The sequence below is a fragment of the Xenopus tropicalis genome, chromosome 3 (genome assembly GCF_000004195.4).
Source record: "Xenopus tropicalis strain Nigerian chromosome 3, UCB_Xtro_10.0, whole genome shotgun sequence".
Lineage (NCBI taxonomy): Eukaryota > Metazoa > Chordata > Amphibia > Anura > Pipidae > Xenopus > Xenopus tropicalis.
The window spans coordinates 142,588,928-142,661,016 of NC_030679.2; the positions used below are offsets into that span (position 1 = coordinate 142,588,928).

Here is a 72,089-nt window from a genome sequence, read left to right on the forward strand (position 1 = left end):
TATATAGAAACATTGGGGTAACAGTCACCCCGCTATAGTTCCAGGGGTACCCAGGGCACAAATAAGCACTCACCCCAAATCCCCCCCTAACTGGCCTTCAGGCTGGGCCCCCTTAGCCCATAACAAGGTTACAGATATATAGAAACATTGGGGTAACAGTCACCCCGCTATAGTTCCAGGGGTACCCAGGGCACAAATAAGCACTCACCCCAAATCCCCCCTAACTGGCCTTCAGGCTGGGCCCCCTTAGCCCATAACAAGGTTACAGATATATAGAAACATTGGGGTAACAGTCACCCTGCTATAGTTCCAGGGGTACCCAGGGCACAAATAAGCACTCACCCCAAATCCCCCCTAACTGGCCTTCAGGCTGGGCCCCCTTAGCCCATAACAAGGTTACAGATATATAGAAACATTGGGGTAACAGTCACCCTGCTATAGTTCCAGGGGTACCCAGGGCACAAATAAGCACTCACCCCAAATCCCCCCCTAACTGGCCTTCAGGCTGGGCCCCCTTAGCCCATAACAAGGTTACAGATATATAGAAACATTGGGGTAACAGTCACCCCGCTATAGTTCCAGGGGTACCCAGGGCACAAATAAGCACTCACCCCAAATCCCCCCCTAACTGGCCTTCAGGCTGGGCCCCCTTAGCTAAGCTTAACTTGTTCTATTTCCCTGACTGTACAAGACTGGATGATAGTTGGTGTTGGATCAGCATATGTTCTTTCCATTCATTGAAGCCTACCAGGTAAAAATTGGCCTATAGGGCAATTCAGGAAAATTGAATAAAATTGAATTTCCTTTCTGAAGGCCCAGGATCCTATTTGAAGAAAATTCAGTATAATAGTTACTAGTTGGAATATTTGTTGATATACCAGACCATATGAAAAAATATGTACAATGGAGTTTGGCACAGATATATTCTATTCTATTCTGTGTTGAACAAAATCATTTTACCCTCATAATCTTATTTATCAATTTTTGAGTTTGTCATTTTTTTTCCACTACAAATACTTGCTTATTTATGAAAAAAACAGAATATAAAAAAATTGATCTAATTAAAAAAAAATCATATACCTCAAATTTGTGACTTTGCAAACTTGTAAAAAAACCTCGAAACTGACTTGAATTTTGCCTAGGAAATATTTTGTGAATTTGCTTTGAATATTTCAGTTTTTATCACAGTCAGATCTGTTATGTCCATTTGGTTACTACTAAGGTGGACTTTGCTCCCTATAAAGGTATCTGATATTTATGTATAGAGGAAGACCTTGTGTGACTCCTCCCCTTGGCACCGCCCATATAAATATATATATATATGAGGAAGAGGAGTATGTGGGATAAACACACACAGGGCATAAGGCTGAGAGGCAGAGGGAGAGACCCGGTTCCTCAGGATGGGGACCCTGCAATGGGCTTTGGCTCTGCTCATACTCATATGTGGGGTGATAGCAGGTAAGTCTTATAGACCGATATAATATCTTCCCACCAGATTCTATCCCAAAACTTTTCTGCTACTCTTTCATTGGTTTTAGCGTTATTTGTAAATGTTAAAAATGTCTGGCTGTTTATAATCTCTGCATTTATTATCTGGCCCTTGAAACAATGTAGCAGAAGCCAGCTAATTAACTACAGCACATTCTGCTGTATGGTTTCAAAAGTCGTAACCAGAGAAGAGAAAGGAATAAACACCTATTGCTTTGAACAGCAATTACAGCAGTTTCAATTAGTGCATGTGGGGGCTGATTCACTAAAGTGCGATAAATTTTTTTTGCGTTAAATTAGACGCGATAATTAGTGCGCGATTCACTATAGTATTATCGCATGCGTTAAGTCACCATATCGCATGCGTTATTTTTCACGCGACCGCATGCGTTAAATAGCACACAAAAAAGAATACGATCGCATGATTCACTATCACTTTGGCGCACTAAATATCGCATTCGGCTATGTGAAAATTAACACCTACTTCAGGCAGGCGATAATTATACAAAAGTACAGTAAATTGCTTTTTGCAATAAAATATGGACTTACAGTGCTATTTATTCAAGTCTGTGTTTCCCCCAGAGTGACGCAGCCGCCAGTTTGTAGCAAAATGGTCATTTTTAATACAGTAATTTTCCGCAAGTATTGGCGTGTATGGCTAACATGGCGTGCGTTCATTTGCGCGACTATTTATATTTGGCTACAAGTGTTTCGCCAGGCATGGATTCGCAGCGAATTTTTGGACGTGCGGCGAATTTTTCCGCGGCGGATTTTTTCATGCGTTTCGCAAAACAATCTGCCAATGGCAAAACGCATGAAAAAATTCGCCATGCAAAGATTCACCGCACGTCCAAAAATTGACACAGGCGTCAAAAAATAATAGTCGCGGGCAACTATTTTTTTGCCCGCACAACATTTTTGCCGTTTCGTGGAACTTTAAAAAAATTTGCTAATTTTTCACTAAAGAAACCAGAACACATTTGCTCATTACTAGTAGCTACTATTTATATGCTACTATTTATATGCTACTATTTATATGCTACCATTTATATGCTACTATTTATATGCTACCATTTATATGCTACTATTTATATGCTACCATTTATATGCTACTATTTATATGCTACCATTTATATGCTACCATTTATATGCTACTATTTATATGCTACCATTTATATGCTACCATTTATATGCTACCATTTATATGATACCATTTATATGCTACTATTTATATGCTACTATTTATATGCTACTATTTATATGCTACCATTTATATGCTACTATTTATATGCTACTATTTATATGCGGCGACTAAACGCGTGCGTTATTTAGCGCATGTACCGTCAAATACAGCATGGAAATAGTCTTCGCGAGTTAAATAATGCAAGTATGCTTATAGTGAATCGTGCGTTAAGACGCGATCATTTAGACGCGATACAATTTTTAACGCACGCTATAAATAGTGCATGTTTTATCGCACTTTAGTTAATCGACCCCATTGTGTTTATATAGTGCTACTTGTACAGGTATGGGATCCCTTATCCAGAGACCCATTATCCAGAAAGTTCTGAATTATGGAAAGGCCAATTTTTAAAAATAATTCACTTTTTCTCTGTAATAATAAAACAGTACCTGTACTTGATCCCAACTAAGATATAATTACCCCTTATTGGGGCAGAACAGCCCTATTGGGTTTATTTCATGGTTAAATGATTCCCTTTTCTCTGTAATAATAAAACAGTACCTGTACTTGATCCCAACTAAGATATAATTAGCCCTTATTGGGGGCAGAACAGCCCTATTGGGTTTATTTAATGGTTAAATGATTCCCTTTTCTCTGTAATAATAAAACAGTACCTGTACTTGATCCCAACTAAGATATAATTACCCCTTATTGGGGCAGAACAGCCCTATTGGGTTTATTTCATGGTTAAATGATTCCCTTTTCTCTGTAATAATAAAACAGTACCTGTACTTGATCCCAACTAAGATATAATTACCCCTTATTGGGGCAGAACAGCCCTATTGGGTTTATTTAATGGTTAAATGATTCCCTTTTCTCTGTAATAATAAAACAGTACCTGTACTTGATCCCAACTAAGATATAATTAGCCCTTATTGGGGGCAGAACAGCCCTATTGGGTTTATTTAATGGTTAAATGATTCCCTTTTCTCTGTAATAATAAAACAGTACCTGTACTTGATCCCAACTAAGATATAATTACCCCTTATTGGGGCAGAACAGCCCTATTGGGTTTATTTAATGGTTAAATGATTCCCTTTTCTCTGTAATAATAAAACAGTACCTGTACTTGATCCCAACTAAGATATAATTACCCCTTATTGGGGCAGAACAGCCCTATTGGGTTTATTTAATGGTTAAATGATTCCCTTTTCTCTGTAATAATAAAACAGTACCTGTACTTGATCCCAACTAAGATATAATTACCCCTTATTGGGGCAGAACAGCCCTATTGGGTTTATTTAATATTTAAATGATTTTTAGCAGACTTAAGTTATGGAGATCCAAATTACGGAAAGATCCCTTATCCAGAAAACCCCAGGTCCTGAGCATTCTAGATAACAGGTCCCATACCTGTATATGCAGCACTGTACAGTAAAACAATATAGGAAGAGAGAAGACAGGGAACAATGCAATAAAAGCCTATAAATAAGAGAAATGCTTTTTTTTAGCAATTTATTAAGTGTCAAAATTGCAAAAATTCTAAATGCTAAAACACTGAAGCTAAAACCTTGTCAAGATCATGTAGAAGTCATAGATGTCCCTTACAATTGGAAGATCTAAGAGGTTTACTGTTTTTTTTTTTATGCTGGCTTTTGCGGGACAATACAAAAAGTTGCATTTTTTTCACGTCGAAAAAAAGGCGAAAAAGTCAAGGTTTTCATGTTTTTTATATATAAATATTTCGCCGCGTGCTATATTAGCGCACGCTATTATGCACGTAACCATTACTTGCTGAAACCTACTGTTCTGAAAATGCCCATTTCCCTGCAAACTGGCGGCTGCATCACTCTGGGGCCAACACAGACTGGAATAAATCCCACTGCAAAGTCCATGTTGTGTTGCCAAAAGCTCATTAACTGTACTTTTCTATAATTACCGCCTGCCCCAAGTAGGGGTTCATTTTCGCACAGACTAATGCGATATTTAGTGCGTTCATATGTGTTTGTGAATCATGCGTTAGTACTATTTCTATTCGCTAATTAATGCATTGCGATAGTGTGGTTTTTTGCGCATGCGATATGTGGATTAACGCATGCGAAATGACCTTGATGAATCGGGACTTAATTATCGCATGCTTTTTAATGAAAAAAAGCATGCGATAAGTGTTATTGACCTTTAGGGGCCCATTTACTTACTCACGAACGGGCCGAATGCGTCCGATTGCGTTTTTTTCGTAATGATCGGTATTTTGCAATTTTTTCGGAAAATTATCGCGACTTTTTCGTTACCAATACGATTTTTTCGTAGCCATTCCGAAAGTTGCGATTTTTTCGTAGCGTTAAAACTTGCACAAAAATTTGCGATTTTTTCGTAGTGTTAAAACGTCGCGCCTTTTAAGTTTTAACGCTACGAAAAAAGCGCAACTTTTCGCGCAAGTTTTAACGCTACAAAAAAAAAATCGCAACTTTCGGAATGGCTACGAAAAACTCGCGTTTTTTCGCGCAAATTGTATTGGTAACGAAAATGTCGCGATAATTTCCGAAAAGTCGTAAAGGCGCCGAAAAAATCGCAAAAAATACGAAAAAGTCGCAAAATGTTCGTTTTCCAATCGGAATTTTTCCAATTCGGTCGGAATTCGTGTCTTAGTAAATCAGCCCCTTAGTGAATCAACCCCAATGGCACTCTACAGATCCAACCTGGCCAAAAGATAGTCACGATACCGAAGCTTGAATGAATACATAATGGCCGTAGTCTTTGCGAAAAAAAAAACGACTTTTTTGTGGAATTTAATGAAAACCACAAAAAAGTCATTCTATTTTAACGATATTATCGTGTTCAATACCAAAAGTCCTAACAATTAGAAAAAATAAGAATTTTTCCTCATTTGTGGTAAAGCGTTCTTTAATGAATGGGCCCCATAGTAGCCCAAAGCAATTAACTTCTCTTTGTCATTACACTTGGTTGAGGTGAGAGTCTAGCGTCCGCAAGAAATTCCTAAAATAGTGCCTGGGGAACTTGAATATCCAGGTAAGCCTCTTGGAAAAGAACTTATGCCAACAACTTGTTTCTATGGAACTGGCCCATAAATTGGTTCCTTCCTCTGCTGCTTCCTGCTACCTGAGCAGGATAAGACTTGTCCCCTCAGGTGTGAGGGGACAGTCCATTGATGTGCAAGTATTAAATCAAAGATGAAATAAGGTCAGGCTTACCAGGGTGCAACTACCTTGTCAGTTCGGGGTTTGTTATTTAGTACAATGAAAACCAACGAATTTTGCTGGGCACTACATTATAGTTTATTTTATTATTTATTGTCCTATTCATTTCATCTGATGATGAACAATTATGACAATTATACCTATTATCGTATGGTCGTTAAATGAATAAGGGCTGATGGATTAGGGAATAGCTAAGTGTTAATGGCATGACATTACTTTTGCCGTAGGGAAACAAAGTGATAGAACAGAACTGCTTCATACAAATAATGAAGGTGTGCAATGTTTGTTTTGCCCCTGACCCATCAAGAGCTGCCGATTCAGCCCTGACAGATTTTGGTCAGGCGCCCGATCAAAATTTTCTAACCTGGCCGATCGGCTAGTCGTCCGATATCAGCAGCTTCCTGCGATATCGGTCGACTCGCCGACATACCATACACGCACTGAATATCGTACGAAACGAGGTTTCGTACGATAGTATCGGTGCGTGTATGGCCAGCTTTACCCCTTTCTGGATTGAAGACCATTTATCTCAGGTGCCCCTTGGCCACCCCTAAATTAGGGTTAGTTCTATACCCCGGTGCCTTAGCACAATACAGGGTACAGACCCATGTTTAATGAATAACATAATGGTCATTTTTCATTACCAGACTTTATACACCTCATAAAAACCTTTTATAGACAACATGAGGGCTGATTCACTAAGGTATGTTAAAACGATTCACTAAAAGGATACTTGCATTAATTTAGACGTGATGCTGTTTGCGTTATTTAAGTCGCGAAGACTATTTTCGTGCGGTATCTGACGCAACACGCGCTAATTAACGTGCGCCACTTGTGCGACAATTTGTGCACCCTGCGTAAAACGCACGCCATATTAGCCATACACACCATTACTTTCGGAAAATTACTGTTTCCCTGCAAACTGGCGGCTGCATCACTCTGGGGCCAACACAGACTGAATAAATCCCACTGCAAAGTCCTTATTGTGTTGCCAAAAGCTCATGAACTGTACTTTTCTATAATTACTGCCTCCCCCAAGTAGGGGTTAATTTTCGCATAGACTAATGCGATATTTAGCACATTTAACGCTTCACATGTGTGAATCTTGTGTTACTATTCTTTTAACGCAATGCGGTAAAATTAACTCTTCTCAGTGCTACAGGACCAGATGATGAGGAGCACATGAGGACATGAGGAGAGGAGCTACTGCGCATGCGCGGGGTGCAGGGCCGCCATCAGGGGAGGAAAGGGGTACAATTGTGTTTGTTAAGCAAATTGCATAAGTTACACATAAAGTTACACAATTTACGTAACTTCTGCAAAAACTGTTCACTTAAAATTCCCTTAGCTTGCACCAGTACTAACACTATTGCCTCGGATGCAAGCCTTCTCTGTATGGGGCCCAGTCTTTATGTTATCACCGCTAGAATTAGTATAAAACCATCATGGGGGAATATGAAAAATCATATGTAGAAGACTGGCCACTCACTATCCTAAACGTATTGTACCCTGTTTCTCAGTCTGTGATATCATCCAGCCTAGCTACAGCCTGGGGAGGAACGCGATTGGCTGGATGCAGCAGTGCACCTCTGGGAGGAAGTGTGCTCAGTTTTTGGAGCCAAAAATCTAGGGGTGGGCCCAGCAGTTGATAAAGGGAGCCCCTGCTGTTGTTTGCCAGTGTTGAAAGAGAGATACAGAGTGAGCAGCCAGTACAAACTGTTGTGCGTTCAGATTGACAGGATAAGAGTCTGCTGGGCTGCCAGGGAGTACAAAGTCCTCTGTGGAATCTCTGTGTGTGTCCCTTGGTGAGAACAGGTATTTTTACAGTGAGAGCTGTGAAGTTCTGGAATTCCCTCCCCGAATCAGTCGTGCTGGCTGATACATTATATAACTTTAAGAAGGGGCTGGATGGATTCTTAGCAAGTGAGGGAATACAGGGGTAGGGGAGATAGCTCTCAGTACAAGTGAGGGAATACAGGGGTAGGGGAGATGGCTCTCAGTACAAGTGAGGGAATACAGGGGTAGGGGAGATAGATCTCAGTACAAGTGAGGGAATACAGGGGTATGGGGGATAGCTCTCAGTACAAGTGAGGGAATACAGGGGTAGGGGGATAGCTCTCAGTACAAGTGAAGGAATACAGGGGTAGGGGAGATAGCTCTCAGTACAAGTGAGGGAATACAGGGGTATGGGAGATAGCTCTCAGTACAAGTGAGGGAATACAGGGGTAGGGGAGATGGCTCTCAGTACAAGTGAGGGAATACAGGGGTAGGGGAGATAGCTCTCAGTACAAGTGAGGGAATACAGGGGTATGGGAGATAGCTCTCAGTACAAGTGAGGGAATACAGGGGTAGGGGAGATAGCTCTCAGTACAAGTGAGGGAATACAGGGGTAGGGGAGATAGCTCTCAGTACAAGTGAGGGAATACAGGGGTAGGGGAGATAGCTCTCAGTACAAGTGAGGGAATACAGAGGTAGGGGAGATAGCTCTCAGTACAAGTGAGGGAATACAGGGGTATGGGAGATAGCTCTCAGTACAAGTGAGGGAATACAGGGGTAGGGGGATAGCTCTCAGTACAAGTGAGGGAATACAGGGGTAGGGGGATAGCTCTCAGTACAAGTGAGGGAATACAGGGGTAGGGGGATAGCTCTCAGTACAAGTGAGGGAATACAGGGGTAGGGGGGATAGCTCTCAGTACAAGTGAGGGAATACAGGGGTAGGGGAGATAGCTCTCAGTACAAGTGAGGGAATACAGGGGTAGGGGGATAGCTCTCAGTACAAGTGAGGGAATACAGGGGTAGGGGGGATAGCTCTCAGTACAAGTGAGGGAATACAGGGGTAGGGGGGATAGCTCTCAGTACAAGTGAGGGAATACAGGGGTATGGGAAATAGCTCTCAGTACAAGTGAGGGAATACAGGGGTAGGGGGGATAGCTCTCAGTACAAGTGAGGGAATACAGGGGTATGGGGGATAGCTCTCAGTACAAGTGAGGGAATACAGGGGTAGGGGAGATAGCTCTCAGTACAAGTGAGGGAATACAGGGGTAGGGGGATAGCTCGCAGTACAAGTGAGGGAATACAGGGGTAGGGGTGATAGCTCTCAGTACAAGTGAGGGAATACAGGGGTAGGGGGGATAGCTCTCAGTACAAGTGAGGGAATACAGGGGTAGGGGGGATAGCTCTCAGTACAAGTGAGGGAATACAGGGGTAGGGGAGATAGCTCTCAGTACAAGTGAGGGAATACAGAGGTAGGGGAGATAGCTCTCAGTACAAGTGAGGGAATACAGGGGTATGGGAGATAGCTCTCAGTACAAGTGAGGGAATACAGGGGTAGGGGGATAGCTCTCAGTACAAGTGAGGGAATACAGGGGTAGGGGAGATGGCTCTCAGTACAAGTGAGGGAATACAGGGGTAGGGGGATAGCTCTCAGTACAAGTGAGGGAATACAGGGGTAGGGGGGATAGCTCTCAGTACAAGTGAGGGAATACAGGGGTAGGGGGGATAGCTCTCAGTACAAGTGAGGGAATACAGGGGTAGGGGGGATAGCTCTCAGTACAAGTGAGGGAATACAGGGTTATGGGAGATAGCTCTCAGTACAAGTTGCCCCAGGGACGGGTCCGATTGCCATCTTGGAGTCAAGAAGGAATTTTTTCCCCTCTGCGGCAAATTAGAGAGGCTTCAGATGGGGTTTTTTGCCTTCCTCTGGATCAACTAGCAGTTAGGCAGGTTATATATAGGCATTATGGTTGAACTTGATGGACGTATGTCTTTTTTCAACCCAACTTACTATGTTACTATGTTACTATGTTACTATGTATTGCTCATTTGCCTGCTATGTGGGAGCAGCCACCTTTATAAAGGGAAGGTACTCTGGGGCAGGTAGTGCTACCTGGGGGGACTAAAGAGCTCTTGGGGAAGGGACTGAACTGACAAAAGGGGTTGTGGTTTATCCGGATCCAAGTGGGAACTGGGCATCTATAGAGACTGACTGTGCCAGCTGTGGATAGACTGCACAGGTTCCTCAGAGCAGGATAATCAGTTATCCATAAAGTTGTTTTACTTCCATTTTCAACAGTTATATAAAATTTGATATTGCTGCAAAACTGTGTGTGATTATTTCTAGTGGAAATCCCCTAGAGGTGTGTTCCTCAGTGTCCACTAGGTGGAGGCACTGCGCTACATCCCAGTTCCCAGTATCTATAATTCAAAGAGAACAAAGAAATCTCCTGTTTCTATTTATACAGCCCAAATTAAGTGAGTGTGCCAAGAAAGGGTTACAGTATATTGGGTGGTTAATAAATGTTTATATTGAGAGATGTATTGGGACAGAGGCAGGACTGACAAACACAAATAGAAATGCCAATCATTGAGAGGTGGACATTAAGCTGGAACATTATGGGGACTGATACACACACAATAACACCTACCTTCTTCTAACAGAATAACTACAGAGGATATCAAACCAGGATTTGTTGGGTTCCTCAGATTTTCCAAAAATGTTTGTTAATATTGTTTTTTTTTTTAAGGAGCACAATTAAATTTACAGGAAGCATTATTAACAATTAAATGTGTTTCATTTGCAGATCCTAAGGGTGGCACAGCCTGCAACACATCACCCGACAGCAGCACAGCCTGCGTTTCCTTAAGCAGAGAAAACACAACACCCGAGAGAAGCACAACCTGTGTTTGCTCAAATACAGAAAACACAACACCCGACAGCAGCACAGCCAGCATTTCCTCAAACACAGAAAACACAACACCCAAGATCAGCACAACCTGCGTTTGCTCAAACACAGAAAATACAACACCCGAAGGCAGCACAGTCAGCGTTTCCTCAAACACAGAATATACAACATCCGAGGGCAGCACAACCTGCGTTTGCTCAAACACAGAAAATACAACACCCGAGGGCAGCACAGCCAGCGTTTCCTCAAACACAGAAAACACAACACCCAAGGTCAGCACAACCTGCGTTTGCTCAAACACAGAAAATACAACACCCGAAGGCAGCACAGCCAGCGTTTCCTCAAACACAGAAAATACAACACCCGAGGGAAGCACAGTCAGCGTTTCCTCAAGCAAAGAAAACACAACACCCGAGGGAAGCACAGTCAGCGTTTCCTCAAACACAGAAAATACAGCACCCGAGGGAAGCACAGCCAGCGTTTCCTCAAACACAGAAAACACAACACCCGAGGGAAGCACAGTCAGCGTTTCCTCAAGCACAGAAAACACAACACCCGAGGGCAGCACAACCTGCATTTGCTCAAACACAGAAAACACAACACCCGAGAGCAGCACAGTCAGCGTTTCCTCAAACACAGAAAACACAACACCCGAGGGCAGCACAGTCAGCGTTTCCTCAAGCACAGAAAACACAACACCCGAGGGAAGCACAACCTGTGTTTGCTCAAACACAGAAAACAAAAAACCCGAGGGCAGCACAGCCAGCGTTTCCTCAAGCACAGAAAACAAAACACCCGAGGGCAGCACAACCTGTGTTTGCTCAAACACAGAAAACACAACACCTGAGGGCAGCACAGCCAGCGTTTCCTCAAACACAGAAAAAACAACACCCGAGGTCAGCACAACCTGCGTTTGCTCAAACACAGAAAATACAACACCCGAGGGCACCACAGCCAGTGTTTCCTCAAACACAGAAAACACAACACCCGAGGTCAGCACAACCTGCGTTTGCTCAAACACAGAAAATACAACACCCGAGGGCACCACAGCCAGTGTTTCCTCAAACACAGAAAGCACACCATCCGAGGTCAGCTCAACCTGCGTTTGCTCAAACACAGAAAATACTACACCCGAGGGCAGCACAGCCAGTGTTTCCTCAAACACAGAAAACACAACACCCGAGGTCAGCACAACCTGCGTTTGCTCAAACACAGAAAATACAACACCCGATGGCACCACAGCCAGTGTTTCCTCAAACACAGAAAGCACAACACCCGAGGTCAGCACAACCTGCGTTTGCTCAAACACAGAAAATACAACACCCGAAGGCAGCACAGCCAGCGTTTCCTCAAACACAGAAAATACAACACCCGAGGTCAGCACAACCTGCGTTTGCTCAAACACAGAAAATACAACACCCGAAGGTAGCACAGCCAGCGTTTCCTCAAACACAGAAAATACAACACCCGAGGTCAGCACAACCTGCGTTTGCTCAAACACAGAAAATACAACACCCGAGGGCAGCACAGCCAGCTTTTCTTCAAGCACAGAAAACACAACACCCGAGGGCAGCACAACCTGTGTTTGCTCAAACACAGAAAACACAACACCTGAGAGCAGCACAGCCAGCGTTTCCTCTAACACAGAAAATACAACACCTGAGGTCAGCACAACCTGCGTTTGCTCAAACACAGAAAATACAACACCCGAGGGCACCACACCCAACGTTTCCTCTAACACAGAAAATACAACACCTGAGGTCAGCACAACCTGCGTTTGCTCAAACACAGAAAATACAACACCCAAGGGCAGCACAGCCAGCGTTTCCTCAAACACAGAATATACAACACCCGAGGTCAGCACAACCGGCATTTGCTCAAACACAGAAAATACAACACCCGAGGGCAGCATAGACAGTGTTTCCTCAAACACAGAAAACACAACACCCGAGGTCAGCACAACCTGCGTTTGCTCAAACACAGAAAATACAACACCCGAGGGCAGCACAACCTGCGTTTGCTCAAACACAGAAAATACAACACCCGAGGGCAGCACAGCCAGCGTTTCCTCAAACACAGAAAACACAACACCCGAGATCAGCACAACCTGTGTTTGCTCAAACACAGAAAACACAACACCCGAAGGTAGCACAGCCAGCGTTTCCTCAAACACAGAAAATACAACACCCGAGGTCAGCACAACCTGCGTTTGCTCAAACACAGAAAATACAACACCCGAGGGCAGCACAGCCAGCGTTTCCTCAAACACAGAAAATACAACACCCGAGGTCAGCACAACCTGCGTTTGCTCAAACACAGAAAATACAACACCCGAGGGCAGCACAGCCAGCTTTTCTTCAAGCACAGAAAACACAACACCCGAGGGCAGCACAACCTGTGTTTGCTCAAACACAGAAAACACAACACCTGAGAGCAGCACAGCCAGCGTTTCCTCTAACACAGAAAATACAACACCTGAGGTCAGCACAACCTGCGTTTGCTCAAACACAGAAAATACAACACCCGAGGGCACCACACCCAACGTTTCCTCTAACACAGAAAATACAACACCTGAGGTCAGCACAACCTGCGTTTGCTCAAACACAGAAAATACAACACCCAAGGGCAGCACAGCCAGCGTTTCCTCAAACACAGAATATACAACACCCGAGGTCAGCACAACCTGTGTTTGCTCAAACACAGAAAATACAACACCCAAGGGCAGCACACCCAGCGTTTCCTCAAACACAGAAAACACAACACCCAAGGTCAGCACAACCTGCGTTTGCTCAAACACAGAAAATACAACACCCGAAGGCAGCACAGCCAGCGTTTCCTCAAACACAGAATATACAACACCCGAGGTCAGCACAACCTGTGTTTGCTCAAACACAGAAAACACAACGCCTGAGGGCAGCACAGCCAGCGTTTCTTCAAGCACAGAAAACACAACACCCGAGGGCAGCACAACCTGTGTTTGCTCAAACACAGAAAACACAACACCCGAGAGCAGCACAGCCAGCGTTTCCTCTAACACAGAAAATACAACACCTGAGGTCAGCACAACCTGCGTTTGCTTAAACACAGAAAATACAACACCCGAGGGCACCACACCCAGCGTTTCCTCAAACACAGAAAACACAACACCCGAGGTCAGCACAACCTGCGTTTGCTCAAACACAGAAAATATAACACCCGAAGGCAGCACAGCCAGCGTTTCCTCAAACACAGAATACTCAACACCTGAAGGCAGCACAGCCAGCGTTTCCTCAAACACAGAAAATACAGCACCCGAGGGCAGAACAACCTGTGTTTGCTCGAACACAGAAAACACAACACCCGAGGGCAGCACAGCTAGCGTTTCCTCAAACACAGAAAACACAACACCGAAGGTCAGCACAACCTGCATTTGCTCAAACACAGAAAATACAACACCCGAAGGCAGCACAGCCAGCGTTTCCTCAAACACAGAATACTCAACACCTGAAGGCAGCACAACCGGCATTTCCTCAAACACAGAAAACACAACACCCAAGGGCAGCACAACCTGTGTTTGCTTGAACACAGAAAATACAACACCCGAAGGCAGCACAGCCAGCGTTTCCTCAAAGACAGAAAACACAACACCCGAGGTCAGCACAACCTGCATTTGCTCAAACACAGAAAATACAACACCTGAAGGCAGCACAACCGGCGCTTCCCCAAACACAGAAAAGACAACACCCGAGGGCAGCACAGCCAGCGTTTCCTCAAATACAGAAAAAACAACACCAGACGGCAGCACAGCCAGCGTTTCCTCAAACACAGAAAAAACAACACCAGAGGGCAGCACAGCCAGCGTTTCCTCAAACACAGAAAAAACAACACCAGACGGCAGCACAGCCAGCGTCTCCTCAAACACAGAAAAAACAACACCAGAGGGCAGCACAGCCAGCGTTTCCTCAAACACAGAAAAAACAACACCAGAGGGCAGCACAGCCAGCGTTTCCTCAAACACAGAAAAAACAACACCAGAGGGCAGCACAGCCAGCGTTTCCTCAAACACAGAAAAAACAACACCAGACGGCAGCACAGCCAGCGTCTCCTCAAACACAGAAAAAACAACACCAGAGGGCAGCACTGCCAGCGTTTCCTCAAACACAGAAAAAACAACACCAGAGGGCAGCACAGCCAGCGTTTCCTCAAACACAGAAAAAACAACACCCAAAGGCAGCACAGCCAGCGTTTCCTCAAACACAGAAAAAACAACAACACCAGAGGGCAGCACTGCCAGCGTTTCCTCAAACACAGAAAATACAACACCAGAGGGCAGCACTGCCAGCGTTTCCTCAAACACAGAAAAAACAACACCAGAGGGCAGCACTGCCAGCGTTTCCTCAAACACAGAAAAAACAACACCCAAAGGCAGCAATGCCAGCGTTTCCTCAAACACAGAAAAAACAACACCCAAAGGCAGCACAGCCAGCGTTTCCTCGAACACAGAAAAAACAACACCAGAGGGCAGCACTGCCAGCGTTTCCTCAAACACAGAAAAAACAACAACCAAGGGCAGCACAGCCAGCATTTCCTCAAACACAGAAAAAACAACACCCAAAGGCAGCACTGCCAGCGTTTCCTCGAACACAGAAAAAACAACAACCGAGGGCAGCACAGCCAGCGTTTCCTCAAACACAGAAAAAACAACACCCAAAGGCAGCACTGCCAGCGTTTCCTCGAACACAGAAAAAACAACAACCAAAGGCAGCACAGCCAGCGTTTCCTCGAACACAGAAAAAACAACACCCAAAGGCAGCACAGCCAGCGTTTCCTCGAACACAGAAAAAACAACATCCGAGGGCAGCACAGCCAGCGTTTCCTCAAACTCTGAAAAAACAACACCAGAGGGCAGCACAGCCAGCGTTTCCTCGAACACTGAAAAAACAACACCCAAAGGCAGCACAGCCAGCGTTTCCTCGAACACTGAAAAAACAACACCCGAGGGCAGCACAGCCAGCGTTTCCTCAAACACAGAAAAAACAACACCCAAAGGCAGCACAGCCAGCGTTTCCTCAAGCACAGAACCTGCAAAAACTACTGTAGAAAATAAAGGTAATAGTGACATTGTTTATTCTAAGGTACAGATGGCTTGTAGTCATGGGCGTCCGCAGAAAATTTTCCAAGGGGGGGCAAGTAAGCTAGCATCATCCTGCAACAGATAAATATATATATATATTTTTTTTTTTGCAGGATGATACTAGGGGAGGCTAAATATGGCCCATACACAGACTGACCTACAGCTAATGTGACACTTAGTGGATTCACTGCTGACGTAAAAAGTTAACCTCCCAACTACCTCTTGCCGTTCCCACTGACTCCCAGGGATACTGTACAAAAGTGCGGGTGGGGGTGCTTTTTTTTTTACCCTAAAATGTTTAGTATTAGTAGTAAAAGTATTCATACGCGCACTTCTGTTAGGGGATCTGCAAACATTTGTGTTTGGGATCAGTTAGCTTAAAGGGGTAGTTCGCATTCGAATTCACTTTTATTTTTAATGGTTTTTCAGTTATTTAGCTTTTTGTTCAGCAGCTCTCCATTTGGTATTTCAGCAGCTATCTGGTTGCTAGGGTCTTATTTACCCTAGCAACCAGGTAGTGATTTAAACAAGAGATGGGAATATGAATAGTTAAGGGGCCTACTTGGAAAAATAAGTAATACAAAATTATAATAATAATAAAATTGTAGCCTCGCAGAACAATATTTTTGGCCCCCATTTGAAATCTGTATAGAGGCAGAAGAGAAAGGCAAATTATTCAAAAAAATTAATTAGGAAGACCAATTGCAAAGTTGCTAGGAATAGGCCATTTTATAACATACTAAAGGTTAACTTAAAAGTGAACCACCCCTTTAGATGTGTTTAGGTTAGTTTTATAGCAAGAAAGGCAGTGGGTACTGACTCCCCATTATATACAGTGAGACGCAGTCCGTAGTTACAAACCCAGCACATTATATGCCATGAGGAGCAGTGGGTACAGATGGCAGATATTCAGGCCCTGGCACTATAACACTGGCACTGATACACAACATTGGCCCCACTGTAACTTACTATAAATGAACAAAACAATGACAAAAAAAAAAAAAAAATAGTAAGTGCAAAAAACAACAACAAATATATAAACACACAATGAGCTTTTTCAGAGGGAAAGAGTTAACTTACCCTCCATGTGTTAGGGTAGGGGATAGAATATAAATTAAACAATTTAATGTCAGCTAGTGATTCTTTAGAACTGTATAGTACCTGTGGGATGAAATCTGCAGCAAAAGTTGAGAGTTGGTTCTCAGGTAAAGTTACAGCTGCAGATTCATCTTTTCAGTCTTTATTTCTGTTTTCAGTTTGCAAAATCTCCCGATCCCTGTGTGCATCTGTGCTCTGATTGGTCAATTTTACTGTCTGTCAAGGAAGCTGTGCTCTGATTGGTGAATCCACAAGAAGAAAGATCCAATCGGAGCACAGCAAAAACGGGCTTGAGGGGAAAGTGCAGAAACGGAGTAAGGTTTTTGGTTTTTTTGCTACTTTTCCAGGGGGGGGCAAGTGCCCCCTCTTGCCCCCTTCTGTGGACGCCCATGCTTGTAGTAAGTGCAAAAAATAACCTTAATACTTATGGGCAACTTTACAAAAATTAAAGGACATGTAAACCCCTAACAAAAATAATGTAACAATGAACAGCCTCTTTGAAATCTTTAAATACCAGCAACTCCTGTTGTTCAAAGGTTAATAGTAAGGCCGCAGCATCCCCTTAATCACTTAGATTTCCTTTTCCTCCCGTAACTCACTCGCCCCCTACCTTAGGAAACACTCCCTCCACACACCTCCCAACATTTGAAAAATGAAAAGAGGGACATAAAGATTTGGCGCACACAGCGCAGCAATTTGTTTGACCACACCCACTTTTGTGGCCACGCCCCAATTACCATGCCCCATTTAAAAAAATAAAAAAATACTCCTTTGGTGGGATCAGACGCAAAATGTGCTATACCCTCATACTGTACTACCTAAGGAAAACAATACATATAAAACACAAATATAGAGAGAAGGCAGTCAGTTATAAGCAAGTTAGAACTATGTACCAGTTTTTCCCCCCATACACAGTGCCCCCAATGGCCCAATAGACAGTACTCCCATACACAGTGCCCCCCATAGAAAGTGCCCCCAATTGCCCCCATAGACAGTACCGCCCATAAAAAATGCCCTCTATTGCCCCCACATACAGTGCCATAGAAAGGACTCCCCATACACAATGCCCCCATAGAAAGTGCCCCCAGTTGCACCCATAGACAGTACCCCCCATAGACATTAACCCCCATAGAAAGTGCCCCCATACACAATGCCCCCATAGAAAGTAACCCCCATACACAATGCCCCCAATAGAAAGTTTCCCCAATTGCACCCATAGACAGTACCCCCCATAGAAAGTGCCCCCAATTGCCCCCATAGACAGTTCCACCCATACACAGTGCCCCCATATAAAGTAACCCCCATACACAATGCCCCCAATAGAAAGTGTCCCCAGTTGCACCCATAGTACCCCCATACACAGTGCCCCCCATACACAGTACCCCACCATACACAGTGCCCCCCCCATAGATGCTGCTACTTCTTCTTCTCCAGCGGCTCCTCTCCTTATGCGGCTCCTTTTATGGCGGAGCCAGGCCCTTTTATAAGGTTGCGCCCTTGGTTCGTGTGACGTCAATATGCACGGGCGCAACCTTATAAAAGGGCCTGGCGCTACCAAAGAAGGAGCCGCATAACGAGAGGAACCGCTGAAGACAAGGGATGCCCGGCTACAGCCAGCTCATCCCACTGTCAGGGATAGTTCCATGAATGTCCCGCAAATGCGGGCGCGGCAAATCGGACACGGTCATTGCATAAAAAAAGACGCGCAGCAAAAAAAGACGCACAGCAAAAAAAGACGCTGGCGACAAAATCGTTTACAACTACAAAACAAACGCATTTTGTGGATTTTTCGCTGTTTTGCGAATTTTCCTGTTGTTTCGTGAATTTTTCGTCAGAGCGAAACGGGACAGATTCGCTCATCACTAGTTGCAATAGACATATTAGGAAAAGCTAGCTAGGTCAGGGCTGTATAGTAAATGCAGCATGGTGTAACTAATTACTAGGCATGCACAGAATCCAGGAATCAGTTTGGAATTTGGCCAACATTTGGCCTTTTTTTCAGGATACAGATTTGGCCAAATCCAAGTGCCTGGCCGAACCAAAACCTTAAAATCACATGACTTTTGGTTGCATGAACACAGAAGTAAAAAAAAAAGTGCACGCTCCTATTTAACCCTTTAGTTGCATCAGGGGCACTGCTGCCATGAGGCGAGTTGAGAAACTCACCATAGGCGGCAACGCCCCCAAAGTTACCAGGTGCGGCAAAAAGCCACTCCTGGTAACGTTAAGAGCGGAATTTCTGGTTCTTAAAATGGAAATTTGGCTCTGCTAGTGTAAAAAGCACAATGGCGCTCTCTACACTAGTGATGCGCCCCCCCCCGGGGGGTGATTGTAAACCTGGATTTTATCCATCCCCAGAAAGTTATGAATTAAATAAAACAGCACATGAACTCCTATCCAAGAACCACAAAGGCACTCCCACCCCCAACCACAACTGCACAAATCCATGGTTATACCCAGGGTCGAACTGGGGGGTGCAGGGCCAACTGGTGCTTCCACCCCAGGGGCTCCTTGCCCCCCAAGGTGCCCCACCGACCGTGTCCCCCGCACCCTCCGCAGGGGCCTCCGCCCGACATTGTCCCCTTGAAAGTGTGTAAGTGAAACATGTCAGGGGAGGACACCAGAGACATGGGGAGTGGTAAAATGTATTGGGTCTGGGCCGACGGGGCCCACTGGATTTTTTTCTAGTATCCCGGAGGCCTAGTCTGACCCTGGTTATACCAGGGAACCAATTTCCATATAAATACCCTACCACAGTCCATACCATAACCAACTAGAGTATAAGGTGTCCAAAGACATCCTTGAGGTTTTTTTTCCTTTAGCTCTACCTAGCTGAGCAATGTCCTAAGGCAGTGCTGTCCAACTGGTGGCCCGCCAAATTGCAAATTTCTTTCTATCATGTTAGTCAAGCAAAATTAACTTTACTTACACTATGAAAATAAAATAAATATTGTTCCCTTCAGTCTTGGAATTCACAATCACAGGGAGCAGAAAGGGCCATTTTGTAGACACTGTTAGTAACACTGTATTACTCTTGTACATCATTAAATGTCATCCCTTGCTTAATCACTACAGTATATTGAAAAGGTAGCCTTGATAGCCTTTTTTTTTTAACAAATTAACTTCCTTTGTATTGTACTGTAACCTTTATAACACCAGTATCCCAGGAATGTTGCTAAAACTGTTCCCATTTTTACATCTAGGACCCTGTGAATACGGATATGAGAGCGACTCAAAGTGCGTGTGTAATATCAACTTCTATGGCATCCGGTGTGAGATGATTGCAATGGAAATAAGAATACGTATGTTTGGGTTCCTGCGTGTTCAAATGTTGGGATTTAATCAGGCATAACCCCATCTATAGGCAACACCATTATTCAGACATTTTTAGACACTTTAATATGGTTTTTCGACCATAAATCCTAACTATAAATAAAACAGTTGGAGAGAAGGATGAGAAAGAAGAGGGAAGAGAATGAAGACACACTTTAGTGGTTTATACATTTTTGCAATGTTATATATAGTCCCAGAGCTCATTCTTGGCACCACAACAGATGTTATACTAAATGGGTTACAGAAGGAGAGCAGCACCACCATTTCTCATCTGTGCTGCAGATACAACACTGGGCCAGGTTCAGTTCAACGAGAAAACGTTATCTCACGGTTTATCATGTTAAAACTCATGGACGAGATTCAATTCGAGGAGAAAAAACATCTCCAAATTCAGTTCCTATTTTTTCCCCATAGCCTTTAATGGAGTTTCATGAGATAAACTTTAAAGGAGAAGTAAAGTCATTTAGGCATTTTACTGCCAATAGATTTGTCACATTAGTGCCACCTAGAACCCTATATATATTCTGCAGAAAGCTTTACCATACCTGAGTAACAGCCCTAGAAGCTATCTCTGATAGCAGCTGCCATTTTAGCTTGGTATTGGTAGCTTCCTGCTGCAGCTCTAGCCATTATAGCTCAGATTACACATTCCTAAGGGAGGCGGGAGTAAGTTCTTATGCATTCTTATGGGAGGGGGGAGCAAGTTCTTATGCATTCTTATGGGAGGGGGAGCAAGTTCTTATGCATTCTTATGGGAGGGGGGAGCAAGTTCTTATGCATTCTTATGGGAGGGGGGAGAAGGAGAAGGAGGGGGAGAGAGGAGAGAACTGAGCAGACTCAAGCCCCAAACCTGAAGGAACCATAAAAGAGAGGAAGTCAGACACCCTAAGAACATGTTCCCAAAAAAGGAGACAAAAAATCCTGTGTTTCTTTTGATAGCTAACTCAGAGCAACATTTCTGCAAGTGCTTATGGCTGTATTTACATAAACCTTTCTGATAAAGCTTACTTAGGGGCATATTTATCAAAGTACGAATTAGTCCGAATGCAAAAAATTCGTATTTTTTCTGACTTTTAGAACTGTAAACGTATTTTCTACAAAATTTCCATTAATTTGCACAACTTTTTCGTGCTTTGTGACAATTTGTGCGACAAAATTGTATTTGTCGCAACGAGTAGGAAAGTTTCGGATTCATTCAAGCTTTGGTATGGTGACTTTTCTTGGGCCGGGTTGGAGCTGCAGAGTGCCATTGAGCCCTATGGGAGACTTTCCTTGGGCCGGGTTGGAGCTGCAGAGTGCCATTGAGCCCTATGGGAGACTTTCCTTGGGCCGGGTTGGAGCTGCAGAGTGCCATTGAGCCCTATGGGAGACTTTCCTTGGGCCAGGTTGGAGCTGCAGAGTGCCATTGAGCCCTATGGGAGACTTTCCTTGGGCGGGGTTGGAGCTGCAGAGTGCCATTGAGCCCTATGGGAGACTTTCCTTGGGCCGGGTTGGAGCTGCAGAGTGCCATTGAGCCCTATGGGAGACTTTCCTTGGGCCGGGTTGGAGCTGCAGAGTGCCATTGAGCCCTATGGGAGACTTTCCTTGGGCCGGGTTGGAGCTGCAGAGTGCCATTGAGCCCTATGGGAGACTTTCCTTGGGCCGGGTTGGAGCTGCAGAGTGCCATTGAGCCCTATGGGAGACTTTCCTTGGGCCGGGTTGGAGCTGCAGAGTGCCATTGAGCCCTATGGGAGACTTTCCTTGGGCCGGGTTGGAGCTGCAGAGTGCCATTGAGCCCTATGGGAGACTTTCCTTGGGCCGGGTTGGAGCTGCAGAGTGCCATTGAGCCCTATGGGAGACTTTCCTTGGGCCAGGTTGGAGCTGCAGAGTGCCATTGAGCCCTATGGGAGGCTTTCCTTGGGCCGGGTTGGAGCTGCAGAGTGCCATTGAGCCCTATGGGAGGCTTTCCTTGGGCCGGGTTGGAGCTGCAGAGTGCCATTGAGCCCTATGGGAGGCTTTCCTTGGGCCGGGTTGGAGCTGCAGAGTGCCATTGAGCCCTATGGGAGACTTTCCTTGGGCCGGGTTGGAGCTGCAGAGTGCCATTGAGCCCTATGGGAGACTTTCCTTGGGCCGGGTTGGAGCTGCAGAGTGCCATTGAGCCCTATGGGAGACTTTCCTTGGGCCGGGTTGGAGCTGCAGAGTGCTATTGAGCCCTATGGGAGACTTTCCTTGGGCCAGGTTGGAGCTGCAGAGTGCCATTGAGCCCTATGGGAGACTTTCCTTGGGCCGGGTTGGAGGTGCAGAGTGCCATTGAGCCCTATGGGAGACTTTCCTTGGGCCGGGTTGGAGCTGCAGAGTGCCATTGAGCCCTATGGGAGGCTTTCCTTGGGCCGGGTTGGAGCTGCAGAGTGCCATTGAGCCCTATGGGAGACTTTCCTTGGGCCGAGTTGGAGCTGCAGAGTGCCATTGAGCCCTATGGGAGGCTTTCCTTGGGCCGGGTTGGAGCTGCAGAGTGCCATTGAGCCCTATGGGAGACTTTCCTTGGGCCGGGTTGGAGCTGCAGAGTGCCATTGAGCCCTATGGGAGACTTTCCTTGGGCCGGGTTGGAGCTGCAGAGTGCCATTGAGCCCTATGGGAGACTTTCCTTGGGCCCGGTTGGAGCTGCAGAGTGCCATTGAGCCCTATGGGAGACTTTCCTTGGGCCGGGTTGGAGCTGCAGAGTGCCATTGAGCCCTATGGGAGGCTTTCCTTGGGCCGGGTTGGAGCTGCAGAGTGCCATTGAGCCCTATGGGAGACTTTCCTTGGGCCGGGTTGGAGGTGCAGAGTGCCATTGAGCCCTATGGGAGACTTTCCTTGGGCCGGGTTGGAGCTGCAGAGTGCCATTGAGCCCTATGGGAGGCTTTCCTTGGGCCGGGTTGGAGCTGCAGAGTGCCATTGAGCCCTATGGGAGACTTTCCTTGGGCCAAGTTGGAGCTGCAGAGTGCCATTGAGCCCTATGGGAGGCTTTCCTTGGGCCGGGTTGGAGCTGCAGAGTGCCATTGAGCCCTATGGGAGACTTTCCTTGGGCCGGGTTGGAGCTGCAGAGTGCCATTGAGCCCTATGGGAGACTTTCCTTGGGCCGGGTTGGAGCTGCAGAGTGCCATTGAGCCCTATGGGAGACTTTCCTTGGGCCGGGTTGGAGCTGCAGAGTGCCATTGAGCCCTATGGGAGACTTTCCTTGGGCCCGGTTGGAGCTGCAGAGTGCCATTGAGCCCTATGGGAGACTTTCCTTGGGCCAGGTTGGAGCTACAGAGTGCCATTGAGCCCTATGGGAGGCTTTCCTTGGGCCGGGTTGGAGCTACAGAGTGCCATTGAGCCCTATGGGAGACTTTCCTTGGGCCGGGTTGGAGCTGCAGAGTGCCATTGAGCCCTATGGGAGACTTTCCTTGGGCCGGGTTGGAGCTACAGAGTGCCATTGAGCCCTATGGGAGACTTTCCTTGGGCCGGGTTGGAGCTGCAGAGTGCCATTGAGCCCTATGGGAGACTTTCCTTGGGCCGGGTTGGAGCTGCAGAGTGCTATTGAGCCCTATGGGAGACTTTCCTTGGGCCGGGTTGGAGCTGCAGGGTGCCATTGAGCCCTATGGGAGACTTTCCTTGGGCCGGGTTGGAGCTGCAGAGTGCCATTGAGCCCTATGGGAGGCTTCCAAAATCATGCACTGAAGTATCAAAGACAGAAAGTTTTTCGTGCTTTTTACGATCGTTCGGATACGAAAATATTGGAACTTTCAGATTGTACGACTTTGATAAATCAGCCCCTTAGTGTTTACCTTTTCTTCTCCTTTAAGATACGTTTTTCTGAGTTAAATCGCATCTCAAATTGAATCTCGTCCACTGAACTGAATCTGGCCTATTGGTAGAACTATTGTAGAACTTTCTCAGATCAATATGACTATGAAGGTTTTCATTCATCCAGGCCATGGTATATCTAGTATAAATAAATCTAAAGCTACTGGACTTGTTAAGTAATCATTGAAGACGTTTCACTACTCATCCGAGTAGCTTCTTCAGTTCAACTGACTGGTATGGGAAGCCCTCAGCATATATACTCTTCCACTAATCCAATCACAATGGCACTTTGTAACTCAGAAAGGTGCCACCTGAAACTCACAGAGGTGTGTATGCTGTGGGGTTACTTTGAGACTGAAGAAGCTGCTCGGATGAGTAGTGAAACGTCTTCAATGATTAACAAGTCCAGTTGCTTTAGATTTATTTATACTAGATATTTCTCAGATCAACAATTACTGTAAGATTCGACATTCAAAAGGTAATACATTTCATAAACTTTAGTAGCACATTAATCAGGCACTAATCAGAATGGTGGTTGTTCTTTGTTGGCCTATGAAAAAAATATGTCAGATGCCATGTGGTACTTCTGCACATAACAAACCATCATTAGCTACAATAACTCTTGAGATTAAAGATATTTAACTAGTCAGTAGCAAAGGTTTCACAATCTGGGATATGATTTTGGGGGTTACATACAGGCCAAGGGGATTCCATTGTTGACCTTCTTTAATTAACCAAGGAAGGGCAGCTCCTCCCCCATGTGTTGGTGATAAATTAAAGAAAGGTGTTAATAGATGTCTTGGTATATTTCTAGCTTTCGGGCCAATAACTTTTGTAATTACTGTCAAAGTCGTGGTGGTGAACTACAACTTGTTTGTGAAACAAAGCAACAGGAATGCCCTTGAACAAGAGTTTGAAAGTCATTTCAAGGATGAGGTAAGTTGAAATCTTAACATTTTTTTGGTATTTTACATATATGGGATTATATATATGATTGTTTACATAAATATGATCATGAATAAATCATCTAAAGGCAGGAACCACCTATTTGGGTGTCCATATAGGTTCACTCACTTGCATGATGTAATTGTTTTGGAATAATACATGGTAAAACTGCATCAGTAAACATAACATATGCTTACATATGAATAACACCTGATATAAACTACTTGTTACAGGCCCCTCCCACTTACCCATCATTCTATGTGTATGTGTCACATGGTATAAGTGTATCTGTGAGGTGAAACCCACCTAGATATGGGGAACCCCTCATATAAACTACTTGTTACAGGCTCCTCCCACTTACCCATCATTCTGTGTGTGTGTGTCACATGGTATAAGTGTATCTGTGAGGTGAAACCCACCTAGATATGGGGAACCCCTCATATAAACTACTTGTTACAGGCCCCTCCCACTTACCCATCATTCTGTGTGTATGTGTCACATGGTATAAGTGTATCTGTGAGGTGAAACCCACCTAGATATGGGGAACCCCTCATATAAACTACTTGTTACAGGCCCCTCCCACTTATCCATGGAAATGTTACTGAGCATTGAGTATAGTTACTACTTGGTAATTTTTTCAGTATAGTGATTAATTGGCCCCAGAAACTTGGGGATGTTCTTTCTTTGACATTAACAGAATTCCTCTCTGTCTCTGCAGATGTATAAGTTGTACCATACTGTGACGGGCTACAAGGATGTCAGGATCATCTCACTTATGTAAGCATTTGCTTATACTAAGGAATGTATTTCTGATTGGTTGCTATTAGGACCTGCATCAGTCCCAGTCCAGTATAAATTAATCTATTAATAAGCCATTGACAGGGGAAAATCTGTCAACATTCTCATATTCGACTTGCAAATGTATTTTATTTATAAATAGTTCTGATACATTACATTTTGATGATGGTGTGTGCCATACTCTGCCTGACCTATGCTGCCTGTGTGTGCCATACTCTGCCTGACCTATGCTGCCTGTGTATGCTATACACACAATGCTGGCACGGCTCCTATAGTCTGAGCCTGAGGTGTGAACAGGGGAACAATGGGGGTGATTACAGCCTGAGCCTGAGGCGTAAACACTGCAGGAGGTGAACAATACAGAAACTAAAAGGTGTGAACAACACAGGGGATTACATGTTTAAACAATACAGGGGGATTACAGCCTGAATGTGAGGTGAGAACCATGCAGGGGGGCAGTTAATCTCAGTACTGATACCATTTAAAGCTTACTCAAAGGTAAGCCATCAAAGCATCCAGACAGGTGGGGGGGCACACAGAGGGGGGTTGAGGGGCGCATGTGGCCCGCGGGCTGCCAGTTGGACAGCACTGCTGTAAAGTATCTGACTGAGGTGGGCAGATTTAAATCATGGACCCCAAGATGTCTGAGAGGTTTTGTGAAGCCAACATGAACTTGGTGTGTGACCTTAATTGCCTCAACTTTTTCAAATGTTGGGAATAGTGATGTGCAACTTGTCAGGGAGCAAGAAACAAGATTCAGTAGATTAACGAGTAAAGATGCTTCTTTGTACTAAACTGGTTGATCCCAATGTTCACTACTTACACAGAGTCTTCTAAATCCAGTCTCCTCTGGCCTTATTGGCTTCTGCCTTGTAACCTCTCTCTTTTGTTCTCTCTTCAGACCAGGAAGTGTGGTGGTGGTGGAACATGAAGTTGTGCTAGATATCAATTTGCTAAAGGGAATTGAAGAATATAATAAGGCGGTCGGGGAGCTTTATGACAGACTCAATGGGACGAACCGCAGCTCTAATGATACAGGTCAGCACAGACAACAAGTGAGGGGGGGCAGAACACATGGGGGGTTACATTCTGTACGGCCCAATATATTTAGCGTGATTGCTAATGTCACGGTGCATTTATACAAGTACATTAGAGTGACCCCCTTACTGATGAATCACGGGATCCCGGATCCCATATAAATACCAAGAGAATATGACAAACACGGCAGTGCAGGTATCTCACCACTCACACATATACAGTAATATCATCCCATGTTCTACCCTACAGGTTTCTTGGAGTTCAATGCAAGCAGAACAGAGATCCAGGGCAATGCACGGAATGTTGCAGGTATAAACAACAACAACAATCTCTATAAGTGTCCATTTATACAGAGTAGAGATTCCTCTGAACACATTTAATTTTGTATGAAAATTATTTTTGGAAGTTTACAATTTTTTTCACTTGAAATCCATGTGTGGCCAAGCATCCCTTTAGATTATATACAAAAATCACACAGACTAACAGAATTATTTTATTTGAGTAGAATCTTACCCCCTATTTAGGTGGGTCCAGGTGCTCATGCCCCAGACCATCAGCTCGGGGAGTCATGCAGAAACATACAGGAACAAATAGGCAGGCACATCTGGGGTCCCTTTTGCGTCAAAAAAGTTGTCAAGAAGCAGCTTGTAGTGTTGATAAAAGTATCAATTTATTTATTCCATAAAAAACAACTGCAAAAGCCTTACGCGTTTCGTACCTACCAGGGTACTTAATCATAGGCTCCTATAGGCTCCTAAGGCTTTTGCAGTTGTTTTTTTATGGAATAAATAAATAAATTTTGATACTTTTATAAACACTACAAGCTGCTTCTTGACAACTTTTTTGACGCAAAAGGGACCCCAGATGTGCCTGCCTATTTGTTACTGTATATATCCCTTTAGATTATAAGCTCTTGCTTGTAATATCCCTGTTTGTTATAAATGAAGTGCTGTGTAACTTGCTGGTACTATATACATACAGTAAATAATGAGTGAGTTGCAAATAACCTTCCAAAGATCTCTGTGTGACAATTTCACAGCTGAAAAATTCTGTCCAACGTTGGCGGATGTTGAATACATAGTTACATAGTTACATAGTTACATAGGGTTGAAAAAAGACCTGTGTCCATCAAGTTCAACCCATCCAAGTAAACCCAGCACACCTAACCCACACCTACCAATCTATACACTCACATACATAAACTATAAATACAACCACTAGTACTAACTGTAGATATTAGTATCACAATAGCCTTGGATATTCTGATTGATCAAGAACTCATCCAGGCCCCTCTTAAAGGCATTAACAGAATCTGCCATTACCCCATCACTAGGAAGGGCATTCCATAACCTCACTGCCCTCACCGTGAGGAACCCCCTACGCTGCTTCAAATGGAAACTCCTTTCCTCTAATCTAAAGGGGTGACCTCTGGTGCGTTGATTGTTTTTATGGGAAAAAAGAACATCCCCCAACTGCCTATAATCCCCTCTAATGTACTTGTACAGAGTAATCATGTCCCCTCGCAAGCGCCTCTTTTCCAGAGAAAACAACCCCAACCTCGACAGTCTAACCTCATAGTTTAAATCTTCCATCCCCTTAACCAGTTTAGTTGCACGTCTCTGCACTCTCTCCAGCTCATTAATATCCTTCTTAAGGACTGGAGCCCAAAACTGCCCCCCATACTCAGGGTGAGGCCTTACCAGGGACCTATAAAGGGGCAAAATTATGTTCTCATCCCTTGAGTCAATGCCCTTTTTTATACAAGACAGCACTTTATTTGCTTTAGTAGCCACAGAATGACACTGCCTGGAATTAGACAACTTGTTATCAACAAAAACCCCTAGATCCTTCTCCATTAAGGATCCCCCCAACACACTACCATTCAGTAGATAGTTTGCGTTTATATTATTTCTACCAAAGTGCATAACTTTGCATTTATCAACATTGAACCTCATTTTCCAGTTTGCTGCCCAGTTATCTAATTTTGTCAAATCGCTCTGCAAAGCGGCAGCATCCTGCATGAGTCCCATGATGGCAATATACAGTAGTTCCACCAGATACACAAAAGACATCTAATATATATCTTATTGTTTTTCATAAATATGTCCTGTTGGTTGGATTTTCAGACCAGAATTGTGTAGCTATAGTGAATGCAACCTGGAACTGGAAAAAATTAACCAAATGGTATTTACCAGAACTTTGAGATTAAGTTTACTTAATCTCATATAAAACTCTATAGGTCTATAGGGCTTATTTCCAAAGGCAACGCACTATAAAGCACCGTAAAACTATTCACATATGCTTCCTGGCTTCCTGCATGATACCTGATGAAGGGGTATGCCTCTGAAACGTTGCTGCTATACTTTGAATAAATACGCAGGGGCTAAGCCCCGCTTGCATCATACTCATTGTGCTGGTCAAAATTTTTTTGCTGGATTCCTCGGAGAGTGGCTGTGCACTGAGTCTAGTATTGGAGGAGGTAAGGGTGTACTGGTGGAACTTTTTGTCTTAGTAAATGCATGCTTCCCATTGCGGCAGTGCCCATAGCCACAACTGACTTGCTCCAAGCCAATCGGATGGTAATTGCAGAAGTGACACCATTTGCACACCCAGGCAGTTATAAAACCATGCAGCACCAATATGCTTCCATATAAATGCATTGGGTGGCAGTTGCGGCTGATGCCACTTAAGGAGTACAAAAAAAATCAGTGAGCTGTATCAGTTCCAAAACGTACTATTTTGACCATTGTTCTTGCTCACTAGATCTATGCTCAGAGCTTGATATCATCCCTAAAGAGATGCGCCAATATTTCTACGGTGTCAATGAATCCAAAAATCTCCTCTGTGCCAGCAACTGCAGCTCTTTCAACCCAAAGTTTGTCGACTGTAACGCGGGTCAGTGCTCAATCACTAACGCAGGACCCCACTGCTAGTAAGTGCCACAATCATTTTCTACTTTTTCCATGTCTTATACACCTTGTTTTTAAATGTTTTGACTGGGATGAGAAAAATTATCCTAGATGAGCCACAAATACTAAAAAGTAATGGTCTTCACAGGCTGATAATCTGCAAATAATACACTGTCTGTGAAAATGGCTACAGATAGGTTGGACTAGTTGAGGGCTAAATTTAATAAGGGTATGAAATATATCTGCAGCAGTTTATTTACTTTGGGTACAATGGAGGTAGGTCATTGGATATCCTTAGAAGTCTTCATTCAGTTGACCAGAGGTAATATAAACTGCCTTATCTAACAGCAAATCTTTTTATTATATCTGTTTCAGATTGACAGTTTCCATCTTTGTTATTCTTCCTAACAAACTATTTATCCAGTTGCAGTTTCTTGATGGGTTTTCTAGTTCATTAATTTAATCATGAAGGTCTTTACTTGTTAGGAGAAGTTCCAACAACATTAGAGCTGCCTATTGGGATAAACCTCCCAGATTCTTGGGTGCATAGTCATCATAGAGTAGAAATAAAGCTTGTCTCCAGACAAGGATTTCACAGATCTACTTTTTCAATTTTCTGTACCTCTTACATTTCCTCGAGAATTAATCTCACAAAAAAATCTTATTTATCTGTGAACCTCTTGCAGCTGCCAGACCTCGGATGACTATTGGTACACAGGGGACCGGTGTGAGAACGCTGTCAGTAAAGCAGGCGTCATCGCTGGAGTTACAGTCGGACTCTTCGTTTTGCTCCTTATATTTATTATTGTCGCAATCTTTCTAATTCAACGTCGGAAGAAAACGGGCAAAGAAACGTACGTTGTAGAGAGTCTGTGCTTTACAAATGTTTTAAGTAAACCACCCTCACTCTAACTCCTCCAGGTAGTAGAGATGCAGCTATTAACAGGTCATTTGTATGATGGTGACTTATTTTTTTACCTCCCACATGCCCATGCCCAACCTCCAGTCTTGCCCTTTCCTACCCAGTCCTTTCCTATTTTTCAAATGTTCCTCTACCTTTACCTGGCTGCCTTAAAATCATTCTTAACATGGAAACTAAGTACATAGATATTATTCGTATAAAATTACACTTAAAAATGTTTTAGTTGATCATTTTTAAACTGGTCCAGTTCCAAACACAACATTCACTGTCCCCTTGTGGTCATACATTATTATACCTTGTCTAAGGGGCACATTTACTAACCCACGAACGGGTCGAAATGAGTCCGATTGTGTTTTTTTCGTAATGATCGGTATTTTGAGATTTTTTCGTATTTTTTGCGATTTTTTCGGCTTCTTTACGAATTTTTCGTTACCAATACGATTTTTGCGTAAAAACGCGAGTTTTTCGTAGCCATTACGAAAGTTGCGTAAAATCTTGGTAGCGTTAAAACTTGCGCAAAAAGTTGCGCTTTTTTCGTAGCGTTAAAACTTACGCGAAACTTTGCACCTTTTAAGTTTTAACGCTACGAAAAAGGCGCAACTTTTCGCGTAAGTTTTAACGCTACGAAAAAAGCGCAACTTTTTACGCAACTTTCGTAATGGCTACGAAAAACTCGCGTTTTTACGCAAAAATCGTATTGGTAACGAAAAATTCGTAAAGAAGCCGAAAAAATCGCAACATATACGAAAAAGTCGCAAAATGTTCGTTTTCAAGTCGGAACTTTTCCAATTCGGGTCGGATTCGTGGGTTAGTAAATCAGCCCCTAAGTTATTAGCCACGAAAGTCTTAAACTACAGGATGGTGCTACCTGGCCCATGCTGGCTTTTGAGGTGAAATTTGGAACTTAGGAGGAAACAGACATTTGGAGAGCAGGCAGGAACAAAAATAAACAGAAGCACTGTGTCCTAAGAGTTAACTAGTCTCTTGGTGATTATACCACCAGTGGTTGGGACTCAATCAGAATAGTCAGAGGCTGGAGAGTCAGGCAGAACAGCAATAAAAAGTGCAATATATGACACAAACAGGTATACAACCCAGCTCTATAGAACTTGTCACCACGCTGTGGTCCAATGACATCACTCATCAGTGTATCATCACATTGGCACTCTGCCCCATTGTTGAGGCCAAGGAGCCCAACATTTTGGGTGTGGTGCCATTTGTTTATCATTCCAAAGAGGATGGCAGTACAGAACAGTGTTTTCCAATGTTTTGGGATAACAATGGCACTGAGGGAGGTGAGGGAGGGAATACAGGGTTATGGGAGATAGCTCTTAGTACAAGTTGATCCACTGGTTCGATTGCCATCTTGGAGTCAGGAATTTTTTCCCCTCTGAGGCAAATTAGAGAGGCTTCAATGGGGTTTTTTGCCTTCCTCTGGATCAACTGGGGTCAGTCCTTGGGCCTTTGCTGTTTAACTTGTTTATTAATGACCTGGAGGGGGGCATAGACAGTACTGTTTCTATTTTTGCTGATGACACTAAATTGTGCAAAACTATAAGTTCCATGCAGGATGCTGCCGCTTTGCAGAGCGATTTGACAAAATTAGATAACTGGGCAGCAAACTGGAAAATGAGGTTCAATGTTGATAAGTGCAAAGTTATGCCCTTTGGTAGAAATAATATAAACGCAAACTATCTACTGAATGGTAGTGTGTTGGGGGTTTCCTTAATGGAGAAGGATCTAGGGGTTTTTGTTGATAACAAGTTGTCTAATTCCAGGCAGTGTCATTCTGTGGCTACTAAAGCAAATAAAGTGCTGTCTTGTATAAAAAAGGGCATTGACTCAAGGGATGAGAACATAATTTTGCCCCTTTATAGGTCCCTGGTAAGGCCTCACCTTGAGTATGGGGGGCAGTTTTGGGCTCCAGTCCTTAAGAAGGATATTAATGAGCTGGAGAAAGTGCAGAGACGTGCAACTAAACTGGTTAAGGGGATGGAAGGGTTAAACTATGAGGTTAGACTGTCGAGGTTGAGGTTGTTTTCTCTGGAAAAGAGGTGCTTGCGAGGGGACATGATTACTCTGTACAAGTACATTAGAGGGGATTATAGGCAGTTGGGGGATGTACTTTTTTCCCATAAAAACAATCAACGCACCAGAGGCCCCCCCTTTAGATTAGAGGAACGGAGCTTCCATTTGAAGCAGCGTAGGGGGTTTTTCACGGTGAGGGCAGTGAGGTTGGGGAATGCCCTGCCGGGGGATGTTGGGTAGGCGGTTCCTCACGGTGAGGGCAGTGAGGTTGGGGAATGCCCTTCCTAGTGATGGGGTAATGGCAGACTCTGTTAATGCCTATAAGAGGGGCCTGGATGAGTTCTTGATCAATCAGAATATCCAAGGCTATTGTGATACTAATATCTACAGTTAGTATTACTGGTTGTATATGTAGTTTATGTATGTGAGTGTATAGATTGGTAGGTGTGGGTTGTGGGTGCTGGGTTTACTTGAATGGGTTGAACTTGATGGACACTGGTCTTTTTTCAACCCTATGTAACTATGTAACTATGTAACTATGTAACTGGCAGTTAGGCAGGTTATATATAGGCATTATGGTTGAACCTGATGGACGTACATCTTTTTTCAACCTAACTTACTATGTTACTATGACACTGCTCACACAGTGAATACAGCGTACCAAGATATATCACGTCTAACCATCGTATTCATTTGAGCATTATTGGTATTCCAACAGTGATGCCAAATGCCAAAGTCGCAGATTCCATGCCCTCCATGCCCACCTGCTACATTTCTTTGCTTTTCATTTTTATACTGTTTTTTTCCTCTGCAGGTTAGTTGACAATGAACACAGCTGGTACAATAACTGGGAAGGTGAAACTTTTGAAAAAGGGCAAATCAGGAACTCAGCATCTAACAGCAACAATGGTGAGGCACCTCTAGAAGGTCTTCCTCCTCTATCATACTCTAGGACCTCTTGATGGATTCCCTCAAGCAAAAACAACAGGGGTAAAGGAACAGATAAAACAGCCTCCTCCTAAAATTTAGTCCAAAGCCATGACACCCCCTGTGCTCATACACACACACACACACAAACCACCCCTAAGTCATGCAGAGAAGTAGAATGTCAAGTTAATATCAGATTGTCCTCTGCATACGCAATGCTCAGCAGCAGTTCAATGGCAACAACAACCCAAAATATTTCACCGAGAACAATCTACTTCCTCAGAAGAAACCAACAAAATTGACTGTTTAATTCATTTTATTCATCCATATACTTCACTGTTTGACCAGGCTATACTATTATTGGATAACCACCCCCAGGTAGTGGTTTGAAAACTTAAATATTGAATTTGTATTCATCCGGCTTTTGCACACAGCATTCTACAGCACTGCACTGTAGTGTATATAACAAGGGGCACTCTAAAGGGGATAAAGGGAAATAGATGGGCACTAGATCACCCCCTTTATTACAAATTATCAACTTCTCGTAGGAAGGTTGAAAAAGTCACATCTATCTAGTTAACCAATGGATTTATTTGTGCATTGGTGAGGTCAACCTAAGTGAGTAAACAGGTCTTACAACTCTGGCACTCAGCAAGCTAACATTTTAATTAACATTTTTAATATTTGATAACAATAAATGACTTGTTGAAGAGGCTGGGGCACAAGTTGGGGAACACTCCTAATAAGACACAAGAGAAAGTCAAGGGGAGCAGGTCAGGCCATACACATCTGGGCAGAGGTTTGGCAGGGGAATAACCAGAATGTAGCCAGACACAGGCCTAATCGGATAACTGAGAGATTTAAGCGAAAGGTGATTTAGTAGAAGAGTAGGCTAGTAGCCTATTTTCAAGACCATTACTACCTGTGAGCTTTCCAAACAACTTCCCAATGACACTGATAAGTGGCCCATGCAGGGATGCATTATCTGACTATCTGCTTTTTTTTGTTCCACAAAGACTTCTGTAGGTCCCCATCTCAGCAGCCTACATGAGATTGGTAGAACTTCATTCCCTATGTCTACCAGAAGTATCAACATTAATTAATAACCCTTAACCTTGCTCTGTTTTAGGGTCTCAGGGCTCCAGCTTTGCTAACAGGGAGTTCAGGCCAGCGCTGGACAAAGTGGACACAAGTATTAAGGTAAGGGATACAAGGTGATAGATTTGTGTGAAGCAAAAGGATCAGGTTAGTTTTGTTAGAAACGGTGCAGAAACGGTGCAACTCTTTGCACTTTATTCTAGGACTGCAAAGAGGTGCGCCATCGGGAGCCCAATTTTTTCACTTTGCACATTGTCTTTTGCTTGATAAATGAGCCTTATGGTATTTGATAATGAGACAATTCCCATGTTTTGGTCACATCTCTCTCTTTCCCCACAGATAAGGACCGGCAGAGCCACGGTGGTTCATTAAATTTGTTGCCCAATTTCTCATCATCTCGAAGAGCACTTAACGTCCATAGAGGAATCCGTTGCACTCTTTGCCTCTAGCGGGCAACCTGTTTTAATCAGTCTTCATATGTATTTTCTATTTTCAATGCTAATTAACGATCATCTCATAATTAGGCTTAGGCCAAAAGGAAAAATGGCCCACATGGACCTCTTGTGGCTGCGACCATATGGTCATATGCTATCATTGTATGAGGCAAGGCAAAAACACTTAGATATAAGGCACTAAGGAGCTCCTCATATAAACTGCCTATTCATGATACAGACTGCTTGGAGCAAGTGCAGTACTACATTATGGATCCAACTTACTGTGATTATGGTGGAATGTGTTACTCCCATTGCCTCCATGTTGGTAGATATCGTTCCATTATGAAAAGAAAGAAGCCTTTATATACTGAGAAATGTGATACACTAATTATACTTCGCTCTTCCTGAGAATCAATGCAGCACGTGATACGTTCACACATATAAAGTGATTTCTTAATGGCGCTTACATTATACAGACCCTGTATTGCTTTCTATTGCTTCATATAGGAATAAAGGATAATTGTTAGCTGCAGTTCCCCTCATTCTGCCCACACCGGACCTACATGTATATAGTTTTATTACCGACTGGTGTATTTTTTTTTTTAATATATTTAAGGTTTTTGACATCGGTTATAAAAACCTATATACATTTATTTATTGAATAAAATGTCTATTTATTTTGAAAATGGTGCTTCTATAGTAATGTTACTGCCTATGTATGTGTCCTGCATAGAGAAGAGCAAAGGAGACACGAGGTTGGGGTATGGGTAGCATTGCAGAGATGCCAAATGTATAGGGACAAAGACGAGGGGAAATTCAGGGATCATTTTTGTCTTGGACCTGTTCCCATTAAAGGTTTGGTTTTAAAAATGGAGGGGATTGTGGTTATGCTTGCAATAGGCAGAGTCATTTTCCCTATAAGTTATTAGGTAGTAATAGGTGCATTAGGTAGTAAAGTATTCTGCAGCCTCTACAGTAGCTACAGGAAATCATTAATGAAAAAAAACATTTTGCTTCCTTCTACATAAAAGTATTTACAATACAGTATAAACCTCAGTCTCACTTTACTGCTGCGCTGCAAGTTGGAGTGATATCCCCCTCCAACTTGCAGCGCAGCAGTAAAGTGAGACTGAGGTTTATACTGTATTGTAAATACTTTTATGTAGAAGGAAGCAAAATGTTTTTTTTCATTAATGATTTCCTGTAGCTACTGTAGAGGCTGCAGAATACTTTACTACCTAATGCACCTATTACCTGTCATTCCCAGCAGCCGATCAGCAGAACAATGGGAAGGGAGCAAGATAGCAGCTCCCAGGCTGCTGGGGGGGGGGGGGGCAGATATCACTGGGAGCTGCTATCTTGCTCCCTTCCCATTGTTCTGCTGATCGGCTGCTGGGGGGGGGGGGATACCACTCCAACTTGCAGCGCAGCAGTAAAGTGAGACTGAAGTTTATCACAGCTTTAAATAATAGATATAATATAACCCCTGAGGCACTGGGTTCTGGATTTTTCTGCATATATAGAGCTTGTCCTGGTCTTTGGTTCTTTTGTTGACTTGGTACAAGATGAAAGGTAAGTTATGTTTATAGCTAGTAATACTGTCCCATGGAATACTTCTCGTGCCACATAAGGAACAGAGCAAGTTGGTGGGTAAATGTCATAAGCGCCGATTGCCTGAAAATGTATTGTTCCGAAATTGAGCAACAAAATGCTTACAGTACGGTAACTACATCAACGTCTTTTTTTAGTTCAGCTATTTCATCTTTATAATAGAGAGCTATTACGTAAAGGGAAGAATCCAGTTTTCATAGAAGTTTTATAGCAGTTTTTATTGAGATTGGGTTCAACAAAACATATGGGCAAAGGTTATTCTGCTCAGGGAGCCTTATTCACCTGCACATTTCTCTATATTTAATTACTGTCTGGAATTGTAAAGTCTCGTTTATTTATTAGGGGGAGGCACATTGGTTTTTACCCCCGCAATGCTGCATCTTTAATCAAAATTCCTGGTTTACCCAGAATTCTTAGCTGGTAGCAAAGTAAGTATCACTTGGGTTAGATAACATATATTCCCCTCAGTTGTTTGTATGTTTTAAAGCAAAAACATTTGGTGGGCATGGGTGCAACCATATTTTTCATTTGGTCAAATGGCAAGTGTAAAACACAGGGCACCCTTGCACCTCTGCACCAATGCTTGGGCCTCGCACCTCATTCCTATGAATAGACACAACTGGGGGTTACTACATGGTGTCTAAAGACGAGTAAACTTGAACTTGTTTCTGTGCCAAAGTGACCAAGGACATGGAAACAGTAAATGTTTGTTGTACTTTAGCAAACTATTATATGTTTAACATTGTTTAAATAAAGCACCAAATTAAAATACGTTAAATAAGCTTAACCCAATTCTCAAGGTTCAAATGAAATAAGAGAGAAAGAATTAGAAAAGGGGAAACAGAAGAGAAGAAAGCAGAAGAAGAGAGAATACAGAGGAGAAATAGGTAAATGGAGTAGGGTGAAGGGGGAAGGAATGAAGGAAGAGGAGAGGCGTAAGAAAGAGGTACAGTCAGTGCCTTAACTAGACAGAACTGGGACCCCCTCCAGAATGGGGAATACAGAGTATGAAAGAGGAGACCACAAGAGAAAAGAGGAGGAGAAGGGAGGGGAGAAGTAAGGAAAATGAGCAGCCAACAGGACAAGGTGAGAGAAATCTATAAAAAGGGAAAGAAAGTGAGGAAAGAATTTAATAGAGAGAAGTGAAAATGAGAAGAAAAGAAGAACAAAATACAATAAAGTTATGGGGAGGGGAAAATAATATGGAAGTCAAATAGCTGCGATGTAAAGAAAAAGAAGGTTAGAGAAACACAGCAGAAGAGTAAGGCAGGGTGAGGGAGAAAGGGTACAGGGACTGTGTAATAATAGGGAGATGGTCAGGGAAAAAGTAATGAAAATAAGAGAAATGAACAGAAATAAAGAGAAGAGCAGAGGAAAAAGCAAAAGCAAATGAAAATCTTAGGAAGGGAAAGCAGAAAAAAGTTGGGATAGGAGGAGAGAATAAAAGAATAGAAGATAGAGAAAGGGGAAGAAAAGAATGGAGAATGGAATGGAGAAGGGAATTGTAGAAGAGGAGGGGTGTGAGAGAACCCACCAGGGGCCCCTGCTGCAACCCCCAATCCCCGAGCATGCATAACTCATACTTACCTTGTTGCAACCAGGGGAGGGAGGTCAGCTCAATGCTTCCTGGCAGGGATCCGGTCTTGGTCAGTGGGTCCATCAGGTCGGGTTTTTTTCACTGTGTCCAACTAGCCCAGTCCAAACCTGGATAATCCATCTGAACAGATGTGAGCTTTGAGTTATTGGATTTATTGGTTCCAACTTCTGTTATCCTATCCTTCTCCTACACTCACAGCAGGATTTGAATCTGAGCCCACTGAATACCATACCCCCCATCCTGCCCAGTGTGTTCTACCTATTTAGATCAGTGCTGTCCAACTGGCGGCCCGCGACCCCCCTCTGTGTGGCCCCCCACCTGTCTGGCTGCTTTGATGGCTTACCTTTGAATAAGCTTTAAATGGTATCAGAGATTAACTGGCCCCCTGCATGGTTCTCACCTCAGATTCAGGCTGTAATCCCTCTGTATTGTTTAAATATGTAATCCCCTGTACTGTTCACACCTTTTAATACCTGCAGTGTTCACGCCTCAGGCTCAGGCTGTAATCACCCACATTGTTCACTTATTCACACCTCAGACATAGGTACTGTAGGCAGAGTATGGCACATACAGCCAGCATAGGGAAGGTAGAGTATGGCACACACAGGCAGGTAGGGCAGGCAGAGTATAGCACATACAGCCAGCATAGGGCAGGTAGAGTATGGCACACACAGGAAGGGTAGGGCAGGCAGAGTATGGCACACACAGTCAGGGTAGGGCAGGCAGAGTATGGCACATACAGCCAGCATAGGGCAGGTAGAGTATGGCACACACAGAGGCAGGGTAGGGCAGGCAGAGTATGGCACATACAGGAAGGGTAGGGCAGGTAGAGTATGGCACACACAGAGGCAGGGTAGGGCAGGCAGAGTATGGCACATACAGCCAGCATAGGGCAGGTAGAGTATGGCACACACAGGAAGGGTAGGGCAGGCAGAGTATGGCACACACAGTCAGGGTAGGGCAGGCAGAGTATGGCACATACAGCCAGCATAGGGCAGGTAGAGTATGGCACACACAGGAAGGGTAGAGCAGGCAGAGTATGGCACACACAGTCAGGGTAGGGCAGGCAGAGTATGGCACACAGAGGCAGTGTAGGACAGGCAGAGTATGGCACACACAGACAGCATAGGACAGGCAGAGTGCTGCCTGTGTGTGCCATACTCTGCTTGCCCTATGCTGCTTGTGGGAGGTGAACCTGGCAGGGGTTTGTTGTGGGAGTTTGTTAGCAGTTGGAAATAGCCATTAAATGGTCCCAAAGGTGTGTAATTATGTACAGGGGGTTGCTCTGCTATCCACAGGGGAGGAGGAGGCATATGGAATTTAAGGGTATATCTTAATATGACATAATTCTGTCACATATGAATGATGGTTGATATCCCCACAGTAAGGACCAAGCATTTGGGATTTTGCTGTGCTACCACCATTGTGATAAAATAGGTGTGGTTTGAAGTGGGTGTGGTTTCAAAAAGGGGAGTGGTCAAAACTGGCTTCCATTAGCGGCCCTCCACCATGTATGCTAGAGAAATTCCGGCCCTTGGCACCGTAGAAGTTGGACAGCACTGATTTAGATGAAGCAGGAAATTACATATGACCTACATTGGGGGTATCATTTTACTTTAATGGTGTCCTACACCCTAAAACTGTAAGTTTAGTGTTAGCATAAGCGACAGGGTGAAGGGGCAACAGGGCAAACGCACACAAGAGGTATTACTGGCATAATCAGGGCAGCTGTATAGAGAAGATTAAGACTAAGATGGTTGATCAGAGAGAAGGTAATCGTCTGACAGCTGAAGGGGGATCACATGAAGTTGTAGAAGTCCAGATTTATTGCTATATGTTAGGCATGGACATGTGTAGGGACTGGGTGCAAAGTACTGGCATGTAAGCAGCCGTACAGTCTGGAGTGTATTTACCATATGGGCCCTTGAGGATCTGAGCCTAGGGTGCCTGCTTTAGGGGGGCGGCCCTCGGTTGCCTATAGAGCTGGGCGGTATGACCAAAAATTTATATCACGGTATTTTTCAAAATTATATCGGTATCACGGTATTTGACGGTATATAAATAAAAAATAAATAATAAATATTGGTGCCCCCCCAACAACCCCAACAACAACCCCAACAACCCCAGCCCCCCCCCCAACACCAACCCCAGCCCCCCCAACCCCAGCCACAACCCCCCCAACCCCAGCCACAACCCCCCCAACCCCAGCCACAACCCCCCCAGCCCCCCAACCCCAGCCACAACCCCCCCAGCCCCCCCAACCCCAGCCACAACCCCCCCAGCCCCAGCCACAACCCCAGCCACAACCCCCCAGCAGAACTTACCCAACTTGTGGTTCCTCCAGCTCCAGCGATGCGTCCTAGCGACGTCGCGTGCGCGCTGACGTCACATGCGCGCCGACGTCACGTACGCACGGGCGCAACCCGGTACCGGTATAGCGGTATGTTTAAAACTCATACTGTTTTTTTTTTTAAAAACCGGTATACCGCCCAGCACTAGTTGCCTATATGGCATACTTTCCGGATACTTTGATAGGATATTTTCCTATCAAACTTGGCATCAAAGGTGGGGGATAGGGGGTTCCATGGTGATGCTCGAGTGAAAGAGATGTCACACACACACATGCCCTCACTAGCTCGGTGCCTAGGGCAGCACTGGACCAGAATATACTACTGCATACAGTATGTGCTACTGCTACCTGGCCTGTAGGTGGTGCTAGCAGGTAGGGAACAAAAGGATTATATTATGGTGCTGCTTTCCTGCAGGTGTGAGGAAAATCATTGAGCCCTAGCCGACGGCTGTAGTGAAACTGTCAACTAAAGGCACAGGAAGCCTATGGGGACAGGATTAGGGATACTAAGGGCCTATAATCTAAAATCATCTGTATAGAATACATTGGGCCAGGGAATCTTTACATGACAGATCCAAATATTGAATTCTCGTGGCTGAGCCATTTCACCCCTGCAAAGCTAAATATACATATTTATATATATATTCAACTAGAAGCCGTCTTTATTAGTACATGTTCTAGCTGCTATGATTGAATGGTTAACCCATGAAGTGTGGGCTGAGAAAACATAATGTACAGGCTCTGGGTGAAACAGTGCCCTCTTGTGGACAAAGTACAATAAAATAATTGCCTTATTGGCGTTACTAACGGAAAGCGGAACCGTATGTCACATAGTGATGTCAGATCCTATGCGGTCACTATTTGGAGGGCAAGGGGTTCTTCTTGGTGGGGGTGGTAGCTATATATTATACAATGACAGATAATGGATACAATAATTCCGACCATTCACCAGATTAAACCTGCTGAGTTCATGTAGAAGTCAATGGTAGAGGTCCCTTCCCACAGCATATTATAATCAGGATTCGTATTTGGTTCGGTATTCGGCCGAATCTTTTGCACAGGATTCAGGGTTCTGCCAAATTCCGACTCCCGGCCTGATTACTGGGCTCTGTTTCTGCCAATTGCTCCTGTTACCGGCCCGTATATTTGTGTCACTGACGCACCGTCGACATGCTACCGGTTCCTTTTAACTTCCGCTTCTCTGTTCCAAGATTCTTTCAAACCTTCACACCCAGCGTCACACTTGTGGCTAAAGAATTGGGCACAGATGTTATTCACATACCTGAAACAATGTTTTCTCTGGAAAAGAGGCGCTTGCGAGGGGACATGATTACTCTGTACAAGTACATTAGAGGGGATTATAGGCAGTTGGGGGATGTTCTTTTTTCCCATAAAAACAATCAACGCACCAGAGGTCCCCCCTTTAGATTAGAGGAACAGAGGGCAGTGAGGGGTTTGGGGAATGCCCTGCCGGGGGATGTTGGATAGGGGGTTCCTCACGGTGAGGGCAGTGAGGGGGTTGGGGAATGCCCTGCCGGGGGATGTTGGGTAGGGGGTTCCTCACGGTGAGGGCAGTGAGGGGGTTGGGGAATGCCCTGCCGGGGGATGTTGGGTAGGGGGTTCCTCACGGTGAGGGCAGTGAGGGGGTTGGGGAATGCCCTGCCGGGGGATGTTGGGTAGGGGGTTCCTCACGGTGAGGGCAGTGAGGGGGTTGGGGAATGCCCTGCCGGGGGATGTTGGGTAGGGGGTTCCTCACGGTGAGGGCAGTGAGGGGGTTGGGGAATGCCCTGCCGGGGGATGTTGGGTAGGGGGTTCCTCACGGTGAGGGCAGTGAGGGGGTTGGGGAATGCCCTGCCGGGGGATGTTGGGTAGGGGGTTCCTCACGGTGAGGGCAGTGAGGGGGTTGGGGAATGCCCTGCCGGGGGATGTTGGGTAGGGGGTTCCTCACGGTGAGGGCAGTGAGGGGGTTGGGGAATGCCCTGCCGGGGATGTTGGGTAGGGGGTTCCTCACGGTGAGGGCAGTGAGGGGGTTGGGGAATGCCCTGCCGGGGGATGTTGGGTAGGGGGTTCCTCACGGTGAGGGCAGTGAGGGGGTTGGGGAATGCCCTGCCGGGGGATGTTGGGTAGGGGGTTCCTCACGGTGAGGGCAGTGAGGGGGTTGGGGAATGCCCTGCCGGGGGATGTTGGATAGGGGGTTCCTCACGGTGAGGGCAGTGAGGGGTTTGGGGAATGCCCTGCCGGGGGATGTTGGGTAGGGGGTTCCTCACGGTGAGGGCAGTGAGGGGGTTGGGGAATGCCCTGCCGGGGGATGTTGGGTAGGGGGTTCCTCACGGTGAGGGCAGTGAGGGGGTTGGGGAATGCCCTGCCGGGGGATGTTGGGTAGGGGGTTCCTCACGGTGAGGGCAGTGAGGGGGTTGGGGAATGCCCTGCCGGGGGATGTTGGGTAGGGGGTTCCTCACGGTGAGGGCAGTGAGGGGGTTGGGGAATGCCCTGCCGGGGGATGTTGGGTAGGGGGTTCCTCACGGTGAGGGCAGTGAGGGGGTTGGGGAATGCCCTGCCGGGGCATGTTGGGTAGGGGGTTCCTCACGGTGAGGGCAGTGAGGAAGTTGGGGAATGCCCTGCCGAGGGATGTTGGGTAGGGGGTTCCTCACGGTGAGGGCAGTGAGGGGGTTGGGGAATGCCCTGCCGGGGGATGTTGGGTAGGGGGTTCCTCACGGTGAGGGCAGTGAGGGGGTTGGGGAATGCCCTGCTCGGGGATGTTGGGTAGGGGGTTCCTCACGGTGAGGGCAGTGAGGGGTTTGGGGAATGCCCTGCCGGGGGATGTTGGGTAGGGGGTTCCTCACGGTGAGGGCAGTGAGGTTGGGGAATGCCCTGCCGGGGGATGTTGGGTAGGGGGTTCCTCATGGTGAGGGCAGTGAGGGGGTTGGGGAATGCCCTGCCGGGGGATGTTGGGTAGGGGGTTCCTCACGGTGAGGGCAGTGAGGGGGTTGGGGAATGCCCTGCCGGGGGATGTTGGGTAGGGGGTTCCTCACGGTGAGGGCAGTGAGGGGGTTGGGGAATGCCCGGCCGGGGGATGTTGGGTAGGGGATTCCTCACGGTGAGGGCAGTGAGGGGGTTGGGGAATGCCCTGCCAGGGATGTTGGGTAGGGGGTTCCTCACGGTGAGGGCAGTGAGGGGGTTGGGGAATGCCCTGCCGGGAGATATTGGGTAGGGGGTTCCTCACGGTGAGGGCAGTGAGGTTGGGGAATGCCCTGCCGGGGGATGTTGGGTAGGGGGTTCCTCACGGTGAGGGCAGTGAGGTTGGGGAATGCCCTGCCGGGGGGATGTTGGGTAGGGGGTTCCTCACGGTGAGGGCAGTGAGGGGGTTGGGGAATGCCCTGCCGGGGGATGTTGGGTAGGGGGTTCCTCACGGTGAGGGCAGTGAGGGGGTTGGGGAATGCCCTGCCGGGGGATGTTGGGTAGGGGGTTCCTCGCGGTGAGGGCAGTGAGGGGGTTGGGGGAATGCCCTGCCGGGGGATGTTGGGTAGGGGGTTCCTCACGGTGAGGGCAGTGAGGGGGTTGGGGAATGCCCTGCCAGAGGATGTTGGGTAGGGGGTTCCTCACGGTGAGGGCAGTGAGGGGGTTGGGGAATGCCCTGCCGGGGGATGTTGGGTAGGGGGTTCCTCACGGTGAGGGCAGTGAGGGGGTTGGGGAATGCCCTGCCGGGGGATGTTGGGTAGGGGGTTCCTCACGGTGAGGGCAGTGAGGGGGTTGGGGAATGCCCTGCCGGGGGATGTTGGGTAGGGGGTTCCTCACGGTGAGGGCAGTGAGGTTGGGGAATGCACTGCCGGGGGATGTTGGGTATGGGTTCCTCACGGTGAGGGCAGTGAGGGGGTTGGGGAATGCCCTGCTGGGGGATGTTGGGTAGGGGGTTCCTCACGGTGAGGGCAGTGAGGGGGTTGGGGAATGCCCTGCCGGGGGATGTTGGGTAGGGGGTTCCTCACGGTGAGGGCAGTGAGGGGGTTGGGGAATGCCCTGCCGGGGGATGTTGGGTAGGGGGTTCCTCACGGTGAGGGCAGTGAGGTTGGGGGATGCCCTGCTGGGGGATGTTGGGTAGGGGGTTCCTCACGGTGAGGGCAGTGAGGGGGTTGGGGAATGCCCTGCCGGGGGATGTTGGGTAGGGGGTTCCTCACGGTGAGGGCAGTGAGGGGGTTGGGGGATGCCCTGCCGGGGGATGTTGGGTAGGGGGTTCCTCACGGTGAGGGCAGTGAGGGGGTTGGGGAATGCCCTGCCGGGGGATGTTGGGTAGGGGGTTCCTCACGGTGAGGGCAGTGAGGGGGTTGGGGGATGCCCTGCCAGAGGATGTTGGGTAGGGGGTTCCTCACGGTGAGGGCAGTGAGGGGGTTGGGGAATGCCCTGCCGGGGGATGTTGGGTAGGGGGTTCCTCACGGTGAGGGCAGTGAGGGGGTTGGGGAATGCCCTGCCGGGGGATGTTGGGTAGGGGGTTCCTCACGGTGAGGGCAGTGAGGTTGGGGAATGCCCTGCCGGGGGATGTTGGGTAGGGGGTTCCTCACGGTGAGGGCAGTGAGGTTGGGGAATGCCCTGCCGGGGGATGTTGGGTAGGAGGTTCCTCACGGTGAGGGCAGTGAGGTTGGGGAATGCCCTTCCTAGTGATGGGGTAATGGCAGATTCTGTTAATGCCTATAAGAGGGGCCTGGATGAGTTCTTGAACAAGCAGAATACCCAAGGCTATTGTGATACTAATATCTACAGTTAGTATTACTGGTTGTATTTATAGTTTATGTATGTGAGTGTATAGATTGGTAGGTGTGGGTTGTGGGTGCTGGGTTTACTTGGATGGGTTGAACTTGATGGACTCTGGTCTTTTTTCAACCCTATGTAACTATGTAACTATCTATGTAATGGCAGGCAGGCTTAGAAAATATGTGGCATTCATTTTGGTAAACTGGTAGCAGTAAGGTGCTTAATAATGCATCTTGCTCACTGTGACATGGTAAGCAAATGCACTCTATTAACATTATGGGGAACCCCTCATATAAACTACTTGTTACAGGCCCCTCCCACTTACCCATCATTCTGTGTGTATGTGTCACATGGTATAAGTGTATCTGTGAGGTGAAACCCACCTAGATATGGGGAACCCCTCATATAAACTACTTGTTACAGGCCCCTCCCACTTACCCATCATTCTGTGTGTATGTGTCACATGGTATAAGTGTATCTGTGAGGTGAAACCCACCTAGATATGGGGAACCCCTCATATAAACTACTTGTTACAGGCCCCTCCCACTTACCCACCATTCTGTGTGGGTCACATCCAGAACTGACAGATTTATTTTTCCAAACCAGCCAAAGTCAGTTCTAAAACCAGTCAAAACTAGCCAAAAGCCACTTTGAAATTAGCCCAAAAATAGCCCAATATTCGCAAAGGAAAAAAATTCTATATTTCGGAAAACCTGCCTTTTTAAAGTGTATAATCACTACCCAAGCCCTGTGCCCCCTCTCCAGTTACTGGGATGGCTGATAACTCCCTCTGTGCCCAGTCCCGCTGGGAAGTCACATACATATGGGTGCGTTGAACTACAACTCTCAGCAGCCACAAGATATCCTGTTATAGCTTAAGGATCAACTGCAGAAGGTAACAAATGGCAGCCCCCCCACATTACAGTAGAAAGTAACAGTACAATCACATACCCTATAGAGCAGGGAGCAGGGGGTAGAACTGCCCCACATCCCAGTAGAAAGTAACAGTACAATCACATACCCTATAGAGCAGGGAGCAGGGGGTAGAACTGCCCCACATCCCAGTAGAAAGTAACGGTACAATCACATACCCTATAGAGCAGGGAGCAGGGGGTAGAACTGCCCCACATCCCAGTAGAAAGTAACAGTACAATCACATTCCCTATAGAGCAGGGAGCAGGGGGTAGAACTGCCCCACATCCCAGTAGAAAGTAACGGTACAATCACATACCCTATAGAGCAGGGGGTAGAACTGCCCCACATCCCAGTAGAAAGTAACGGTACAATCACATACCCTATAGAGCAGGGAGCAGGGGGTAGAACTGCCCCACATCCCAGTAGAAAGTAACGGTACAATCACATACCCTATAGAGCAGGGGGTAGAACTGCCCCACATCCCAGTAGAAAGTAACGGTACAATCACATACCCTATAGAGCAGGGAGCAGGGGGTAGAACTGCCCCACATCCCAGTAGAAAGTAACGGTACAATCACATACCCTATAGAGCAGGGGGTAGAACTGCCCCACATCCCAGTAGAAAGTAACAGTACAATCACATACCCTATAGAGCAGGGGGTAGAACTGCCCCACATCCCAGTAGAAAGTAACAGTACAATCACATACCCTATAGAGCAGGGGGTAGAACTGCCCCACATCCCAGTAGAAAGTAACAGTACAATCACATACCCTATAGAGCAGGGGGTAGAACTGCCCCACATCCCAGTAGAAAGTAACAGTACAATCACATACCCTATAGAGCAGGGAGCAGGGGGTAGAACTGCCCCACATCCCAGTAGAAAGTAACGGTACAATCACATACCCTATAGAGCAGGGAGCAGGGCGTAGAACTGCCCCACATCCCAGTAGAAAGTAACAGTACAATCACATACCCTATAGAGCAGGGGGTAGAACTGCCCCACATCCCAGTAGAAAGTAACAGTACAATCACATACCCTATAGAGCAGGGAGCAGGGGGTAGAACTGCCCCACATCCCAGTAGAAAGTAACAGTACAATCACATACCCTATAGAGCAGGGAGCAGAACTGCCCCACATCCCAGTAGAAAGTAACAGTACAATCACATACCCTATAGAGCAGGGGGTAGAACTGCCCCCACATCCCAGTAGAAAGTAACAGTACAATCACATACCCTATAGAGCAGGGAGCAGAACTGCCCCACATCCCAGTAGAAAGTAACAGTACAATCACATACCCTATAGAGCAGGGAGCAGAACTGCCCCACATCCCAGTAGAAAGTAACAGTACAATCACATACCCTATAGAGCAGGGGGTAGAACTGCCCCACATCCCAGTAGAAAGTAACAGTACAATCACATACCCTATAGAGCAGGGGGTAGAACTGCCCCCACATCCCAGTAGAAAGTAACAGTACAATCACATACCCTATAGAGCAGGGAGCAGGGGGTAGAACTGCCCCACATCCCAGTAGAAAGTAACAGTACAATCACATACCCTATAGAGCAGGGAGCAGGGGGTAGAACTGCCCCACATCCCAGTAGAAAGTAACAGTACAATCACATACCCTATAGAGCAGGGGGTAGAACTGCCCCACATCCCAGTAGAAAGTAACAGTACAATCACATACCCTATAGAGCAGGGAGCAGGGGGTAGAACTGCCCCACATCCCAGTAGAAAGTAACAGTACAATCACATACCCTATAGAGCAGGGAGCAGGGGGTAGAACTGCCCCACATCCCAGTAGAAAGTAACAGTACAATCACATACCCTATAGAGCAGGGGGTAGAACTGCCCCACATCCCAGTAGAAAGTAACAGTACAATCACATACCCTATAGAGCAGGGAGCAGGGGGTAGAACTGCCCCACATCCCAGTAGAAAGTAACAGTACAATCACATACCCTATAGAGCAGGGGGTAGAACTGCCCCACATCCCAGTAGAAAGTAACAGTACAATCACATACCCTATAGAGCAGGGGTAGAACTGCCCCACATCCCAGTAGAAAGTAACAGTACAATCACATACCCTATAGAGCAGGGGGTAGAACTGCCCCACATCCCAGTAGAAAGTAACAGTACAATCACATACCCTATAGAGCAGGGGGTAGAACTGCCCCACATCCCAGTAGAAAGTAACAGTACAATCACATACCCTATAGAGCAGGGGGTAGAACTGCCCCACATCCCAGTAGAAAGTAACAGTACAATCACATACCCTATAGAGCAGGGGGTAGAACTGCCCCCACATCCCAGTAGAAAGTAACACTACAATCACATACCTTATAGAGCAGGGGTCCCCAACCGCTGGTCCACGGACCAGTGATGGGCCGCGGGGAGCTTTCAAGTGGGCCGCCTGAGTTCCCGGCCGTAGTAAAAATGCGGCGTAAATGAAGCGGCGCCTGAAGAAAGGCGCGTATAAAAGCGCTGTGCCGATCAACAAAATGAGCATGCAGAGGCTCGTAGGAAATTAGGAAATGGGCGCAGGTAGAAAGGCGTAGATGAATGCGCGAATGAACGCTCAACCCCCCCCCCCCGGTCCGTGGAAAAATGTTTGTGCTTGACACAGGTCCTTGGTGCCAAAAAGGTTGGAGACCACTGCTAAAGAGCAGGGAGCAGGGTGTAGGGCAGACAGGCTGAGCCTGAATAGAATAGAAATGGGAGGCTCTGTCTATACTGCCCAATTGCATTGTGGGTATTGTAGTTTTATATTAATCCTAGCTGTAGGCTACTTGTTAGATATAAACTACATTACCCAGCATGCAGTGGGACAGGCACACTAGGGGAGAAAAAACTTTGGCTAGTTTCTAAACTACAAACCTGCCAAGGTTCCAAAAACTAGCCCAAATCTGTACCTTGGCGGGTTTGTACTTTGGAAACCCCCCTGGGCATTAAATTAGTAGCCCAATTTGGCGGGAAAACCGCCAACCTGGCAACCCTGGTCACATATGTGTATCAAGGAGAGAAAATAGCCTTTGTCCTCAAAGTTGCCTTCAGCCTGAGCCCCCTTTGCTTTAAGCCCCCCAAGGGGCCAGGCCCACAGTGTAGGTACCAATTCTATTTTTTATAAGGACATGCTTGATGTATTTATTCCCTGAGTTTCTGTCGTCCCTAAGAGGCAGAAGACCCCAGATATTCTGCTCAGATAATGTTGATTTTGATTGACAGAGAATCTCCTGACTGATTTAATGGGCAGACGTTACCTGGTGCTGCACTGACGCGGTGCCAATATGGCCACCAAACAGCAAATGTGAACTAGAAGTCACTTCTTGGATGCAGAACTGGTATAAATAAAAAAAACATGTTTGTGTTAAACTGATCCAGTCTATAAACATGTTTTACGCACATATTTACGGTATATTGCCCTAATTAAAGAGGATAGCTGATTATATACCGCTTTATATATACTCTTTACTAGGTTTGCACTTTGTCAGTAGAGGAGGCTGCGGTTCCTTTCCGTTGCTTATCTCAGCTTATCTTAATAGCACAATAAAGCTCTATTCAGTGCTCCTTGTGACAAGAATAGCACCACGTGCAAATTATGATTGAGATAATAAACTTTTATTGTCCAAATTTAGGGCAAACTATACCTCTTATACTATGTACCTATTAATGCCACCTCTGCTTTAGGGGCATTTATCAAAACGAGAGTTTGAAGCTTAATACATAAAAAACTCTCCCGTGTTCTCTTCATTCCTATGAGATTTTTAGAAGCGTACAGGTATGGGATCCCTTATCCAGAAACCCATTATCCAGAAAGCTCCAAATTACGGAAAGCCTGTCTCCCATAGACTCCATTTTAATCAAATAATTTGGAATTTTAAAACAAAGAGGTGAATAGAGGTGAATATTTAGTCGCCATAATATTCGCCACTATAGCAGTGAATATTACAAAGTCGTGACAAATCGCACAAATACAATACTAGGTATATTTTGGCGACTCTTTTGTCGTGACTTTGTAATCTTGTGACACGCGTGACTTGTGGCCATTTTTTAGCGACTTTGTAATCTCGTGACATGTGCGACTTGCGGCCATTTTGTGTCATAGATCCTGCAGTCACAATACTGAGAGCACCATGCCTGGGGTTTCTGAGCTGCTACCGGGGGAGAGGCGCTATATTATTGAGTTTTTCCTGCGCTCAGGATATGACAGGCTGCCGCTGGGGCCCATAGGGGTCCATGAAAGGAAGAGGGCTATCCTGCGTGACCTAATAGACGGGTTGCGTAGGAGCTTTGACCTTGAAATGGACCTCCGCCTGCTCCAGCGGATATGGTCGGACCTGAAGCGCAGGAATTTAGACCTAATAGCGGAAATCGCTCAAGGTAATTATTGTACTTTAATATGGTTTTGCACAATACGTTTCTTAAAAGATTTAGCAAGTAATTTGAACTAAAAGTACAAATGTAAGAAATGTATATTCTATATATATATATATATATATATAAAAAGGAAAATTGTCGGCACTCACAGGATTCTCGCGATATATACTCACGGACAACAAAGCTTAATAGGATGCAATATAGTGAGATTTATTGGTCCTACGTTTCGGTTCTTTACTAGAACCTTCGCCATAGTGTGAGTCATTTGGGGAAGGGCCACGAATGTTTTAGGGGGGCCCTGGCTAACAATGTCTGTGTGTCCTTTGTATTGATGTGAGGGTTCACAGGGGGAGGGGCCATTGGGGGCGTGGGAGGCCCAAAAAATGTTCATGTGAGGGGCCCCGTTATTTATGATGGTGGCCCTCTGTGTTTGAATGTATATATATATATATATATATATATATGTATAATAGATTTAAATAACATCTTGCAATACTATCAGCTGGATGTGGTGCCTCTTCTCCCTCCAGAGGCCCAACCCCAGGTCCCCCAGGCTCCAGAGGCCCCACAGGCTCCAGCAGCCCCCTAGGCTGCAGCGGCACCCGAGGCCCCAGAGGCTGAAGAGGCCCCACAGCCACCTGAGGCCCCACAGCCGCCCAAGGCCCCAGAGGCTGAAGAGGCCCCCGAGACCCCAGAGGCTCCATCAGCCCTGGACACTCCCCAGGCCCCGGACACTCCCCCCCTGGATTTCTCCCCCCAGGCCTCAGACTCTCCCCAGGCCCTTGAGTTCTCCCACCAGGCCCCAGACTCTCCCCAGGCCAAACGCTGGGCACCAGGTCCTCCTGCGGACGAGAGACCCTCACAGACCGAAGATGTGGGGACCCAAACAACACCTGGGTGGACTGACCCCACACTTCGGTCAATACAGGAGGACCTGGATACCATCAAGGCCCAGTTGGCCCAGCTGCAGCGGGACATTGATGAACTCAAGGGCAGAAAGGCCTAAGTCTTTTTTTATTATTTTTCTAGTATTTTAAAAGATTTTCTTGTTAAAGTAAAAGTTTTTATTTTTTTACTTTTGAACTGAGTAATGTCTAATTATTTTTCCTTCCTTGATATGGTATTCTATACTTTCATGTAGTTTCTCCTACACTCTTACATTTATCAGTAACACATCAATATGCTATATGGGTTAAATGTTTGCAAATATTCTGCCAACAATTTTGCCTTTAGCCCATTTTGCTGAATAGTAAAACTTGCGTTAATTAGTACATAGCGTATTTTCTGGCGAGTGGGATAACTGCCAATCCAATGTTTTGTTGCCAGAATAATTGCAATATTATATTTGTTTTAATTTAATAAAGTGCCCATAACATATTTGCCATTTATTCTGTGTCTAAAATCTCCCACTTAATTTAAGCCACTTTAGTAAATGGACCCCTAAGTATTTGGCTAAATATTCTTAAATGCCCCCCCCTATTTACTGGCCTAATTTGATGTTGTACTACACAGCTTTAAGGACATAAGTTGCGCACATAATAATAGGCGTGCCATACATACATTACATACAAGTAAAGTAAGTAGGAAAAAGGAAGGAAAGACAGTAAGCCAAAAGGAAAAGCCAGTTGAGTAGAAAAGCAGATGAGTGAGTGTTTAAATAGAAAGATGAATGTAATATATTTACCTGTATCTGGAGTCCTCTGCCAACTTTTTTTTAAGGACCCGCTTTATGTCCTGGTATCTTTTCTTACATTGTTGGACATTGCAGAGACACACACCCACGCTGTTAATGTGCTCCGCAATGTCCTTCCAGGCCTTGGTTTTCCTAGCTGTGGGTGTTTTGCTGGCATATTTGCCAATGAGTATATGGGACACCGGCGCCAGACCCTCCACAAGCGCCTCGTTCTGAAATTCGGCAAATTTGAGTTGGCGAAGCCTCCCCTCCTGCTGCCTCTTCCTTTTCCCAGATGATGAGGTGGGGGGAAGCTCCTCACTCTCTCCGCTCTCTCCACTTGGCTCCTGGGGTAGGTACTCGGTGCCCTCAGATAAATCAGGGCTGCCACGATAAAGGGGCCCCTCTGTGTCACTGCCAGAGCTGGGTTTAAGTAAACAAGAAAAGGCACACACTTAATCAAGGCACTCCTTATATATCATAAAATCAGCTAAACTTTATTGAATTACTTCTAAAAATTGTTAAAACAACACATACAGGGAATGGAAAGGTTAAAAAAGAAACAATCCTATGTTTGTTGAGATTGAAACTGTTTCACTTTATATATTGCAACAATATAATCATGTAGCAGATAGGGATTTTTTCACATGATTGTTACAGAAGGACATGTAATTATATCGCACTGTATCAGTTAGTAAATTGCAGCATGTGCTGGAAAAGATTCAACAATATCCAGAATGAGTAGAGATTCAATCTCAATAATACCTCAGGAGTCTAAACCAACCATGCATTATTCACAATTAACTCAGTATTTGAGTGAGTTATAGTTCGCATAGATGCAGCGTGTCCACATCAACAGCGAGCTTTATCGCTACAACGTAGGTGAAGGGTAGTTATTACAATAGATGCACATCGGTTTGGCCTTTGTTTTAAAACCTGGCTGTGCGAGTCAAACTGTTGTTTGCCAGGCGGCCACCTTTAGAGTGTAATTTCAACTACTGGTAGGCGGAATTTGCCCTATCGCATCGGCTATATGTCTAGACTTGTAGGTAAGTGTCAAAAAGTCAGTTCACTATACCATATCTATATCCACCGCGAGTTTTACTACAACGTAGGTGGGGGGTAGGTATTACAAATAGATACACGTCCGTTTGGCCTATATTTCAGAACTCGACTATGCGAGTCAAACTATTGCTTGCCAAATGATCACCTTTGTAATGTGTATATAACTGCTGATAAGCGGAATTTGCCCTATTAAATCAGCTGTGTTTCTGAACTAGAGGGTAAGTATCATCAAAGTCAACTCACTATGCCAGTACCTCGTATGCGAAGGGCTGGTCAGTGGTATGTTCACTTAACCCACACAGCCCTCCGAATCATTTAATATTAAAGGCGCCTATTCCGCGTTTTACCCAGGTAGTTCTCCGTGTTATTCTAAAAGTTAGACCAAGGATACTAGGCGAATTCAAGTCATGAACCTATTGCCGCTACCGGGAGCTGCCAATTTGTACAAAATTACTATCTTTGCCGTTTGTGCCGGTCGGCAATCTACCAATTACATACCATAGGGCTCGGCCCCGACTTCGGTATTTGTTTATAAGCACAACAATGCTTTCTCCCGTTAGTGATGTTCAAGCCAAACCATGTGCAGATACTATCTCTCCCCTTAATGTTTATATGCCAAGCTGAGAAACTGATATTCATGTCCCTTGGCAGCCATAAATTGGTGCCGTCAACATTAGCTGTCCCTATTAGTTCTAAAGCTCCTTATTGTCATTAATTAACCGTGACACCAACTCAACAAACATAGGATTTAACGCCGACGCGCGTTTCGCATAATGATGCTTTATCAAGGCGAACATCAGAGCTTCCGTGGGGGTTGTTTAAATATGTTCCCCCACCAATCATAATCGTTTGTCATTTTCACGTGAGATGCCGATGCTCTTAAGAGATAGTTGTTAGCGCAAAAACGATGCAAGCCCTCCCTTCAGTATGGCTCTTACATTTTTTATACAGAATTACTTTCTAGTTTATGTGATTTGTATCGCCACATTTCAGTCCCGGATTTTTGGATCCAAATATTTATTAACTGGATACTTATATTTTAGTATTTTATTTGTTAATTATTTTATTTGTCTTATTCTAAGGGGGGTAAAGTGCCCTCTAATAGAGAGAAGGAATTTTTGGAAAATTACCTGTCTAACCGTTTAGGGAATTATTTATAAAAAATGTGTCATGAGTGAGTAAATAAAACAATGAGTGAATGTGGAAAAGAGGGGAAGGATTTGCTAAACTAGTGTAATTGTGATAAATGTGTTACGAAATCACAGGGTTTATGACCCGAAATAGATTGATGTGTACAGTAAAGTGATGAGTTACAGATTACAGCAATTAAACAGATTGTGCAATTTCTAACCCTAAATTAAGAGTGAGGGTGTATACTGAAATGCAGTGATGTATCAATCAATAAAAATTAAAAATAAACAATTTAAAAATTATTAAAGAAAGTGGAGCTCTCTGTTAGTTCGAGTGTACATGTAGAGAACAAGTTAATGTGTGACTATCTATAGCAATCTCAAGTTAATTAATAAAGAAATATAATCAATTGATATTCGTGTGTCTGGTTATTAAAGTTGTGATTCTCACTAGTATAAAATTTCCAAATCAAAGCTATTTTGACTATCAGTGATTTCTGACATAGTCAGATGATCATCTTAAAAAGGTGGAGAAATCAATTTTCTCATTGAGTCCTGCCGGGGCTAAGGTATTTAATGTAAAAATCCATTTGCTTTCCCGTTTTAGGAGGAGTTCTGAAATGTTACCTCCTCTGATGCCAAGAGACACATGTTCAATTCCCCAGAACTGTAGTTTTTCTGGGTTGGCATTATGGAACCTTAAGAAATGGCTTGCTACTGAGCTTAAGATTTTATTCTTTTTCAAATCCTCTTTTGCCATATTAATGGTGCTTACATGTTTTTGGATCCTTTTATTTAGTTTTTGTGTTGTCATACCAACGTACTTTTTGTTGCAGGGACAGTCAATACAGTATATCACATTTTGTGTCCTACAATTAATGTAGTCATTTATATGCTGTATGTTCCCAAAACGATCAATGAACGAATTCTGATTTTTTACCATACTGCAAGAAACACAACTACCACATCTAAATGTTCCTTTAGCTGGAGGTTGGCGTTTCCTTCCAGAAAAGTGACTTCTAGTGAGATAGTCCCCTAAGTTTTGGCATCTTCTATAGCAGAAAGAGACTTTTTCGGGCAGTATAGATTGTAAGTCTGGGTCTTGGCGGATTATTGGCCATAACTGCTGAATTGACTGTTGTACCTTATATGATTGTGGGCCATATGTAGTTATAAATCTTAGTTGTTGATCATCTTGGGATTTCACCAATTTATTTTTGAGAAGGTTATCTCTATTTGTGGTAAGTGCTCTATGATAGGCTTGTTTCAAGGTTTTATTAGAATAACCTCTCTCTTTTAGTCTGATTTTTAACTGCTCTGCTCTTAAACGAAAAGTTTCAAGGGATGTGCAGTTGCGTCTAAGTCTCAGAAATTCTCCAGTTGGTACCGATCTTTTTACAGTATTCTTATGATAGCTCTCAAAATGTAGAATTGTATTGGTAGATGTTTCTTTAGTAGATACAATTCTACATTTTGAGAGCTATCATAAGAATACTGTAAAAAGATCGGTACCAACTGGAGAATTTCTGAGACTTAGACGCAACTGCACATCCCTTGAAACTTTTCGTTTAAGAGCAGAGCAGTTAAAAATCAGACTAAAAGAGAGAGGTTATTCTAATAAAACCTTGAAACAAGCCTATCATAGAGCACTTACCACAAATAGAGATAACCTTCTCAAAAATAAATTGGTGAAATCCCAAGATGATCAACAACTAAGATTTATAACTACATATGGCCCACAATCATATAAGGTACAACAGTCAATTCAGCAGTTATGGCCAATAATCCGCCAAGACCCAGACTTACAATCTATACTGCCCGAAAAAGTCTCTTTCTGCTATAGAAGATGCCAAAACTTAGGGGACTATCTCACTAGAAGTCACTTTTCTGGAAGGAAACGCCAACCTCCAGCTAAAGGAACATTTAGATGTGGTAGTTGTGTTTCTTGCAGTATGGTAAAAAATCAGAATTCGTTCATTGATCGTTTTGGGAACATACAGCATATAAATGACTACATTAATTGTAGGACACAAAATGTGATATACTGTATTGACTGTCCCTGCAACAAAAAGTACGTTGGTATGACAACACAAAAACTAAATAAAAGGATCCAAAAACATGTAAGCACCATTAATATGGCAAAAGAGGATTTGAAAAAGAATAAAATCTTAAGCTCAGTAGCAAGCCATTTCTTAAGGTTCCATAATGCCAACCCAGAAAAACTACAGTTCTGGGGAATTGAACATGTGTCTCTTGGCATCAGAGGAGGTAACATTTCAGAACTCCTCCTAAAACGGGAAAGCAAATGGATTTTTACATTAAATACCTTAGCCCCGGCAGGACTCAATGAGAAAATTGATTTCTCCACCTTTTTAAGATGATCATCTGACTATGTCAGAAATCACTGATAGTCAAAATAGCTTTGATTTGGAAATTTTATACTAGTGAGAATCACAACTTTAATAACCAGACACACGAATATCAATTGATTATATTTCTTTATTAATTAACTTGAGATTGCTATAGATAGTCACACATTAACTTGTTCTCTACATGTACACTCGAACTAACAGAGAGCTCCACTTTCTTTAATAATTTTTAAATTGTTTATTTTTAATTTTTATTGATTGATACATCACTGCATTTCAGTATACACCCTCACTCTTAATTTAGGGTTAGAAATTGCACAATCTGTTTAATTGCTGTAATCTGTAACTCATCACTTTACTGTACACATCAATCTATTTCGGGTCATAAACCCTGTGATTTCGTAACACATTTATCACAATTACACTAGTTTAGCAAATCCTTCCCCTCTTTTCCACATTCACTCATTGTTTTATTTACTCACTCATGACACATTTTTTATAAATAATTCCCTAAACGGTTAGACAGGTAATTTTCCAAAAATTCCTTCTCTCTATTAGAGGGCACTTTACCCCCCTTAGAATAAGACAAATAAAATAATTAACAAATAAAATACTAAAATATAAGTATCCAGTTAATAAATATTTGGATCCAAAAATCCGGGACTGAAATGTGGCGATACAAATCACATAAACTAGAAAGTAATTCTGTATAAAAAATGTAAGAGCCATACTGAAGGGAGGGCTTGCATCGTTTTTGCGCTAACAACTATCTCTTAAGAGCATCGGCATCTCACGTGAAAATGACAAACGATTATGATTGGTGGGGGAACATATTTAAACAACCCCCACGGAAGCTCTGATGTTCGCCTTGATAAAGCATCATTATGCGAAACGCGCGTCGGCGTTAAATCCTATGTTTGTTGAGTTGGTGTCACGGTTAATTAATGACAATAAGGAGCTTTAGAACTAATAGGGACAGCTAATGTTGACGGCACCAATTTATGGCTGCCAAGGGACATGAATATCAGTTTCTCAGCTTGGCATATAAACATTAAGGGGAGAGATAGTATCTGCACATGGTTTGGCTTGAACATCACTAACGGGAGAAAGCATTGTTGTGCTTATAAACAAATACCGAAGTCGGGGCCGAGCCCTATGGTATGTAATTGGTAGATTGCCGACCGGCACAAACGGCAAAGATAGTAATTTTGTACAAATTGGCAGCTCCCGGTAGCGGCAATAGGTTCATGACTTGAATTCGCCTAGTATCCTTGGTCTAACTTTTAGAATAACACGGAGAACTACCTGGGTAAAACGCGGAATAGGCGCCTTTAATATTAAATGATTCGGAGGGCTGTGTGGGTTAAGTGAACATACCACTGACCAGCCCTTCGCATACGAGGTACTGGCATAGTGAGTTGACTTTGATGATACTTACCCTCTAGTTCAGAAACACAGCTGATTTAATAGGGCAAATTCCGCTTATCAGCAGTTATATACACATTACAAAGGTGATCATTTGGCAAGCAATAGTTTGACTCGCATAGTCGAGTTCTGAAATATAGGCCAAACGGACGTGTATCTATTTGTAATACCTACCCCCCACCTACGTTGTAGTAAAACTCGCGGTGGATATAGATATGGTATAGTGAACTGACTTTTTGACACTTACCTACAAGTCTAGACATATAGCCGATGCGATAGGGCAAATTCCGCCTACCAGTAGTTGAAATTACACTCTAAAGGTGGCCGCCTGGCAAACAACAGTTTGACTCGCACAGCCAGGTTTTAAAACAAAGGCCAAACCGATGTGCATCTATTGTAATAACTACCCTTCACCTACGTTGTAGCGATAAAGCTCGCTGTTGATGTGGACACGCTGCATCTATGCGAACTATAACTCACTCAAATACTGAGTTAATTGTGAATAATGCATGGTTGGTTTAGACTCCTGAGGTATTATTGAGATTGAATCTCTACTCATTCTGGATATTGTTGAATCTTTTCCAGCACATGCTGCAATTTACTAACTGATACAGTGCGATATAATTACATGTCCTTCTGTAACAATCATGTGAAAAAATCCCTATCTGCTACATGATTATATTGTTGCAATATATAAAGTGAAACAGTTTCAATCTCAACAAACATAGGATTGTTTCTTTTTTAACCTTTCCATTCCCTGTATGTGTTGTTTTAACAATTTTTAGAAGTAATTCAATAAAGTTTAGCTGATTTTATGATATATAAGGAGTGCCTTGATTAAGTGTGTGCCTTTTCTTGTTTACTTAAATTAGTTTCCTACTACATTCAAGTGCACCCTAAGAGGAAGCTATAGTGCGAGGTTTAACTTTATGCCAGAGCTGGGTGACACTGCAGGTTTTTGAAGCTGCTCCCTATTCTTGGCCAGCTTTTTTTGCTCTCCATGACAAAAAAAAATCACTACAGGGCAATGGTTAGTGAGTTGGCCAAGCTGCGTGTCCCAGTGCCATGATACCAGGGCACACATTAGCCGCCCTTATCCTGTTAGCTGCTGCCTGGCATTCAGGTTATTTGTGCTCTCAACTGGGATCCCCATGGGGCCATAGTTCAGGTAAAAATATGTTTCTCACAGGTTTTCTAGGAGTTGTCACATTGTTATTAGACTGGGTTCTTACATGGGACTTGGAGCTTTCTGGACCTGCCAAGCTCACTATGTTGGGTTTTGCTCCTTTAGACCCCCGGGAGCAACAAATTCCTATGGATGTAAATAGTTTTGATTTTCCACCGTCCTCTTCCGGAAATCCACGGCAATGGCATAGACTCTTCATTAGACCGAGACTGCTTTTGTCCATTTGTCAAGTTCTTCATCGGGACATTTGGCCAGTGGACTGGGAGGGGGGGTGAATTTTGGTTGTAAGTTGTGATTATTGGCCGGTATGTCAGTCTGAGTTATGTTAATTCTTTCTTGTGAAGTTTTTAATAAAAAACATAAAAACCCCTCTCTCCCCATCCCCCTTCCAACCTGCTCACTTTCTTGTGGTGCAATTACTTTTACTTTTCACTGAAGTTTAAGGTAGGTGAGGGGGGGGGCAGTGCCGATTCTGGGGTTGCTGTTAAAGCCCTGATGCCGCCCCCCTCCTGAAGGCAAATTTGCCCTAAAAGTTACCAGAGGCGGCATTTTTAAAAAAAATTATATTTCACTTTGTACCCAACTCCAGTTTTTTATAGGATGTCCATTTGGTTACTAATAAAGCTGGACTTTGCTCCTTGTAAAGGTATCTGATATTCATGTATGGAGGAAGACCTTGTGTGACTCCTCCCCTTGGCACTGCCCATATAAATATTTATATATATGAGGAAGAGGAGGATGTGGGATAAACACACACAGGGCAGAAGGCTGAGAGGCAGAGGGAGAGACCCGGTTCCTCAGGATGGGGACCCTGCACTGGGCTTTGGCTCTGCTCATACTCATATGTGGGGTGATACCAGGTAAGTCTGCGCTGTAAAACTGCACTAAATCAGGATTATAATTTATTACAGTTGCAGTATATTGCCAAATCCTTTCTCTCGCCAATATATGTCTATACATCAATGTGTTCTTGCAGAGCTACCCAAATATTTATTTAATTTAATCTTGGTTGCTATGGAAGGGTCTGGGCTATTTTTTCTTTAGATGATTATTTCTACAGCTTGAATGGACTGCACCTCAATGGAATGGGGTGGGAATGTAGGGGCCACTGCGCTAAGGGATAAAATAGCCAAGAGGCTGGGGAAGTACTTCAATTAGCCGAGAGCACCTGGGAGAGTTATAGCATTGGGGGGAAACTATTTTATAGGGGGGCTGGGAGCAGAGACATAAAAAATCAATAAGCTATATTAATAATTGGACTGGGGACTTATGGGGAGTAGGATTTAGTGAGATAATATATACCAGCTGAGGAGATCCCATTGTTACAGTTAAATCTGTAGGTATAGCCCTTCAATTGTATTGCATTCATATAACACAAGTGATGAGCGAATCTGTCCCATTTCACTTAGGCAAAAATATCGCAAATCTTTTAAAAGATTCGAAAAACAGTGAAAAAGTTGTGAAACGGCGAAAAAAAATTGTCTTGCACTACAAAAAAGTTGTTGCATGCAAAAAAACTTTGACGCGCACAGCCTTGTGCCTTTATATGGGCACAGAACCCCTCAGTGACTGCTAATATCCTTATCATTTACAGTAGGGGGTACATTATCCCTTATAATACATGAGTGATACTCAGAGTTCCCTGTATAACTCAGCCTGCAGCCTTGTGCCTTTATATGGGCACAGAACCCCTCAGTGACTGCTAATATCCTTATCATTTACACTAGGGGGTACAGTATCCCTTATAATACATGAGTGATACTCAGAGTTCCCTGTATAACTCAGCCTGCAGCCTTGTGCCTTTATATGGGGGGCACAGAACCCCTCAGTGACTGCTAATATCCTTATCATTTACAGTAGGGGGTACATTACCCCTTATAATACATGAGTGATACTCAGAGTTCCCTGTATAACTCAGCCTGCAGCCTTGTGCCTTTATATGGGCACAGAACCCCTCAGTGACTGCTAATATCCTTATCATTTACAGTAGGGGGTACATTATCCCTTATAATACATGAGTGATACTCAGAGTTCCCTGTATAACTCAGCCTGCAGCCTTGTGCCTTTATATGGGGGGCACAGAACCCCTCAGTGACTGCTAATATCCTTATCATTTACAGTAGGGGGTACATTACCCCTTATAATACATGAGTGATACTCAGAGTTCCCTGTATAACTCAGCCTGCAGCCTTGTGCCTTTATATGGGCACAGAACCCCTCAGTGACTGCTAATATCCTTATCATTTACAGTAGGGGGTACATTATCCCTTATAATACATGAGTGATACTCAGAGTTCCCTGTATAACTCAGCCTGCAGCCTTGTGCCTTTATATGGGCACAGAACCCCTCAGTGACTGCTAATATCCTTATCATTTACAGTAGGGGGTACATTACCCCTTATAATACATGAGTGATACTCAGAGTTCCCTGTATAACTCAGCCTGCAGCCTTGTGCCTTTATATGGGCACAGAACCCCTCAGTGACTGCTAATATCCTTATCATTTACAGTAGGGGGTACATTATCCCTTATAATACATGAGTGATACTCAGAGTTCCCTGTATAACTCAGCCTGCAGCCTTGTGCCTTTATATGGGCACAGAACCCCTCAGTGACTGCTAATATCCTTATCATTTACAGTAGGGGGTACATTATCCCTTATAATACATGAGTGATACTCAGAGTTCCCTGTATAACTCAGCCTGCAGCCTTGTGCCTTTATATGGGCACAGAGCCCCTCAGTGACTGCTAATATCCTTATCATTTACAGTAGGGGGTACATTATCCCTTATAATACATGAGTGATACTCAGAGTTCCCTGTATAACTCAGCCTGCAGCCTTGTGCCTTTATATGGGCACAGAACCCCTCAGGGACTGCTAATATCCTTATCGTTTACAGTAGGGGGTACATTATTCACTAAATTATATACAAGAGCCATGAATATCCTTTAGAAATGGTGCTTAGTGATGTCATCAGTTATAATCACCACTTAGTGATGTCATTTCTGTCACATGACTCACTGAAACTTATCTGTAGTAATAAATAATGTACATTGAATACAAATTATGTAAAGTACCTACAATTTGTCTGACCCACAGAAAGCAGAATTAATCACATTACACTGTCTGTAGTTAAGCTGTTTCTCAACAATGACACAACATAGCAAGAGGGCCCCCATATATATATACTACAAAATAGCCCTTTTGTACTGTGGATGGTTGCTGGGGGGTTCTATTCCTAATTCTACCCAACAGCTCCAACAAACAACCCAATACAGCCAGCTAGTTTCTTAACTATACATTGTACAGGTATGAAATGTGTTATCCGGAAACCCATTATCCAGAGAGTTCCAAATTACAGGAAAGGCCATCTTCCATAGACTCCATTATAAGCAACAAATTCTAATTTTTAAAACTGATTTAATTTTTCTCTGTAATAATAAAACAGTACCTGTACTTGATCCCAACTAAGATATAATTACCCCTTATTGGGGGCAGAACAGCCCTATTGGGTTTATTTAATGGTTAAATGATTCCCTTTTCTCTGTAATAATAAAACAGTACCTGTACTTGATCCCAACTAAGATATAATTACCCCTTATTGGGGGCAGAACAGCCCTATTGGGTTTATTTAATGGTTAAATGATTCCCTTTTCTCTGTAATAATAAAACAGTACCTGTACTTGATCCCAACTAAGATATAATTACCCCTTATTGGGGGCAGAACAGCCCTATTGGGTTTATTTAATGGTTAAATGATTCCCTTTTCTCTGTAATAATAAAACAATACCTGTACTTGATCCCAACTAAGATATAATTACCCCTTATTGGGGGCAGAACAGCCCTATTGGGTTTATTTAATGGTTAAATGATTCCCTTTTCTCTGTAATAATAACACAGTACCTGTACTTGATCCCAGCCAACAAATAAACTGGCTTTTCTAACATGCCGTGTTTCACCTCCATTCCCGGGGTAGGGGTATCAGTTCTGTATTTTTAACTTGGATCCTAGTTTTTTTTTTTTAATGGTATTCTAGTTGGCCAGGTATTTAAGTTTTTATTGTGGGAAATAAATCTATTATGTTTGTATTGAATATTGTCTATGTAGTTCTCTTGACCTATTGCACATTTACACTATAAATTGTATTGCCCTATAAATCCTCCCCTTTTTTCACCTTTTCCACTGCTGATCAGCCTTTATAATTACAGGTCACCTAGCCCATTTCCCCACCCCTTATGCCATAACCACGCCCCCAAATGACATCATGGCACACCTCCCAAGCTGAAGGCTGGTATTACCATTAGAAAAAGGGGCAGCCCTTAGTGGAGGAGAGAGAATTGTTGGGGAGTAGCATGAGTGTGAACACAGATCACCTAGAATCAGCTCCCTGGAGGCGAATGTCTGTGCCCTGTGTGCCATAGCCCCAATAGCATGGTGCCTTACTTTCACTTTGCAATTTTAATGCCTGGTATAAGGGTGAAGACACACAGAGCTACTAGTAGCAGCTACTTGTCGTGGCTACTAAAACAGACAATGCTGTTACTGATAACTGTCTCTATGTGTGTTTAGCAGAGGCAATTCTCAGTATTGTCTATGGCAGGGGATTTTCTGGCGTTTAGTTGCCGTGACAAGTAGCTGCTACTAAGTAGCTCTGTGAGTCTTCACCAACAGGGTCGTGGCATTAGGAAGGTTGAGAACCACTGGTTTAAATAATGAGACTTTCTTATACCCAAATATCAGGGTTTTTCAAAAAGTATTGAATACTATTCATTTAAATAGTTCTAATCAGTTTCTCAAACAAGGGTATTAAAATTAAATGTATTTTTGTTACAGAATCTAGCGTGGGCCCCGACCCCACGACTACCGACTCCGTCGATGACGGCTCCGGTGACACTAACCCCGACCCCACGACTACCGACTCCGTCGATGACGGCTCCGGTGACACTAACCCCGACCCCACGACTACCGACTCCGTCGATGACGGCTCCGGTGACACTATCCCCGACCCCACGACTACCGACTCACCCGATGACGGCTCCGGTGACACTACCCCCGACACCATGACTACCGACTCACCCGATGACGGCTCCGGTGACACTAGCCCCAACCCCACGACTACCGACTCACCCGATGACGGCTCTGGTGACACTACCCCCGACCCCACGACTACCGACTCACCCGATGATGACTCCGGTGACACTACCCCTGACCCCGCGACTACCGACTCACCCGATGACGGCTCTGGTGACACTACCCCCGACCCCGCGACTACCGACTCACCCGATGACGGCTCCGGTGACACTAGCCCCGACCCCACGACTACCGACTCACCCGATGACGGCTCCGGTGACACTAGCCCCGACCCCACGACTACCGACTCACCCGATGACGGCTCCGGTGACACTAGCCCCGACCCCACGACTACCGACTCACCTGATGACGGCTCCGGTGACACTAGCCCCGACCCCACGACTACCGACTCACCCGATGATGGCTCCGGTGACACTACCCCCGACCCCACGACTACCGACTCACCCGATGACAGCTCCGGTGACACTACCCCCGACCCCACGACTACTGATTCACCAGATGACGGCTCCGGTGACACTACCCCCGACCCCACGACTACCGATTCACCAGATGACGGCTCCGGTGACACTACCCCCGACCCCACGACTACCGATTCACCAGATGACGGCTCCGGTGACACTACCCCCGACCCCACGACTACCGACTCACCCGATGACGGCTCCGGTGACACTACCCCCGACCCCGCGACTACCGACTCACCCGATGACGGCTCCGGTGACACTAGCCCCGACCCCACGACTACCGACTCACCCGATGACGGCTCCGGTGACACTAGCCCCGACCCCACGACTACCGACTCACCCGATGACGGCTCCGGTGACACTACCCCCGACCCCATGACTACCGACTCACCCGATGACGGCTCCGGTGACACTAGCCCCGACCCCACGACTACCGACTCACCCGATGACGGCTCCGGTGACACTACCCCCGACCCCACGACTACCGACTCACCCGATGACGGCTCCGGTGACACTACCCCCGACCCCACGACTACCGATTCACCAGATGACGGCTCCGGTGACACTACCCCCGACCCCACGACTACCGACTCACCAGATGACGGCTCCGGTGACACTACCCCCGACCCCACGACTACCGACTCACCAGATGACGGCTCCGGTGACACTACCCCCGACCCCACGACTACCAACTCACCCGATGACGGCTCCGGTGACACTACCCCCGACCCCACGACTACCAACTCACCCAATGACGGCTCCGGTGACACTACCCCCAACCCCACGACTACCGACTCTGTCGATGACGGCTCCGGTGACACTACCCCCGACCCCACGACTACCGACTCACCCGATGACGGCTCCGGTGACAGTACCCCCGACCCCACGACTACCGATTCACCAGATGACGGCTCCGGTGACACTACCCCCGACCCCACGCCTACCGACTCACCCGATGACGGCTCCGGTGACAGTACCCCCGACCCCACGACTACCGATTCACCAGATGACGGCTCCGGTGACACTACCCCCGACCCCACGACTACCGACTCACCCGATGACGGCTCCGGTGACACTACCCCCGACCCCACGACTACCGACTCACCCGATGACGGCTCAGGTGACACTACCCCCGACCCCACGACTACCGACTCACCCGATGATGACTCCGGTGACACTAGCCCCGACCCCACGCCTACCGACTCACCCGATGACGGCTCCGGTGACACTACCCCCGACCCCACGACTACCGACTCACCTGATGACGGCTCCGGTGACACTACCCCCGACCCCACGACTACCGACTCACCCGATGACGGCTCCAGTGACACTACCCCCGACCCCACGACTACCGACTCACCTGATGACGGCTCCGGTGACACTACCCCCGACCTCACGACTACCGACTCACCCGATGACGGCTCCGGTGACACTACCCCCGACCCCACGCCTACCGACTCACCCGATGATGGCTCAGGTGACACTACCCCCGACCCCATGCCTACCGGCTCACCCGATGACGGCTCAGGTGACACTACCCCCGACCCCACGCCTTCCGGCCCACCCAGTGGTGGCTCCAGTGACACTCCCCCCGGCCCCACGCCTTCCGGCCCACCCAGTGGTGGCTCCAGTGACACTCCCCCCGGCCCCACGCCTTCCGGCCCACCCAGTGGCGGCTCCAGTGACACTCCCCCCGACCCCACGCCTTCCGGCCCACCCAGTGGCGGCTCCAGTGACACTCCTCCTGGCCCCACGCCTTCCGGCCCACCCAGTGTTAAAACAACCATTGGTGCCCCAACTGTAGGAACCACCACGCCTGCTGGCTCCACAAATGAAGGTAATATTAATTATATGTATGTATATGTATATTATATGTGTATATGCAAAAAGAATCTTAGCACTGAGGGACAACATTATATTATGTAGAGGTAAAGGAAACGTAGAATCACAGGGGGGTGATTGATTTGTTTCTCACTGAATTTTGAAATTTCAAAATGGCTCCAGCAATCACAAAATTTTATTGTAAAAATATCAGTGCTACTAGAAATACCAGATGTTCATTGGCTTCTAAGTGAATGTGATCTACCCTAAGCCTCTTTACACCTAAGTCCCTCCTTTGGCAGGTTTCACATTGGGAACTAACCCCATACTAACCCTCCTCAGCAGAGCAAAGTCTTACTCATTCTAGCTACACTCTATATATATATATATATATATATTCCTATATATAACATTCCTAGAAACTGCTTTCACAAGTGATATTATATCAATTCCACAAGCCCTTAGTCATGGGGTCCCTTTCCCAAAATTCCGGTACAGCAGTGCTGTCCAACTACTGTGGCACAGAGGGCAACAATTATTCTGACAAAGGGGATAGAGGACAGGTAATGGAAGCCTGTTTTGACTGCTCCCCCCGACCCCACGACTACCGATTCACCAGATGACGGCTCCGGTGACACTACCCCCGACCCCACGACTACCGATTCACCAGATGACGGCTCCGGTGACACTACCCCCGACCCCACGACTACCGACTCACCCGATGACGGCTCCGGTGACACTACCCCCGACCCCGCGACTACCGACTCACCCGATGACGGCTCCGGTGACACTAGCCCCGACCCCACGACTACCGACTCACCCGATGACGGCTCCGGTGACACTAGCCCCGACCCCACGACTACCGACTCACCCGATGACGGCTCCGGTGACACTACCCCCGACCCCATGACTACCGACTCACCCGATGACGGCTCCGGTGACACTAGCCCCGACCCCACGACTACCGACTCACCCGATGACGGCTCCGGTGACACTACCCCCGACCCCACGACTACCGACTCACCCGATGACGGCTCCGGTGACACTACCCCCGACCCCACGACTACCGATTCACCAGATGACGGCTCCGGTGACACTACCCCCGACCCCACGACTACCGACTCACCAGATGACGGCTCCGGTGACACTACCCCCGACCCCACGACTACCGACTCACCAGATGACGGCTCCGGTGACACTACCCCCGACCCCACGACTACCAACTCACCCGATGACGGCTCCGGTGACACTACCCCCGACCCCACGACTACCAACTCACCCAATGACGGCTCCGGTGACACTACCCCCAACCCCACGACTACCGACTCTGTCGATGACGGCTCCGGTGACACTACCCCCGACCCCACGACTACCGACTCACCCGATGACGGCTCCGGTGACAGTACCCCCGACCCCACGACTACCGATTCACCAGATGACGGCTCCGGTGACACTACCCCCGACCCCACGCCTACCGACTCACCCGATGACGGCTCCGGTGACAGTACCCCCCGACCCCACGACTACCGATTCACCAGATGACGGCTCCGGTGACACTACCCCCGACCCCACGACTACCGACTCACCCGATGACGGCTCCGGTGACACTACCCCCGACCCCACGACTACCGACTCACCCGATGACGGCTCAGGTGACACTACCCCCGACCCCACGACTACCGACTCACCCGATGATGACTCCGGTGACACTAGCCCCGACCCCACGCCTACCGACTCACCCGATGACGGCTCCGGTGACACTACCCCCGACCCCACGACTACCGACTCACCTGATGACGGCTCCGGTGACACTACCCCCGACCCCACGACTACCGACTCACCCGATGACGGCTCCAGTGACACTACCCCCGACCCCACGACTACCGACTCACCTGATGACGGCTCCGGTGACACTACCCCCGACCTCACGACTACCGACTCACCCGATGACGGCTCCGGTGACACTACCCCCGACCCCATGCCTACCGGCTCACCCGATGACGGCTCAGGTGACACTACCCCCGACCCCACGCCTTCCGGCCCACCCAGTGGTGGCTCCAGTGACACTCCCCCCGGCCCCACGCCTTCCGGCCCACCCAGTGGTGGCTCCAGTGACACTCCCCCGGCCCCACGCCTTCCGGCCCACCCAGTGGCGGCTCCAGTGACACTCCCCCCGACCCCACGCCTTCCGGCCCACCCAGTGGCGGCTCCAGTGACACTCCTCCTGGCCCCACGCCTTCCGGCCCACCCAGTGTTAAAACAACCATTGGTGCCCCAACTGTAGGAACCACCACGCCTGCTGGCTCCACAAATGAAGGTAATATTAATTATATGTATGTATATGTATATTATATGTGTATATGCAAAAAGAATCTTAGCACTGAGGGACAACATTATATTATGTAGAGGTAAAGGAAACGTAGAATCACAGGGGGGTGATTGATTTGTTTCTCACTGAATTTTGAAATTTCAAAATGGCTCCAGCAATCACAAAATTTTATTGTAAAAATATCAGTGCTACTAGAAATACCAGATGTTCATTGGCTTCTAAGTGAATGTGATCTACCCTAAGCCTCTTTACACCTAAGTCCCTCCTTTGGCAGGTTTCACATTGGGAACTAACCCCATACTAACCCTCCTCAGCAGAGCAAAGTCTTACTCATTCTAGCTACACTCTATATATATATATATATATATATTCCTATATATAACATTCCTAGAAACTGCTTTCACAAGTGATATTATATCAATTCCACAAGCCCTTAGTCATGGGGTCCCTTTCCCAAAATTCCGGTACAGCAGTGCTGTCCAACTACTGTGGCACAGAGGGCAACAATTATTCTGACAAAGGGGATAGAGGACAGGTAATGGAAGCCTGTTTTGACTGCTCCCCCTTTTCAAACCACACCCACTTCAAACCACACCCATGTTATCATATTAAGACATATCTCTCCCCTGTGGATATGCTCAGGAAGCATAGGGCAGGAAGAGTATGGCACACACAGGCAGCATAGGGCAGGCAGAGTATGGCACACACAGGCAGCATAGGGCAAGCAGAGTATGGCACACACAGGCAGGGTAGGGCAGGCAGAGTATGGCATACACAGGCAGCACAGGGCAGGTAGAGTATGGCACACACAGGCAGCATAGGGCAGGCAGAGTATGGCACACACAGGCAGCATAGGGCAGGCAGAGTATGGCACACACAGGCAGCATAGGGAAGGCAGAGTATGGCACACACAGGCAGCATAGGGCAGGCAGAGTATGGCACACACAGGAAGCATAGGGCAGGCAGAGTATGGCACACACAGGCAGCATAGGGCAGGCAGAGTATGGCACACACAGGCAGTTAAGGGCAGACAGGGTATGGCACACACAGGCAGGGTAGGGAAGGCAGAGTATGGCACACACAGGTAGCATAGGGCAGGCAGAGTATGGCACACACAGGTAGCATAGGGCAGGCAGAGTATGTATAATGTTCAAGTTAGGTAGGAACGGTCAAACCAGAAATAACAATCAAAAAGCTTGAGCAGGTACTGATAAATAACCAGAAGCCAGCTTGGGCAAGGAGAGAATGAGAAATCAGGTTAAATAACCGGGTTTTGGCGCCAAAAACAGAAAGGAAATGAGGTAATAGAAAGAATCAGAAAACCTTTACCAAGATGGCGTCAACCGGCTTCATGTGCACAACCGCGCATGCGCAGTTGCGTGTCGGCGTGAACCCGGAAGCACAGACGCCCGGCGCGGCCCAGGTCAGGGGATCAGCCCGGACCAGCAGAGCGCCTCACAGTACCCCCCCTCTCATGAGCACCCACCGGGGGCTCCCAGGGTTTCTCAGGGAACTTTCTATGAAAGGTTCTAACCAACCGAGGAGCATGGGTATCACTTGCACTAACCCAGGATCTCTCTTCTGGACCAACATGGAGTAACATGAAGGCAGCTGTTTAACAGAAACAGAAACAGTAGAAAGGGACACAGCAAAGTTATCGAGGCAATTTGTACGACAAAAGGAACTCCAAACCGTGATATCACCAACAGACCAGTCAATGATGGGATTGTGCTTCTGTAACCACGGGAGACCTAGAATAATAGGTGTGGCAGGACACTGGATGGCCAAAAAGGTGATAACGTCAGAGTGTAGTGATCCCACTCTTAGGCGGAGAGGAGAAGTGGAACAGGTCACGAGGCCAGGAGTAACAGGTCTGCCATCGACAGCCTGTGCAGACAGAGGAACCTTTAGGGGTATCAAAGGAATTCAAGCAGACTTGGCAAAGGACAGGTCAATAAAGTTTCCGGCAGCTCCTGAGTCGAGGAAGGCCTGGCAGGAACAGGAGTTGGAATTAGACGAAATGAAAATAGGCACCAATACTCGGGTGCGACAATTCTGGGGGAAAAAACTAGCTTCGCCTAGGGAAGTTTTCCCCAACTGACCTAGGCGCTGGAGTTTCCCTGTTGAGGAAATTGCTTCGGCTTGTTGGGACACATCTTGACAAAATGACCAGTGCTCCCACAATACATACAAAGACCTGCAGACCTTCTACGATTACGTTCCTCAACGGAGAGTCTGGTAGCCCCAAGTTGCATTGGTTCCTCCATAGAGGCCGGTACGGAAGGTGGAGAGGGTGCTGAAGAGGAGAATTCTGGAACCAATCTCCGAGGACGGATCCTCTGAAGCTGTCTCTCCCTTAAGCGAGTATCAATATTAATGACAAGGGAAACCAAATCTTCGAAGAGGGGAGGTAAATCACGAGCAGCTAGTTCGTCTTTAAGGGAGTCATTGAGACCGTGCCAAAAAGCTGCCACCAAAGCCTCATTGTTCCAGGAAGTCTCAGCAGCTAGTGTACGGAAGTCGATGGCGTAGTCAGAGGCAGAACGAGGGCCTTGGGTGATTCTCATGAGACGAGCAGAGGCATTTATCTTTCGGCCCGGGGCATCAAAAATCTGTTGAAACGTGGAAAGGAAGGCGGCTGCGTTATGGATGAGAGGGTCACCTCGTTCCCAGAGAGGGGAAGCCCAAGCAAGGGCCTTGCCAAAGAGCAGAGCAATAATAAAAGCAACTTTGGATTTTTCATTTGGGTAGCGATGAGGAAACAGTTCAAAGTGAATCTTACACTGGTTCAAAAATCCCCAACAGGTCTCAGGATCACCCCCATAGCGCAAGGGAGAAGGAATTTTGGGTTCAGAGAGGGCGGCAAATCAGGAAATACTTGAGGCAGTTGTTGACGTACCTGTAATGCATCTAGGTGGGTGGTTAT

At 45.8% G+C, this 72,089-nt stretch overlaps 2 protein-coding genes across 2 annotated transcripts; both read left to right on the plus strand.

Moving 5' to 3' along the window:
• Window positions 1-1,400: 1,400 nt before the first annotated feature.
• On the plus strand, window positions 1,401-20,487 carry LOC116409568 (mucin-17-like). The gene is made up of 3 exons (XM_031898248.1): window positions 1,401-1,458; window positions 10,470-15,659; window positions 19,986-20,487. Exons 1-3 carry the CDS (start codon window positions 1,401-1,403, stop codon window positions 20,132-20,134), a joined length of 5,397 nt encoding a protein of 1,798 aa, XP_031754108.1. The 3' UTR covers window positions 20,135-20,487.
• Window positions 20,488-25,426: 4,939 nt separating this feature from the next.
• LOC116409520 (mucin-3B-like) lies at window positions 25,427-35,544 on the plus strand. Its single transcript, XM_031898179.1, has 8 exons — window positions 25,427-25,641; window positions 26,564-26,700; window positions 26,950-27,009; window positions 29,464-29,632; window positions 30,296-30,463; window positions 33,374-33,468; window positions 34,616-34,686; window positions 34,924-35,544. Exons 1-8 carry the CDS (start codon window positions 25,583-25,585, stop codon window positions 34,954-34,956), a joined length of 792 nt encoding a protein of 263 aa, XP_031754039.1. The 5' UTR covers window positions 25,427-25,582; the 3' UTR covers window positions 34,957-35,544.
• Window positions 35,545-72,089: the final 36,545 nt, after the last annotated feature.

What these genes read in the sequence shown, in the direction of transcription:
- LOC116409520 (XM_031898179.1), top strand. Translation starts at nt 25,583, where the DNA reads ATGTATAAGTTGTACCATACTGTGACGGGCTACAAGGATGTCAGGATC. An exon ending in GTCAGGATCATCTCACTTAT is followed by an intron (nt 25,642 to 26,563) that starts GTAAGCATTTGC and finishes TTCTCTCTTCAG; the next exon opens with ACCAGGAAGTGTGGTGGTGG. An exon ending in CAATGCACGGAATGTTGCAG is followed by an intron (nt 27,010 to 29,463) that starts GTATAAACAACA and finishes CTTGCTCACTAG; the next exon opens with ATCTATGCTCAGAGCTTGAT.
- LOC116409568 (XM_031898248.1), top strand. Translation starts at nt 1,401, where the DNA reads ATGGGGACCCTGCAATGGGCTTTGGCTCTGCTCATACTCATATGTGGG. An exon ending in CATATGTGGGGTGATAGCAG is followed by an intron (nt 1,459 to 10,469) that starts GTAAGTCTTATA and finishes TTTCATTTGCAG; the next exon opens with ATCCTAAGGGTGGCACAGCC. An exon ending in AACTACTGTAGAAAATAAAG is followed by an intron (nt 15,660 to 19,985) that starts GTAATAGTGACA and finishes TTTTACATCTAG; the next exon opens with GACCCTGTGAATACGGATAT.